General features: G+C 37.7%; 1 protein-coding gene across 1 annotated transcript; it reads left to right on the top strand.

Annotated features, from left to right (window-relative positions):
- Positions 1-22,190: 22,190 nt before the first annotated feature.
- LOC145777327 (uncharacterized) lies at positions 22,191-60,034 on the top strand. The gene is made up of 22 exons (XM_082588683.1): positions 22,191-22,256; positions 26,770-26,979; positions 30,480-30,509; positions 33,666-33,829; positions 34,751-34,862; positions 39,885-40,022; positions 41,027-41,191; positions 45,191-45,310; positions 46,088-46,142; positions 46,607-46,789; positions 47,158-47,300; positions 47,758-47,952; positions 48,125-48,426; positions 48,608-49,078; positions 49,390-49,482; positions 50,224-50,385; positions 51,206-51,312; positions 55,894-56,067; positions 56,504-56,615; positions 56,948-57,123; positions 57,647-58,005; positions 58,325-60,034. Exons 2-22 carry the CDS (start codon positions 26,805-26,807, stop codon positions 58,342-58,344), a joined length of 3,456 nt encoding a protein of 1,151 aa, XP_082444809.1. The 5' UTR covers positions 22,191-22,256; positions 26,770-26,804; the 3' UTR covers positions 58,345-60,034.
- The last annotated feature ends 12,020 nt before the right edge of the window (positions 60,035-72,054 follow it).

Consider the following 72,054-nt stretch of genomic DNA (forward strand, 5'->3'; position numbering starts at 1 on the left):
CCAGCTCAGTTAGACCAGTTCAGCTCTTAGAAAAACATTAAATTGATTGTTTAATTAAAATGTAATAACTCGTGATAATGTTTCACGATCCTGTAATTTCATTATTCTGTACTGTTTAAATTCAAATTGTGTTATAGACCTACAACATTATACGAACACCTTCTGATAACTTGAAATTATAATTCGAATAACAATTGTGTGGAAATTATTTCATGGAGTCAGATAGCCAAACTAGATAAATTAGATAGATAGAAATTTCATCAGGTAGTTAGACAGCCTTCATCTTAATTCAACTTATAAACAAAACATTCTTATACTTAAATATAAACTATCCTCATACTTAAATAACCTAAATAATTATAACCACATTTTTATAAGTTACCTAAAATAAATATAACCACAGAGTGCAAGTAAAACAGCTTCCAAGAGCTGCTAAACTATCGCTGCAAAAATGTGGATACAAAATTGACATCGACTCTTTGTTTGTTTGTTTGTTTGTTTGTTTATCTTTATCCTGCATTGCGGGAAAGCGGACTTGAGCGCTATGCATCGGTGTACGCCTTCCGACATACACCTGACCCACGCTGCAGCCGACGGTAATGTCTGTTTCCGATTGTTTACTGTACTTATGACTTAAATTTGGTACTACCCATTACTCGAAATCGATCACTAGGTAGAGGCAATTATCGTAAAGTTTCTTGCCCAGAGAAACAACAGCAAGTGCGGGTGGCTAGAGTCGAACATGCAGGCTCTCGACTGCGAGCCCAACGCGCTAACCACTCGGCCACGGCTGCCGATCATCAGCTACACATGGGGGTGGAAAGCGTAAAAGACGGCGGTACCACATCTGTCCATCTTCTCTGGATCGTAAAACACCTCATGTGTGCGAAGAATGTAATGAGCCGTGTTGTATCGATCACCTACAAGTCACGGTTTTATGCCCCTATTGTGCAGCATGATTCTTGTGCTTAGCGTCATCATGGCTAGGCTACCACATTAGAGCACCTAGTAGCCTAGTAGAAAGTTGCAATTAATTGCTTTTCTTTCACTAACTTTAGCATTTGTTGAGTTTTGAAGTTATAAGTTATAATATTTGAAGTTACATTATTTCAATTCTTTTCTGTTGTTAACAGTTTGCAGTGTTGATCTTAAATTCGGTTACTTTTGCACAAAAAAAAATGTTGCATTTGCAATTATTGCAAATTTTGTTAGTTTTTTTCGAAGTAGTATGCTTTGGAGTGTATAATAGTGAAATTGCAACACAGTGATTTGTTTCATAACCATATTTAAGAAAGATGTGCAAATTGAAAGATAAAGCAATACCCTTTAGCAGGCCGGGTCATTTGAGACCCAGATAGGTAATAACGGTTGGTGAAACACATAGGCGTTTAAGGGTTAAACATGTATTTTGAAATATTATGTATTTTTATTTAAACATGTAGCCTACATATAGTATATTTACAGGCTAGTGTGGGGCTAAAGAAAGGAAGAAAATAAATCCCTTACATTGGCAGGATATGCAGGCGCTTCCTTGAAGATCAAGGAGGGCCATTGTCCAAGCTCGAGGTCCACTGCTGCGTTAAGGACGTGACAACTAGCCCGGGAATTTTCATAAATGTCCCGGATCATTTAAATCCGAACATCTCCATTTTTGCAGCATGTGACGTAATATCTGTTGCGTCCATGCTGCCTCTTAAAGGCAACAAATGGCAATGTCGCTGTGTTGTTCATATTATGCTGTGTTGTTCATTTTAATTTCTTTATTTTTTTTTTTTTCACTGTTGCGTTGTGTAATGGCGTCCGTCCGATAGCTCAGTTGGTTAGCGCGTGACTTCTGAAACGGAGAAGCTTCAAGATCAAGCGGTGCTGGTTCGACTTTCGGGTTTTGCGCTTGAGCAACGCACGTTAAGGACTGCTCTCCATTCAGCAGCATCTAATGGATGGAATAATTCCCCAGCGACAAGCCGACAAGACTTCAACAATCGGAAACTTCACTCTGTCAATCTCGGTGACTGGGCCTGCGTCAGTGATTCAAAGTCTCTGTGACAAGTATGCGAAACTGCCAGGATTAAGCTCTGCAAGAAGCTTTCCCAGTCCGAGGATAAAGATTCAATCAATCAATTGATGAGTAATGTTATCTCTGCTATTGTGTTCTCAAATCTTTAAAATCTTTGGATTGATATTTTGTCACTAAATAAATAAAAATTAGGAAAATTGCGGATCCGCGATAATTTATATATATTTTCCTACAGACCAACATCATTTTCAGGATTAGTCTGAGCGTAAAATGCGAAAATATAGGGCCGCCTGGAATAAATTGCGACCTTAACAAATTTGGTATCGTTGGAAAGCTTAATTCCTCTAGTTTAGGATTATCACTCTCCTCCAACCAGGAACCCTTGGCAAAAAAAGTTGTGGCCGTTTTTTAAGCAACACCTTGCGCCGCTAGTGGCGCAGCTAATCTAGCTATGTTTTCAGCAGAAACAGCATGCCGTGTAAAATTCTGGCAGTCGAAGTTGCTCCGGTGACCACTGACCAGCTTATTAGCCATGTAGTGGTATCCATCTTGAACTCTGAGCGTTGCGCAAAAAGAAAAAAAAAAATAGCCATGAGGTTTGTAAGTAACTAGGCAGTACTGAGTAGGTTTGGGACAGCAAAGATTCTTGATCTACCACTCTGCACTGGCTGCAGTACTAGCCTAAATATCACAGAACTGAGTACCGTACCAGGCAGGCCTACCGTAGTTTAATATGTTTTGGGAACTGTTTGCAAGAACATCATTATCGGTACTGTAAGTTATGTCAGGTTATTCATTTAATTTGGTTTGCAACAGAAGTCAAAACGTTAGATATGGTACCTGGCAGCAGGCGATACACAGATGCACTAGGCCTATAACAGTGTACAGTACGGTATGCTGGGCTATGATGAAAGTTAGAGGAAACAGGTCTAAATGTTCTTTACATGCAGCATGTCTTATCATCTCTAGCTTATGTTAAATTTTTGAGTTTTCTGTTGTTCTTTTAGTTGAGTTCTCTTTCATTCATCTTGGATTTTAAATGGCATTGCATGCAGGTGTGAAGTATTTGTACCAATGTATGCAGTATGGTAGTAGTAGTAGGCCACTGTTACCAGTGCACTGGTGCACAAACTGACAAAGGAAGGGTGTTTATTGAGACCTGGTAGCTTCTACTGATATCCATGCAACAATACGTTTTCTGGTAATTGCACACACTATCAGTTAAATAAGGAGGCCAGCCTACCAGTAAGAGCTATGGTTCTTGTTACTTCTGAGACCACCTGTAAAGGCTATAACATATTCAGATATAGATTAAGTTTGAAAGAGCAAATGTTCTGTGTGGCCATTTTTTTCCCAGGTCTGATGCAAAGATTTTTATGAAATACCGGTAATGATTTCTAAGTTGTATAGCTTAGTTTATTAAACAGTTAGAATTGATAGACTAGTTTTCAGATGTTATGGAGATAATTGAATAATGGAAAATCAGAATCAAGCTTTTTATAATGAAAGTTTTTGCATCAAATGCCAATCTCATAATTTATCGAAGCTACAAGAAGTGAAACGAGGTGGACTGAAGACATTAATCAGCTATGCACAAAACATTGGTGACAGTCATCTTTATCAATATCTAAAAGAAAAAGAAGAGAGCGAAAGTAGTTGTAAGGTGCATGAGGTGTGTCAAAAATTACTTGCTGTTTGCTCATGCTTGGAGTGGATGTGATACAACTTCTGCAATATATCAACAAGGTACCAGTATAATTAATCAGCTTTGGTAGCAGTAGGCTACATTTTAATCTTGCTTTCAGTGTTTTATATATAGTGTTTGTTACAGTGTTTTATATATTCCTGAACTGCTTACCATGCTTGTCTGAAAGTACATTTTTACCATTTTCTGATCAGCTTTTAAAAGATATGCAAGAATTCAGATGGCAGTCATTACCAAATCCACTCAATATTATTCTAATATTGTAATACTTTTATTTGGAATGCCAATGTATGGAGTGTATGCACACATTATTTGGTGACAATGATTAATTAGGCTATGTCATCTGTCTTGTTGCTTAGGAAAGCTAAAGATGTTCAATTACCTGAAGAAGGAAGAATTTTAACAATCTGCTGATGTATTTGGGAGATTAGATTCTACACGTGAGCAAATAGCTGATGCTGGAAGAGATTTGTTATTGAAAAGGTTAGTTACTGGGACTGTATTGGTGCACAGTTGATTAAATAAGAAGAAATGAAAATGTTGCTGAGTAGCCTACCAGTCTGAATGAGATTCACCGATAGTAATGCTATATTTTGTTGATCCATCAAGCTTCAGTGCAAAACCTGCCGATTCACTTGGCCAACTACGGTACGTCAATTACATGCAGATGGTTGCAACAGCTTCCACTGTTCATCCTGAAAGATTGCCACCCACCGAAGCTGCAATTCGTTTTCATTCCTTCAGAGTAGCCTACATTTGCAGGTGAAATAATAGTGCGTAGCCTAATGGTATTGTAACACAATACCGGTAATCATTTAGTATAAAAGCGTCTTTGCTCTATAGATTATACTGTACCACTTGAAGATATTTTTCAAGAATTGTTTATTGTCGGTAACTTCAAAATATTACAGCAAATTGCGCTATTAAACTGCTGTAAGGAAAAGATGCAAGTTATAGCAAAACAACTTGCGTTATAGGACTAGCATAAACATGTGGTGTACTACAAATCAAAAATTTTATGGCAGCAAGACTTGATTTATCTAAGTTGATATAAAACTGTTGCTTCAGGTATGTCAGTGGAAGCATCTTGACACTGAAATCTTGGATCTCGCACAATGGGGATGGAAGGCTGACGCAGCAGGTGCAGTTATGCCAATAAAGGCCAATTTAGATCCGGCACCAGAATGGCTATTGAACGTTGTACGATGCAAATGCAAAGAAGGAACAAAAAATCAATGTGGTACAATGTCTTGCAGCTGCAGAAAACATGGCTTAAAGTGCGTAACAGCATGTGGAGAGTGTCGTGGGGAAACTTGTTGCAATCTCAGTTGTGTACAAGACGACTGCCCTGAGGATTGCGACATTTTGATCATGTTTCAATAAATGATCTGTTCTGCCAATAAATTAAAATCAAAATTTTACAAGTGCTCCAGTGATATTAAAAATGTTCTATTCCGTTCATATTGTACTCCAATGTATGCATGTCATCTGTGGGAAAATTATCTTCAACGTAACATTAATCGCCTGCGTGTTGCCTTCAATAATGCATTTAGAATTATACACAATTTGCCTAAACATTATAGCGTACGTGAACATCAAGTCTTGTGCAACATTATAACATTTGATGCATTACTTCGGAAATATGTTTTTTCTTTTGTTGGAAGATGCGAAGTATCGTCTAACTCTATTGTTGCCTCCCTGATGAGGTCTGATTGCCATCGTATATCAAATTATCGTCTTCATTATAATAATTCTATGTATGCTGATATCTAGTTTTGATGGCTGCCATGTCATCTGATTATTTTTATCGTTCTGAATACTTTCAGTTCTTCTAACTTGCAACACTACCGTACCATTGTCTGTAAACTTGTAACATTAGATAGCCTATTTAGTGAGATTTTGTGCATTTGCAGTTTGTGTATTATTTCTTTGTTTTGTATATTGACAGCTTTGTCTGATGCAAATAAATATTATTATTTGTGTAGCCTATTGCCCAAATTTGAGCTACCCGAAAGATTCCACTGGATTGTTGAGCTGTACTCCTCAGACATGGCATATCCACTAGCAGTGTGAGTCGAATTTTCACCGTCGACAAGAACAATAGTTACACGCCTTGGGCAGTGGCCGAGTGGTTAGCGCGTTGGGCTCGCAGTCGAGAGCCTGCATGTTCGACTCTAGCCACCCGCACTTGCTGTTGTTTCTCTGGGCAAGAAACTTTACGATAATTGCCTCTACCCAGTGATCGATTTCGAGTAATGGGTAGTACCAAATTTAAGTCATAAGTAAAGTAGACAACCGGAAACAGACCTTGCAGCGTGGGTCAGGTGTACGTCGGAAGGCGTACACCGATGCATAGCGCTCAAGTCCGCTTTCCCGCAATGCAGGATAAAGATAATAAAACACTCCACGGCATAATTATTGAAGCAAAGTTTTAAAAAATTTCGCATTTTTTGTATAATGCCCATAATATACTCTCGTCACTTGTAGCGTTTAGTTTCGTCATTAAACCGGACCTGGGGTCAAAATGCCCCCTTGAATCATTATATGAAGCTCCGTTATGTCTAAAAACGATTTTTTAGAACAAATGTATTGGATCTGCAATTATCAATGGGCTGAGAGTAGTAGGTAAGCAATTTTAATTTGATGACGTCAGAGTGACGTCATTTAAATATAAATAATATTTTATCAAATGTGAGTTGTCTCTTTCTTATACACATAGGAAAAAAAGTTAAAAATGAGCCTAAAAACTTGTGTAAAAGGAAAAATACAGTTTCGCCACTAGCGGCGCAAGGTGCTGCTTCAAAAACGGCCATAACTTTTTTGCCAAGGATCTCTGATTGGAGGAGAGTGAAAATCTTAATCTAGAGGAGTTAAGCTTTTCAACGATACCTAATTTGTTAGGGTCGCAATTTATTCCAGGTCAATACGTTTTACGCTTAGACTAGATCCATTACGCCAAGGTTTGTTCTCTTTTTCGGATGAAGCTATGTGAAAATAATCAGTAGGTATGCAGGAGCTAACCATGTCAAATGGAAGCAAATTTATTCCAAAATAAACGTACAATTGAAAAAATGGTAGTATCCACAAACTTCCCCAACTGCGCATTAAGGATTCTTCCGCTTCTGCGAAAATCCTTCTATATGACGGTCTTCTTCCGTCTATCCAAAGTTGATGGAGTTTTCGCCTGAAATAAATTTTTTTATAAGGTAGACGGACAACACTAAAAGGCGGAAATGCGGAAAGGCGGAAATAAGCAGAAATTACTTAGAATTAAAACAGTCATAGTATTTAATGATCTCACAATTGCTTCTAAATAATAGCTTTCAATGATATTTCAACATAAGAAAATGTTCGGTATTGAGTTGTGGCTAAAAATCGCATTTCCGCCTTTTTCCTATTTCAATAAATTCCATTAAATTTCGAAATTTACTCCAATAACTGTGGAATTAAAACAGTCAAAGTATTTAATGACCTCACAATTGCTTCTAAACAATATCTTTCAACGATATTTCAACATAAAAGTAGGTTCGGTGGTGAGTTGTTGTTAAAAATCGCATTTCCGCCTTTTTCCATGTTGCAACATTTCATTCTTTCATGATGAAGTTATCGCTATGTTAAACAATATGGACGCCAAGATCGTACTTCCGCGTTTTCTGCATCGGCATTAAATCGCTACTTCTGCGGACAATACGCCATTTCACGCCCGGCTTATTTCCGCGTTCCGCATTTCCGCCGTTTAGTGTTGCCCAAGGTAGACACAAGTAGCTAGAAGTGAATTAAAGAGTGGGTGATGAAAAACATTTCGTGTTTCAAAAAAAAAATTCGTGCGTAGGGGAATGACCATAATCGTTCTTATTACGTAACATTCCATGATCGTTGAAGTCGATGTCAAACCTAAGCGGCCGCATAAAACAGAATGTCAGGTTAGCTGGGTAACAATAGCGGTAAAAGACGTCGTTAATGCAGTCAATCTCTGCGACCAAGACCATTTAAACACCTTTTCTTTTATTGGTTTTCGATTTAATTCTCACATGTTGCGAACTAAACAATACGTTCTGTTGAATCATACGGTAATTGATCTCACAGCGGGAAGACCTCGTTGAAAATAGCGCGTCTACTTTAGCTGGTTTACTTAATATTGCAGTGAATACTAGTTACGTGACTATTCCAGTAGCGTAAGTTACTCTACCATTTACTTTGTAATTTCCATACGGTATATATGAGAAAGCCATGCGGCAGGGTTGTTGGTATTTTACCCGACCCAAAAAAACCCGGGTGGTTTTTTTTAATAAAACCCACTTAAAAAAACCCAAAAAAACCCAGAGCATCATATTTGTCCAGTTTTTATTGGAAAATTAAAAAAATTTACAAAAACACTACAAGGCACTTACAACAAACTTTAAATTAGGACTGAAGGATGTGATTGTGCAGTAATTTCCAAGAATAAACTGAAAACGCAGTGGATATTGCACAGTACACAAAAATCAAGTAATGTCACTTTGTGTATACTACACTAAAACTCATTTATGCAAGAAGGCCTTATAGTTAAATTGGTGAAAGTACTACTCTACTGTAGTCTGTATATATGATGTGAAATGCAATTTAGGAGGCTATTTACCAATTACAGATTCTGGATTCTAACGCATGGCTGTTTCAGAGCATTTGCCTAATTGGCCACGCAATCGCTCAATTGCTCATCCATTACCATATATAATACATATATAAATGATAAAAAATATTTAAACATATGGCATAAATGCTCCTTGCCTTCAAATCTAAACAAATGATGCAATAATGTGACTTCTACCACAGTAGCATCAACTTGGTATAGAAATCAGTGGATGATGCAACATCCAACTTGATCTTGAAACTAATGGATGATGCAACATTCAAGCAACAACAGCCCTAGTGCATTATTTTATTGAGTTATGCAAGCATGTACTGTGAGTGAAAGGCACTTCACTCGTAAAAAGTAGTTTTGAGGTGAAATAAGCATGAATCTACCTTTTTTTGCATCTTTTTTAAAAAAACCCAATAAAACCCAAAAAAACCCGGGTTTTTTTAAAAAAAAACGGGCGGGTTGGGCTTTTTTAAAAAAACCCGGGTTTTTCTCAACCCTGCCATGCGGTCAGCTGTTGTTTTGCGGGCAAGAGCAACGTACCGTAGGCTGTTTTTCGCTTTCGGCATTCTTAAAGTCCGTTTAAATGATCTAAATGTCTTTCGCGAAGTATTTTATCTTTGAAACACTACTTGTAATAACCATTTTTGTTGCCCCTCAACCATAAGTTTATGGGGGGCGTCGGCCCCCCCGGAAGTCGGCGCGTATGCGTTCTTTGACAGTCCACTTCATCAGCTTTCATGAATGTAAATCTGATGCCCTTGATGTTCTCCATGCAATATTCGTATGCATCTGAAGCATTTAACATTTGCTGGCCCCTTGGTCGACTTAAGCTTTCATTGGCCAACTTTTGCTTGACTGTTCCCCAATACCATCGCAAGGTGACTTTCCATGGCTTGTCGCAAAAAATGACCAGCTTGCTTGGAGACCAAAATCGTTAAAATGATAAGAAAAGTTAAGAAAATATTTGTAAATTTTATATTAAGTGGCACAGCCATCCGAAAAATGTTCAATATAATCGTATAGGCCAGGGGTCACCAACTGGTGGGCCGCATGCGGCCCGACACCCCATTATATGCGGCCCGCGGAAGGTATCATCGTACAAGTATAACCAAAAATACTTTTTTTGAGGAGTTAAAAAGCATGAAGGCAAAAATACTTTTCGGGAAGCATATTTTTGCTTTGCATACGATTACACCGACCGACTAATCAGATTGTAGTTCTACGTGGGGTTCGCTTAAAGTTATTCCAATGCGATGTCCAGCCACACTGTCCCAGTGGTTGATTAAAACGTCCGTTTTCGAATTTCGAAATTGTCTGTGAGCATAGGGTTGCTTATTTTAAGTTTGTAAATGCAGCCCTCGAAATTAGCTTCCATTGCCGTCGCCAAATCAGCAAACCTTGGATTGCGGCAATTGCCGTATGCTTTAAAGTTTAAACAAACGAAATTGTATGCGCTTATTCTTCGTGTTTCATATGGCGATAGCGGAGAGCATCACGCAAGCTATTTTATGCGCTGACAATGCTCTTGTGGACTGTAAAAAGTTTGCAACCTTGTAAATACTGGCTTAATTGTTAAGAAAAAGTTATTCTTTCATCGAATGCTTATTGTTTACCGGTGTCGTTGCGAATATAAATCATCGTGAAAGAAGATACAGTTAAAAAGTGGAATTTACTTGCTATAGGTTATTAAACAGAGGGAACAGAAGGAAAAGTTAGTGTGGTATTTTGCAAAATTTATAAACAATTTTATGACAGAAACAAATCGAAATTAGAAAAGCTACGGGGTCAAAAAAAAATTGGATAAATGGTTCTTCGGCAGTAAAATAATGCTTCTGATTATATGACATCGCGCGTTCACGAACGGGCAGTTTTGCGTCTTCAAGTATTCCAGTAACGACGCGACAACCTCATCCTCCGATATAGCATCTGATGATTCCGATTCTAACTAGTTCTTTATCCAACAGACTTTGTGTTGCTCGCACGCAGTATCCCAATTGTGCCGAAATTATGTGAGTGTATACGTAAATCGAGCCAATCTTCTCGCAGGGAGCTAATAATTTGTTACCTGTACCTGTTTAAGCAATTAACGTTATTTTATGATGGTTCAACGTCGCTAGATGTCAAAAAACAAACGTAAATTTCTTCTTGGGCATTGTTGTTACCCAGGCAGCAAAATTCGTTATTTTTGCATTGATTTTGCGTCTGTAGACGTTGAATCGATGTAGAAGTGATGGTTTTGCTGTTTGGGTGCGCAATATAACCAGCCTGGAAAATTATATCGATTTGTGCTGACTCGAACGTTGAATCAACCCAAAATTAACTTACTTTCCCCCTGAGTTATTTGACGGGAATTAACGTAACAGCGTGCGTATTGCGTTGCTCGCTTTATCGCTACTTATAGTATTATTACATCACAACAAATCAAACGATGCGGTCGTGATCGACTACTCTAGTGTATTTCTCATTTTACATGTTTTGGTACAATTTTGTCGTAATAAACGTTCACAGCAATTGCCGACGCAATTTCAACTTTTGCCGTTTGGCCTCGGCAAAGTTTTTGCCTAGTAAAAATATGCTATAAAATATAATATTTTCGAAGACTGCGTGAGTGTTCATAGCAAGTAAAAAAATAGTCCGAAGTAAGGTCTTGTTGCGATGTTTCTGCTGATTAAACTCCCGCTGCGAGTAAATAACACAGGAAGAAATTTTAAACAATTTTTGTCCTTATTAAGTGCTCATTTTGCGGCGGCATTTTTATTGCCGTAGCAGAACGGCCAATGACGTTTACGGCGGCATTTACCATGGCAATTGCCGAGTGCCGCCGCTAATTTTGAGGACTGAAATGTCATGTAAACACTAGTGTGCGTTTCACCATTATTGTGTTTCACAAGCAGTGTTTCCTTTATGCAAGTTTTTGTTTGCAAAATAGGTCAGTGTTCCAACTCAATTTATAATAAATTGGCAAAATATTAAAAATTTAAGACTTTTTATGGTTGTAGGGCTATTATGAAAAAATATTTAGCTTAGTACTGCAAAATGTTGTTAATCAACAATTCTTGCCATGCTGATAAGCACCGCAAGTGACAGTTGTCTAGTAATCAAAGATAGACGGTTTTATAGATTCTCACAAAAAAAAATGAAAAACCAACTCATTGCTTTTTTAGAGGGAAGACTGTTCATGAATTACAACAGAAACGTTTTTTCGTTGATTTCCACAAGCGTTTGTTTCATAATGCCTGGTGGCCTCGTTTATCAGGTATTGTTAAAAAAATCAAAAGTGTTGTAAAAGTAGCGTTGTTCGATTAATTTTGTTACTGCGGTATTCTAACATAAATATGAACAACATGCAACGCTGGATACTGGATACGAAATGCGTTCTTTTCTAGCATAAGAGTCAACCTACTTAACATTTTATTTGCGCGGCCCGCCACAGCTCTCTTTAGTGCCAAAGTGGCCCGCATGCAAAAAAGGTTGGTGACCCCTGGTATAGGCTATTCTATTTTTGCTCAAAACTTGAAATACATGAATTTTTTGCTGCTGTAGAAGTCGAAGTTGATGTAGTAACTTTCTAAAAATGGCATATAACCCACATGTAACCTTCCTCTTTCTAATGATAATTTTTTTTTCAAAAAGAAAACTCAGATTGATCATTGTCATTTTGGTCGCGGATCAAAGGTAGTCAAAACTAGTCTATCATGAAAACTACTGCCAGTAGCTCATTTTTCACAGTGTTAATGGAAAGCCCACCAGTGAAAACATGGGGTTAGACACAAAAAAGAGTTTAAGATTGGACCAGTGGGTCTAGAGTTATGGTCATAAACGTGTTGCTCTTCTGTTCGTGAGGACACCTAGTGACAGCATATAAATGACATAATATCTCGAAAACCGCTGGCCCAATTTTCATAAAATTGGTGTCATTTTTCTCAGCATAATGAGAGGAATAAAATAAGCCAATAAAAAAATTGCATGGTTCCAATGCCCGTTCGAATTATAATGAAATGACCCTCTAGTAACTTCATAAATGCAGTTCAAACAGCTCAAAATTTGATCATTTGTGGAAGGGAGGCAATGAGAGTTCTCATGCTGAGTTTCACGAAGCATTTAATGCATAATTATCTTTTAATAATATATATTATATCATAAAATCAAATATAGTTATTACTATCTGAAGCCTTTACAAATTGTTTCACCTAACGGATCATCAGAAGGTCTGAAAAAAACATGCAAACAGTAAAGAATCGATAATTCTGAAAAGATATTAAATATTACAACTGTAATTTAATCTGCCAAAAAAATTATAATTAAAAAAATTATAAATATATTATATATATAAACTCAAGTACTTCAAAATAAAATAAATTTCTTTTGATTTTCACAGGTTTTTTAAAAAAAAATTTCATTTGATTTTTACAGGCTATAAATCTCATTTAATTTTTACAGGTTTAAAAACAGATTTTATTTCATTTGTTCGGATCACTACAGGTTACATCATCACAATTCCTTGGGATTTTCACAGGTTATAATTTTGAAAATATTAAATTTCATTTGATTTTTACAGGTTATAAGTCTCATTTAATTTTTACAGGTTTAAAAACAATTTTTATTCATTTTGTTTAGATTTCTACAGATTGCGCTGATCATCACATATGCATTTTGCTTCTTTGTGATGTCATAGATGTTGCCATCATGTTGTTTGGTTTCCATTGGGACAAATTGATTGAAGCTTTGTCGTGGCGGATGGATGTTGTCCTTAGTGATTCTGAGGTTTTTTTTCTGCAGATTGGATTACGGTTATAATATTTAATATCTTTTCAGGAATTCAGGTTTAGAGGGTTTTTTTGGCAGATTAAATTACAGTTGTAATATTTAATATCTTTTCAGAATTATCAATTCTTTACTGTTTGCATGTTTTTTCAGACCTTCTGATGATCCGTTAGGTGAAACAATTTGTAAAGGTTTCAGATAGTAATAACTATATTTGATTTATATATATATTATATATATTAAATCAAATATAGTTATTACTATCTGAAGCCTTTACAAATTGTTTCACCTAACGGATCATCAGAAGGTCTTATTCAAATAGAATATTCAAATATTAGAATATTCAAAAATTCAAATAGATTCTATTTGAATAAGACCTTCTGATGATCCGTTAGGTGAAACAATTTGTAAAGGCTTCAGATAGTAATATCTATATATATTTGATTTAATTCGCTCTGCTTTGCCTTTTTGCTTGGCATTGAGCACTTTTTGTAGTATTAATAGTTTTCATTGTTTTTATTATAATTATATATATTATATATATATTATAAAAAAATATATATTATATCATATAAGTTCTAAAATAATCAGAAATTAATTGAGCATACAGAGCAACTTTTCTACAAAAATGATATCATTGACTAAACATAGCATATCTTGCAATCATACCAAGTCTTTGTTATTTTCTTATTGTTTACAGTTTTACCTCACTGTATACTGAATGTGATATTGTATATATATAATACTTATTTTATCTCAAAGTTTAAAAAGAACACTTCAGGAAAGAGTTTAGTTATAGCTTATTGAAGTTTGGTCAATGTTTAAAATTGTAACATAAGTATCAATGGTAATTAAGTATTGGAAACACCCACACCAGACAAAATAGAACAATACAACATTACACATATGCGTGATGAATCATCGAAAACACTGAAGTACCCTTGTACTGAATGACTTCCCATTTGGCGATTACCTCATAACGAGTCTACAGATTTTAGTGAAGAGGTTTTTTCTATTGTTCACTGTGCAGCTACTGCAGTCAGTGGTATGTGTTCCAGTCATAGGCGCCGAGTTTTCAAAATAGCTGGGTTAGGGTTATTTTGTGCGTTTTTTAAAAGGGCGATTTTGCTAGGTTGTTGGGCTAGCCTAGTTTTACATTTCAGTCTGTCTCCTCTAACACGATTTGGAAACAAGTAATAAATATAATTGGCACGCAACAACGTCTGGTCCTGGTAATTCAGTTCCGCATATTTTTTGTGATTGGTATGTGCGGGTTGCGGGACGAAAACTGTAATACTGTACTCAGAGATGGGCTTGATCTTGATCTTCAAGATCACTTTTTTTTTGGTGATCTTGATCTAAGATTACTTTTTTTTTGTGTGATCTTGATCTTGAAGAACAATAAGATCAAGATCACTTTAAAATGGAACTTTACTTACTAGATAAAGGCATTTTTTTAGAACTCGTACTGTACAAAGTAGTTAGTGGCAACTACTAACATTAAGCCACTGTTAATATGATATGTGTCCAACAAAATATGATTTAAAGTCTCCATCTAATCTGGTCAGTGTTGCCATTTCAAAATTGAAAAAGTTTTCTGTGTTGGTCATAATAAAGAAGTCAACTTCCGTGCACTTTATGTTGACGTATAATAAAAAATGATTTAACTCTGTTCACAATTTCCATGTGTGAATTTTAAAGAAATGTTTGCTTTCTTTGACCCAATTTTAGATGTTTCAAAAGTATAGAATGGCAGTGTTAAAAAATCTGGACTCTAGCCGACTTTGGTCATGTAAAGTGGTTTATTGCAGCAAATCAATCAGACCAAGACTTGTTTAGGCTCTGAGTATGGAGCGGTTTGTCTGACCGCAAACCTCTGAACTTTTTTGATAGCAGACAACAGTATCAAGGTTGCCAGATGGGTAAATGGTGCAATAAACATAGACATAATACAGTGAAAGTTAAAACTACTTAGTAACACGAATAAAAACTCCCACATGAACCAGACAAAAATTTGGTAAAAAATGATGCAGTTCTATGTTTATTTTTATTTATTTATTATAAATAAAAAGTATAAAACTAATTGCAAATTTTGCCACTTTTTTAGAACTACTGTAATTAACCTCGGCCTTGAGTGTGACGTTGCGATTCTACGCAAACTACGTCAACAATTGATAGGCCTAATAGCAACAGTCACTAACTTATTACAATTCTTAAGCCAGCCATCGAGTACCGTAGTTAAAAGTAAATGTTAGCAATGCCAACTATATACCTCTACCCAGGTTGCTTATAGCAATTATTTTTTGCAACATCATTGATCAAAAACTTCATCTTTTTTTCAAGTACACAAAAAGTGATCTTGAAAGTGATCTTGATCTTCAAGATCACGATCTTGATCTTCAAGATCACGATCTTGATCTTCAAGATCACATAGTTTGGTGATCTTGATCTTCAAGATCACCTATTCATGGTGATCTTGATCTTCAAGATCACCAATACTGGTGATCTTGCCCATCTCTGACTGTACTACTACATTGCTAATGTTGATGCAACACGATAACACACACACAATACACGCAACGCAGAAGTGATTTATGGCAATTCAACTCCCGAGAAGCAGTTATAGAACGAATTAGCTGATTAGAACAGTTATAGAACGAAGGAGCTGAATTGCAACTAATGACAACCAACGGTTTCATCCGGCCAAACCAACAGGTGTGCAGTTTAATATCAGTGACGTAACAGACACAACTGTGATGATTGAGACGACAAATTACAGCATTTTGGCAGCAGAGTTAATTGATAACGTCCTTTGAGAGAAAATTACTCCTTTGAAGAACAATGCTACGTTTTTACGAACAATGCTACAGTTTTAAAAGCAGTGGAAATTGCGGTCAGGCTTTTGCCGCAAATGAAGTTCCTCAAAGGTTTGCGCAATTTACTTGATTTATAGCACTGGGCTACGAGTGGCAGAGTGGAAACAAACGGCGCGGCTGGACACTTTTGCTCGTTTAACAGCGAATCAACGTTGTTTAACGTTGCATGAATGTAACAATGGCAATAATTGACGAAAACTAATCGCTTAATTAGTAGGTCTAGTAGGGCCTATCATATGGCGACAAAACCCTGCGAATAAGGTAAGTAGGCTAGTATCAGAAGGTGGCAGATGGTTACAGAAATTTTGGGACTTAAAATTGCATTAATTTTTTTTTTTTAATTCCTGAAATGTCCGACGGGCCCGCCCGCCCGGGACTCGGCGCCGGTGGTTCCAGTAAACTCTGTGTGATGAGTCCACTTGCTGCAAAGTGCAAAAGCAGCATAGAAGAAGCAGCTTGAGCATTTTGTCTTTTCTTGTGAGGGAACATTCATCAATATTGTGATGCAGTTTAAAAGTACGGTATATACATTAAGATATTTTTATCTTTTTTTTTGTGTGAATTCGTTTTTACTTAAACAACTACCTTGTGCTGCCAGATCAATATGCCAGATTTTAAGTATATAAATTTTGAAAAAGAATTTTTTGTACCTTACAAGCATGAAACAATTTAATCAGCTTACCAAGTAAAAGAATGAGATATGATACATCTATCAATATGAAAGTACTATTCTAATAATTATGATTGATTGGACTTGCTTTGGTAATAACTTTATCTTACCAGTAATGTATGCACATACAAAAAATATTGACGCCGTCAGCGTAAACGCAAACGTTCGAAGAACCATACGTCGTATGCGTCAACAGAACTTCTAAAAAAAGTTGGCGGCGTCAGCGCATACACTAGCGTAAACTCATTTTGTTTGCTAGGTGCCAAACATTTACAAGGTATAAACCACTCGAAACAAACAAGTTTTATTTTGAATTTCCACAAAGAAACACAAGCATCTGTGTCACAATCAATGTGCAAGGCGTCGCGTCGGGCTGCTTTGCGTCTTGACAGAATGTGCTGTTTTCATTATAAAATTCTTGAGCGGTATGTTATTATCGGTCAATGACCCGTAGTAACCTTTAATTGTGAAGTCGCTGTTCTGCAACGTAATTCTAAATCATTCTGTATCTGGAACGTTCTGTTGTTTTCACAATTGCCAATATCGTTTGTCATGATGGTCACAAGGTTGTTTACGAATGGACCTCTGATTACGAAATCTGTATTATGTAACAGTCCTCTACTCCTACGTGACATTCTTTAGACTTCTTTAAACTTGCTTGTTTATGCCGCTCAATGCTACGTGACCGACGATGAGTTCGTGTGATGCAACACTACGTAACCTTCTCGAAGTTACTGGACTGAACAACCAACTATAAATAGTGGTGTAGTTTGTGTAATGTTTATTATGATGATTATTGAGTTGATTATGATGATTATTATTGAGTTGGTTATGAGAGTTGTGTTATGAGTTGTGGATTAGTAGTTGATGCAGAAATTATTGTTGATTGAGAATTGAAGTAATCGAATACAAGTAGATGAGAATTGATGCTGATATAATTTCTGATCAAATTTAGAGTTATTTGAGAAGCCGTTCGTTAAAGTTCTTCAAGAAGTCAGATTATCATTTCACTAGTAGAATTATTCGACATTTAATTGACTGCTTTTCGGTTTGACCCATTAAACTACGTCATTGAATCTTTCCAAGTCTTTTTCCTGGTAAGAGATAGAAAGAAATCGTGACATTCTGGGGGCTCGTCCGGGAATAAACCGAAAATTCATTTTCGGAATAAACCGAAAATTCATTTTCGGAATAAACCGAAAATTCATTTTCGGAATAAACCGAAAAAGAATAAACCGAAAAATATTTAACCGAAAAACTGAAGAATACCGAAGATTTATTGAAAGAATAATAAATTAATGTCAAGATGGCGGATACTGTCAAACATGAGATGATTGAAGACTTAGGAAGCATGGCTGAACGAATGGGGCTGACTGGTAATGAGAAGTCTCAGTTTGTGATGGAAGAGTATCACAAGATAATGGACCAGAAAGCTCAGCGAGAAGCTGACGAAAGAGAAGATAGAAGAGCTGCTCGTGAAATAAGGAAAGCAGAACTTGAAGCTGAAGAAAAACGAGCACAGCGCGAAGCAGAAGCCGAAGAGAATTGGGCGCAACGCGAAGCAGAAGCTGAAGAAAGAAGAGCGCAATATGAATTGGAAAAGTTAAAACTTAAATTAGAAAGACAAAAGCTGGACATTGGTGAGCGATCTAATTCTACTAATGATAATGCTCGAGATGTTATTGTGGCGCAAGTTAGACGCCCAGATTTGCCATCATTTGTTGAAGAAAAAGATGAGTTGGATAGTTATTTGTTAAGATTTGAAAGATATGCTACAATAGCCAAATTGGAGAAGTCGACGTGGGCTACCCAGCTAAGCAATAAGCATGCTATTGTCGGGACAAGCTATTGATGTATATTCTAGACTTTCGCAAGAAGAGGCCATGAACTACGACAGATTGAAGTTAGCTCTGTTAAGGCGATACAATTTTACCGAGCATGGATACCGTCAAAGATTCCGTGAGGCAAAGCCTGAACGACACGAAAGCCCAGGTCAATTTATTGAACGTTTGAGAAACCTTTTGTTAAAATGGTTTGAACTTTCGGGGGCCGAACAATCATTGGACGGATTGGCAAACCTTATAGTTAAGGAACAATTCACAGATTCATGTTCAAAAGATCTGTCTGTTTATCTAATGGAGAGAAGTCCAAAGACTCTAGAAGAAATAGCCAGTGTGGCAGAACAGTACTTAGTTGCTCATGATGAGAAGTTGTCGACTGAAGAAACGTTGTCATGCGATAATGATGAAGAGCAAACAAATAATTTTAAAGGAGGTGCGGTTCCAAGAGAAGTACGTTGTTTTAATTGTAATGGCTTAGGTCATAAGTCTGTTAACTGCCGGAAGAAGACTAACAGAAATCATCAGGAATCGAGGAAGTGGTGCAATCGTTGCAATAAGCAAGGACACGAAGCGAAGGAATGCAAGGACAAGTCATTTTCTCTTTCCAATCAGTCTGGAAAAGATAAAGACACGGACGTTTATCGAGGTGGTTGTGCGTTAATGATTCCTGAACCCACGCTTGGGGAGGAGAAACCGGATGAAGATGTTTGCGGAAAAATAATACCTGAAGATTACCTGCCAGTAGTAGATGGAAAAGTTGGAAACAAAAAGGTAAAAGTTTTACGTGATTCTGGTTCTACGGGTATAATGGTGAGGAGAGATTTGGTTAAAGACAGTCAGTTAACGGGAAAAACTGGAATTGTGATGTCGATAAATAACACTTCAATCCAAGGACCGTTAGCGAAGATATATATCGAAACTCCATATTGTAGTGGGACTGTGAAAGCGTTATGTTTACAAAATTTTTTAGTTGATCTTATAATCGGAAATGTTATTGAGAAAGATTCTGAAGTTACTTGTTATTCTTGTGGCAAGAATGGTCACTTTGCTCGAGATTGTTCTGCAGATAATCAGCAACGATCTCACGATGACGGATATTACGAGTGCGATGAACCGAGGAGAAGAGGAGTTGTGGATTAGTAGTTGATGCAGGAATTATTGTTGATTGAGAATTGAAGTAATCGAATACAAGTAGATGAGAATTGATGCTGATATAATTTCTGATCAAATTTAGAGTTATTTGAGAAGCCGTTCATTAAAGTTCTTCAAGAAGTCAGATTATCATTTCACTAGTAGAATTATTCGACATTTAATTGACTGCTTTTCGGTTTGACCCATTAAACTACGTCATTGAATCTTTCCAAGTCTTTTTCCTGGTAAGAGATAGAAAGAAATCGTGACAATCTGAAAGTGTTCATCTGACAATTTGCTGCATCTTGGTTTCAATATGTTTTTGCCCATTAAAAACATTCTTTCAACTTATTCAAAATTTGGAATATTTGATAAAAAAAAATGCAAACAACGGCTAAGACATTAAAAAGTATGCGTTCACGCTATGCGCTAAAAAACTGTGAAAACTTTACGGTGTAGCCTCAAGCAACAACTATCCAAAAAAAATGTAGCTGCAAGCGTTAGCGCAAACAAAAAGTCTACGCCGCAAGTCTGCGGCTTAAACGTACATCTCTGTATCTTACTTAGAATTAAATAAAATAAATTCTTAAATAAATGGAGAAGTCGCTGTACAAGATTTGGCTTCTTAAAAGCAAATTAGAGAAAGAGTATTGTAATTCCTTGGTAAGATTCCTTGAACAGAATTGTAATTAGTAAAAATATTTTACTGACTAGCAACTTTTTTGTGTAGCCTGTCACATGCTCCTGGCATTCACATGTTGACTCTGGATGGTATTATCACCGCATTAGGCAAACAATCTAAATGGCGGGGGCCATTGCTCATTGCTAGCTAAGTAGTTGAGTAAATATCATCTTTTTGTGTAGATACAGTGAAAAGTGTATGGCAAATTGTTCCAATCTGAACTGCTAGTAGATATCCTTTGACTCTACAAAGCAATGTGCTTATCTTTTGTTTGGTGTATTTGTTTAGCAGGCCTCGAAATTCACGGCGGACACCGCGGACATGTCCGCCGTCACAACATGTGATGTCCGCGGGAAGTATCCTCTAGATCGGTCATATTTGTCCGCCAGAAATAACACAAGAGCTAGCGATGCAAATCGTCATTGCATAGCACGAACAATTGTTGCGAGAATACAATTTCTCGCGCATTCTAGCACGCATCTAGAAAATGTGAATACCGTATTGTATCCCTCAGCTTCCATTCAAGCAGGAAAATTTTCGATTTTTACGTTGCTTCAACGATTGATGACATTGAATCATCGTAACAAATGGGAGTACCGGTACTTCTACACTAATCACGTGCCACTTAGTTCAAGTCTTATGTCACAATGTCTGGCTTTGATCTCCGACGAGTAATATTAATAAGGAAAGGTTTGTTACAAAATTAGAAATATGAGTAGGCTATTACAACAAGATGCAGCAAAATTTGTTAAGTTTTGGTATTACAAGTCAGAAAAAGCCCAGGAAAATTGCACTTTCGCTCACATGACATGCAAAAATAAACCTAAAAAAAGCCTAGTGAAACTTTGCACAGCAGAAAATAGTAGCGTTAGTTTAGAAGTTTCCCGACTCGTGCCCAGAGCATTGTTTTTTTTATACAGCCACAGTCTGCCACACGACCTCGTTTGATGGAAGTTAATCACATACACGGCGCTTTGACTCTTCAAGCATACGTCGTTGGTCTGATGAAAGCCTTTCAGAGTGACCTCGCTGAAATTTAAAGCCTTCTAAACTGTATACTAGCTATTAGTTATACTTCTCAAATGGCGAAGAAATATCACGATAAAGTGATTAAGCATTACGATTGACATTAAAACTGGTGTGTCCGCTGTGAGATTTAATTTGTTCGCCGAGATAGCTGCTCAGACCGGACACGTTTGTCCGCCCGAGATAGCTGCTCAGACCGGACACGTTTGTCCGCCGTCAACAAAAACGAATTTCGAGGCCTGTTTAGCATGAGCTATTTACGGCAAATACTAGCAACACCTACTGTATCAATTAAATCAAATATAGTTATTACTATCTGAAGCCTTTACAAATTGTTTCACCTAACGGATCATCAGAAGGTCTTATTCAAATAGAATTTAAGACCTTCTGATGATCCGTTAGGTGAAACAATTTGTAAAGGCTTCAGATAGTAATAACTATATTTGATTTAATTTGCTCTGCTTTGCTTTTTTGCTTAGCGTTGAGCACTTTTTTGTAGTATTGATAGTTTTCATTGTTTTACTGTATCAATTATATATATGTATATATATATACTGGAATTGATTGAATTTGTTCTGGCTGAAATTGGAGATTTATGAGTAAATTTGCTGTGCTTGTACACAGATTGATTTACTCCTTTAACAATCTTTACTTAGGAATTGCAGAGTATTAACCAGAATTTTTATTTTATTGTAGTCCATAGGATTTTATAATGGATGTATCAGGCACTCAATCTTGTTTACAATTAAATTCAGTTCAAAATAGCAATGATAGTGAAGTTACAAGACATTCTTTAATTTTAAAAGCAAATGCAAAGACTCATGCAGATAAAGGAGATGTTTTAATCTCTTGTTCCAAGCATAGATCATCTTCTCCTGCACCCTTTGCCCTTCACACTGATGGACACGATCCAAGCAGATATGGTATGATTTTACCATTATCAATTGCATTGAAACAACAGCAGTCATGATTGTAGTAATTAGTGACAACTCATTGAATCAATAGACAGAGTAGGTAAAATCATCTCCCAGTAGACACAACTACCTTGTTACATAATTTAGTAGATTTCTATGCTTTTGTTTGGATGGCACTATTGAAGAAATAAGACTGGATGATGTACAATTAGAGCTCGACTGATATATCGGTCAGCTGATATGTATCGGCCGATATCAGGAGTAGCTGATATATTGTATCGGCTATTTTTCGCTGATAAACATTGGTCAGCAAAAGCACACTCATGCCTTTAGAAGAAACACAAGTTGCGTGCTCAAACGCGCATTTAACCTCTCGTTTTAATTACGTGCAAGTGCAAGCGGCTGCACACAATCCATTTTTGCACGCAGCACGTGGGTATGCTTTTGAATATCTTGTTTTGTGCACGTGGAAGGGTGCACTTCTAGCTGCCTATTTAATTGGTGCTGCCTGGTTGTGCTTCTGTTTATCGGGCTAGTGGCAGTGACACCAGTCTTTGTGCGAATCCTAGCAGAAACTTCTGTCGTGTTGGACTGATTTACGATGACAAAAGATGTTCTCTTTGGCATGAATGCTGAGAAACTATGTTTTTTGAACTACCGGTACAATTTGAAACTGTTGAACTTTGATTAGTTATTGAATTGGACACAAAACAGTAGGCTATTGCATTTGGTTGTTTCTTTTTTGTTTGGTGTTTTTTGTGATTAGTGTTAAGAATGATTTTTCCATTACAGCAACCAATGTATATTGTATATATATATATATAAACTTTCTTGGACTGGTTTATTGCTTAATAACTTTGTTGGTAACAAATTTGTTCTGTATCGGCCTAAAAATTTCATAAATATCAGCATCGGCCTGAAAAAGTGATATCGGTCGAGCTCTATGTACAATGCATAGGTATAATGCTACTGTATAAGCTAATGTCTTTGCAATTTTTATGAGATTATTTAATTGAAATATGTAGTTGAAATTATTAAAAAAACAAACTATATATTGTGAAGGACGGAGTGTTCTTCCTGGCACAAGGCTGAGCAGGCGAGCACTCATTAGTACAGCGAGAAATTGCGATTCGCTAACCATAACGGTGTAGCTTCCATGCTAGCCATTTAGACTATTTTATCTGGGTTGTTCGATTTAAATTAAGCAATAAAAATTTTAAAAATGTTGAATTTGTTTTAAGCATTGCATATGGAGGCAAAAGGTTATTGTTAAATGAGATTGATGCAGCGATGGAATTTGCTACGCTAGACACTTTACGCTTAATATTTTGTCTGAAGTCCTCAACTATCGGGCTAAAAGAACCATTTAAACCAGGGGTTCTTAACCTTTTTTCCCTTATTACCCATTTCTGTCCAGATCAAAGTCCCATTACCCAAAATCTAATTTTATCTATTTTACCATATTAAAAATATAAAACAGCGTTGTTCAGCAAAAACAACATTTAATGTAAAGAACGGCATCAATAGTTTCAGTGAGACATTTGCGCTTTTTTTGTGTACAATCGATGCAATATTGGGTTTGATTTTGGATACTGCACAAAGCAAATCTGACTTCTGATCTAACAGCTTGTTTCGAAATTTGACTTCAAAGCAACAACACTTGAAAATGCTGATTCACAGAGATAAGTGGAAGGAAACATAGTCAACGGTTTCGCACAACTTTTGGATATGCTTTCCCCATCATTCCCCAGAATTTTCCCAAGCTTTCATCTTCAAAAGAATATAGCTCGCTCGTCTCAACACTACCTCTAAATGTACACTATTTACACTGTATAAACTACTTCAAACAACTGCTAACAGCAACGCAGCCATCAAGTTTGCTCATAAAACAACTGTAAATGAACACAAAAATGAAATACATAAAACCGGCAACAAAAATGATGCGAAAAATAAATCACTATGACGAAACAATTCTAAAAATCATAAAATATCACTGTGCTTGTTTGGTTGTTTTGAACGGACTCAAAACATCAAAAAAAAGTTTAAGTGATAAAGCAACTTTACCACTTACAACTGTGACATTGTTTGTTACACCTAAAATTCTAAATATTCTGGTTCAGCTGATTACCCACCTGCTATCCTGAAATTACCCACATGTGGGTAATTACCCATAGGTTAAGAACCACTGATTTAAACCATTATGATATTTCAAGAAGATGTGCTCAAAATGGTAAAATCTTTCACATGGTGGAAATCCCAGTCTGACAGAATCTGCAATGTTTTGAGAAAGAAACTACCAGTGCAGATGTTGAGCATGTTTTTTTAGCTACCGGTACTTTCTGGAATGGCCCGTTTCGGTGAGTCCGATTCGGTGAGTCCGATCCCTTAATGGGGAATTTTTTCAATTTTTTTTTTAAATTATTGGGTACCGTAGCCTAATTATCATTGCCGTTTTAGGGTTAGAGGTTAGGAACTCACCGAATCGGACTCACCGAATAGTAGCAGACCCGGTACTTTCTGCCTGATTCAGTCTTAAGTTTGAAATTGACTGGGCACGCCGGCACAGTAAAAGCTGGCAAGCTTGTATGTATGTACAAATTTCTCAATGCAAAATAAACTGCTAATTTTGTTCATCTGGACTTTTATTGTTTTGGTACCGTATTACACTTGAGCAGTACTATTAAACGTTTGTTACAAAAGGTCTAATTGTATGTGTCTAATGAGCAAAAAACAAACTGATGAATGCATTGAAGGATAAGGGAAAATCTGAGTTTAACTGTAAGTCTAATGAAATGAGTTCTGACCTTAACCCCAATGACTAAATATAAAATGAAATAATTAATAAATATATATTATATACAGTATATAGTCTAAAGGTGCGTCTACACGACGACTGTTTTCTTGCTTAAGCTAGCCAAACTTCTTGTTTCTTTAAGTTAATCGCAGTTTGTGCCGCTTACTTTTAAGAAAATGGGCGAGTAAGCGAGCCGTCGAGAAAAAATACGCTCCAGAGCGAAAAACTGGGCGCTTAAGTGAGTTCTCTTGCTTAGAAATGTTTTTCCCGCCAAAATCTCAGGTCTCCTCTCAGCTCAGTATCCAGACAGGGCAGGGCGGTATCGTTAAAGGATTTCGTTAAGTTTTGATCCCAACCCGTTCTTATTAATGTTGCGGGCTGAACTGGCGGTGACCGTACTCGAAATAGCCCATAGAAAGCACAATATTTTCCAATTTCAAATCCAAAACAGGATCTCAGCAGGAAACCATTGCCATTGTACACTGGGTAATAAAAATAGCGGAGGAATGATCTTGCTGGTTGTTTCCAGTCACCCACACTGACACGAAATTCTGTTTCCAACATTTCAACCTCACTGAGGTGTCTGAATGCTTCAATAAGCAGTAAATTGCGGGTTTGCATCCTTCGCTTTTTGCAGCAGTTTTTACACAACTTCTAGGAAGCCATGACTGAAAGACTGCAACAACTTCAAATGGTTAAAGAACAGTCAGTTGCTTGGTCTACTCTGCTGCGCGAACTGCTATGCTTTGGCGCGAACTTTTTAAAACGTGACGTCATTGGAGATTAGATACTCACGTGACCGCGATTCAAGCGAGCAAAATCTTCATCGAGGTTGCCAGTGTAGACGAAACGAGCTTAATCACTAGCTTAAGCAAGAATTTCTAAGCAAGAACACTTTCTCGTGTAGACGCACCTTAAGGCTCTAAGCTAAGTAATTAACTGCTCAAAAATAAACTTATCAGTTATCACAGAACCCTGGAACGGCACTCGAAAGGGCGCTGGTTCGACACCGCTCAAGAGCATGCGGTTGTGTCTTTGGCAGGACACTTAAAGGCATGCCTGAAGGTGGACACGAAGATTGGCTTCCTTGCCTTCCCGTCCACTTTATTTAAATCTTCAACCACCGGGTGTAAGCCTGGATACGACAAACAAAACAACTAAGATAATCCTCTCCTCCCTTGCTGCCACCAAAAAAAATCATGATTTTTTTCAACCCTGAGCCTATCCAATCAACCATGTTTCTCGGCAGCTGATTGTAGCATGAATTCTTGCGACATGAATCAGGTGGTACAATACTGACCAGCCTAGCTTGATGGGTGAAACTCGGTGTCTGTCACTTTAAACTCTTGCTATAATTGATTGCCGAGAAACAAACTATGTTCATATAAATTTGTTAAAGCAGTTAATTATTTAATGACACAGTATCATATTCTATTTGTAATATTTTATGCTACTTAAACATTGTACAAGTTTATAGGCATATATTTTAGTATAAAGATAACGTTGGTTCATAAATATTACGGTATGCCACTAATATTGCTGTAGCATTAAGCAATTTGTGTGATTCAATGTCAGAGGTATGGGTTTTCAAATCATATCATTTTTTACTCAATAGCATTAGCAACATAGTTTGTTTGACGGCAGCCAAGTGTAGCAGAAATTGATAGCGATAGTATTAACGATAACCAACCTTAATTAGTAGAAAAAATAGCTATTGTTTGTTTTTAGGTTTGCACTTGAAAAATAATGCATCTGCTGTAACTATGAGATCAGCCACACCCTCTGCCAGAGCAAGTTCACCAACTCTTCGTGCTCCGTATGCTCAACCAGTTCTAGATGCCTCAAAAGTTAACAGTACTAGTAAAAAAGTCAATACATCAGTTGATGAACGAATATCTTTTGTAAGAGAACGCAGGCTGCAACAACAGCAAATCATTGGTAAGAGATTCCATATATACCTGTATCGTATGGTATCATACCCACTTTATGGATACGGCAGTTATAATATTGAAGTAAATGTTGACCAAACTTTAAGTTTTAACAGCTTATCAGAACATTGATAAGTAACACTGTGACGGACTCAATGAATTTTTTTTATAGACCTGATATTTTTATCCCTTGCTTCCTAGGTAGTGATAAATGTTCGGCATTTTACGTACCGGTACGGTAAATAAAGTTGTGATCCATCTTTTATGTCTATTTGTTTCAACAATCGGCAATGTAGTGTTACCGGTATTGTGAATGTTTGAATTGTTTTTATATCAACGGAAGTTGATAAGTAGAATGAAATCGCCAGTAGACCTGCAGTCCTGCATCATAGACCGGACCGGAATGGCCCGTTTCGGTGAGTCCGATTCGGAGAGTCCGATTCGGAGAGTCCGATTCGGAGAGTCCGCTTCGGAGAGTCCGATTCGGAGAGTCCGATTCGGTGAGTCCGATTCGGAGAGTTCCCTATTCGGAGACAGCCTTTTTCGGAGAGTTCCCTATTCGGAGATTTTTTGAATTTTTTTTTGAAAATTATCGGGTACCGTAGCCTAATTATCATTGCCGCTTTTACATCGTTTTAACGTCGCTAAACGTTCAAATCGTGCAGAAAAAAATAGAAATAAAATGTTTGAACAATTAAATGAAGATTCGTCGGTACCGTAGCCTAATTATCATTGCCGCTTTTACATCATTTTAACGTCGCTAAACGTTCAAATCGTGCAGAAAAAAATAGAAATAAAATGTTTGAACAATTAAATGAAAATTCATCGGTACCGTAGCCTAATTATCATTGCCGCTTTTACATCGTTTTATCGTCGCTAAACGTTCAAATCGTGCAGAAAAAAAAATAGAAATAAAATGTTTGAACAATTAAATGAAAATTCGTCGGTACCGTAGCCTAACATTGCCGCTTTTACATCGTTCTAACGTCGCTAAACGTTGAAATCGTGCAGAAAAAAATAGTCGAAGCTTTAGATGAGTGGGGTTTAGACCTAACCATTGAGATCTTAAGACTAAAAAGCGAATTAAATTTATTTTTGAACTACTAATGTTTGCTCAGATAAAATTGACATGTAGGCTATCCTGCGTCGCCTTCTGCATGCAAACTTAGAATATATTAATTAGAATCCTCAACTATTACAAAATTCTAAATCCAACGACGCCTTTTGTTTATTTACAGTAGAGAATGTTGTATTTTATTCCACAATATCGTTTCTTTTATAGTTGAAATTCTCGAAGCTTTAGATGAGTAGGGTTTAGACCTAACCACTGAGATCTTAAATCATATTTATGACACCGGAAAGACCCTAGTGATATGGTACGTTCCATATTCATAACTTTACCAAAGAAAACCGGAGCAACAGAATGCTCACTCCACAGAGCAATTAGCCTTGTGAATCACCTAACAAACATCTTACTCCGAATCATGATGATGAGATTGAGACCAAAACTACAATCAGAAATTTCAACAGCACAGTTTTTATTTGTTCCAGACAAAGGGACCACAAAAGGAATTTTTACATTAAAAATGATAACAGAGAGATGTATGTCCGATTCTTCTGTTTATTTAGAGAATTTTGTATTTTATTCCACAGTATCGTTTCTTTTGCATTCTTGCATTTTATCAAGTGTTTACCTTTGAGTGCCTTCCCAGACGGCAAAATCCGTCATTTTTACATTGATTCAACGTCTGCAGACGTTCGAATCAATGTAAAAATGACGAATTTTGTTGTCTGGGTTCGTTCAAAATATGTGTTTTACATCAAAACAACAGTTTTCATGATTAACAATAGGGGTTAATGAGATAAAGTCTCAGCGGAAACGTGTCAACTAAAAAAAGACAGTTGCCAAATTGCGTTTGCCATAAAAGAAGTTTTGTCGCTTCTACCTTTGCTATGTTGACGTGTATTGTTTTTGATATGATGATCACAAATAAAAACAATTCAACTGAACTGACATGACGAATTTTCATTTAATTGTTCAAACATTTTATTTTTTTATTTTTTTCTGCACGATTTGAACGTTTAGCGACGTTAAAACGATGTAAAAGCGGCAATGATAATTAGGCTACGGTTCCCGATAATAATTTTTAAAAAAATTTCAAAAAATCTCCAAATAGGGAACTCTCCGAAAAAGGCTGTCTCCGAATAGGGAACTCTCCGAATCGGACTCACCGAATAGTAGCAGACCCATCATAGACATATGTATAGTAGTCTATGCCTGCATACATGTAATTTACCTCTTGCATTCTGTACATAATAGTACCGTAGCCTACAGTGTGATGTGTTGGTTGAGTCAGTAATGTGTGTGATAACTGTGATATATTGAAAGTGATTTGAAAGAGAACATGTGGGATTTTACTTTTCAACCAGCTCGTATTGTTTGTGGTTAATAAATAAACCACATTGTTGGCATATGGTACTTGGGTGTGTCATGATATGAAATGTTGAACAGCTCTACCGGTGTATCATGTTGAACACCATGATCCCTTGTAGAATCAATGTTGTAAAAGAAAAAAAAAAGGTTTGCTGTTTGTTTTTATGTATTTTTAATTTTTTGATGTCCCATATTGACTAGATAGAATGCATGTTACGGAGTATATATACATCAACATTCAAAAAAAAAAAAAAAAGCGATAACTCGTCAAAAAAGTGCAACTGGTGAAACAGGCTAGTTAATTTGCTCATGCTGTGCTGTTCCCTTCACTTTTTAGATATTTAAATTGACTTCAACTACGGTACATTCCATAGAAATAGCTGTGTTAACATTCACAATATATTTGGTATCATGTTGTTTAGTAACGAAAGTATTAAAGGAGTATTTGGCCAGTGCTAGCTGTGATATTTAATACCTTGACGTAAATCAACATATTTACCAGTGTGATTGAGATGATGTGAGAATAAAACGATTTTTGTACTTGACAAGTGATACAGTGACCCCTGACTCTTCTGTGTGGATACATGCTATTTTCACAGAACATTATAATATATTACAGACCCCGTCACATACTATTTCTTATGTAGATATCACTACATACCACACTATTATGTTAGTGCAAGAATTCTTGCGTATTTTGAAAAAAATATATCACCCACAGTCGGAGTCCAGTATCATAATTCTGAAATCAACACCCATTTTCAGGCTTCAAATTTCGCGGTATCAGTTATTACTGTAAACTTTGCAGAAGCTGAAATAGTATTGAGGCTCAGTTGTCAATGAATCAGGCTGTTACTGTCAAGCACTAAGTGAAATTTGAAGCTGACGTCCAAGTAGAACCTTATCGTTTCTAACTTATCTTGCTTATCTAAACTGTATAATATTTGAAAGTACTTTTCTTACCAAATTACGTAGGCTTAATGTTGAATTATACATAAACTGTTGATTGTCCCAACCTGTGAAATATTTATATACTTACTTATATTGGTTATAGTGTATTGTGATATTTCTTCCAGGTATTTTTCAGCAGGACTCCGATGGCTTAGGTTTGTGAAAGCATACCGAGTTTGCAGCATGTAATCTGGTTTGTGTTTTTACCGAATGTTATATGCTTGACAACGTTTTGGTTCAAACAAAATCTTACGAAGTAGCAAGTTTTAACAGACATGTGTATTGTAATTTTTGATTACATTTTTGCACTCTTTAGTTCATTGAAATTCTTGTCTATGCAAACAGTTTATTTTATTTCATTTGCGCAATACTGCTCATGTGTACAGTATTGTGTTTTTTTACCACTGCATGAACTAACGTCGTTGTTTTATGTTTTAAATATATCAGGCTACTTTATTTGCCGAGCAAATCTTCAAACTCTTGTGAATGAAATACACCAGCAGTCAGTTTGGCATGATTCCTCTCTTCTTGCTCTCTCAACTGTCGTTAACAAAGGCATGCGAGCCTGTGCTATGCTACTGATGTTTATAAAGGCCAAACTTTATGTTGCTGCTCTTGTCCTCTTATTATGTCGGTTTAATTTGGTTCATAATTATTTTTTTTCATTTTTTTTTTTTTCTTCATCACTGCTTTCAGCTAACTTGGTACTGAAATTTGTTTTTGATTTGTTCGTTATCTCTTGTTAATTCCACAGAGTTCATTTATTTGTTTTGTCTAATTCAGTTATTGCTGCTCGATGATGAGTAAACTTAATCAGGTGATCAATTAAGAAATCATAAACATACCAATTACCATTTAAGCCTAATAGCATATGCGTAATCGCGCAGTTGGTTTGCAGTAGCTTATATCTCATACTGAAGTTTTTCGGAATGGAATTAAAAATATTCACTTCTACCACGTATGCAAACCATGTATATATCAAAATCAAATCAACAATGAAAAGCACTGTAATGCAGATTTAGCATGCTACTGTACTGCAGCTCTAAATTTTGCTCATCGCGTTGGAAAACAGACCACCTTTGTTTGTATATATATATGTCTTTATTTGGCTATTGCGAAACTGTCTGTGTTGTAAAACAGTCTACTTAACCTTTGCAATACCGTGTACGTACTGCACCACAGTTTTCGTTAATCGCGTTGTACCATTAACATATTTCAAAAACAAAACAGGGCTGTTTGCCAGTCTGGTACATGAAGAGGAGCAAGTGCATGGTACATCCAGTGCACTTTTAGCTTTAGACAAACTATTTTTAAAAGTTATCTTCAATCAAATCATTTCCAATCAGGCAAAACTATTCGCAAACTAACTACAGCGAACTTACAGTCTGCTGCTTATGTGCCGACAAGCGGACTTCTACCGGTAACGTAGTTTGATCGGCTCTGTTGTAATGTACAAAGGCCAATGATGAGCGATTAAAGTTGTTTGGGATAAGAACAACCAGTCGGCAAAAACTCAAAGCACAGAGCAGAGCACATTGTAGGTATTCTAGCACATTTTTATGAAGATTTGTTATTGATATGAATCTGAAGTACGGTACAAGAAGTTAATATCATATGAACTTTTAGTCAAGGCATCAGAGCAGACCAAAAGGTTTTTATTATACAAGCGACTTAAAGTTTGTATGATGTCATTTTTGTCCCACTTTTAAAGATTGGCTTATGATTTCAGAAAACTGTTGTAACTGATTTCATTCGGTTACAAAATAATTTGTCAAAGAAATCTAGCATACGTATATTTACCGTAATTATATACATGTATTTTATGTGGTCAAATTTATTCAACAATGCCATTTTTCGGAATGCAGTTATTGTATTATTTTTGTCGGTTGACAACTGAGTAACATATTCTGAATTGATTGATGAAACACCTTGTTTTCATACTTACATCGCATGTTGACATTGCATGAAAGAGAAACGCGGTTTCCACGCTAATCATATGACCTGTCACGGCATTACGGTTCTAACATTCCAGATCTTGTGACAAACTATTTCACATCGTGTGTCGTATATCTGTACGTTGTATACTGTTGTAATATCCAGCCCTAGACAGCAAAATCTCATTTTTACATTGATTTAGACGTTGAATCAACGTAAAAATGACGGATTTTGCTGTCTGTGGCTTAACCGACAACCGTCTGTTCTTGTAAACTTCAAAAAAGTCATTCATTTGCGACGTTGCATTGTAGCTTCTCAACTGTTTTGGTATGGTATGTCATAACTGCAACAATAAAAAACGGACACCATAATTAATGGTTCTGCGAACTAAACAAAGGGTTTGCGCGAGCCCTCTGAGTATCACTACTGAGAGTAATAAAATTAAATACCAATTTCTTACTACACTACAACAGCTACCAACCCAAGTAGTGCCCAATTGGATGTTGTTTTTGCGTATTTCAGTCACTGATGTTGTTGACCAAACAATTATCACATCCAACAAAAATTTTAATCATTTGTATTTGTTATTGCATTTGGTTAACGTATCATGTATGTTTTAATGCATAAAAAGTCTGACTTCAACTCCGAGTGTTATCTAATATTATAATATAATTAGAGATGGTAAGCACGTAACGCCTTCCCCCCCCCCCCCTCTTGTGAGAAGCATAGCAACAATGTCTTGTTGATGTTGTAATTTCATGACGTCGTATTGACACGAGGAGTGTTCAAAAGAAATTTTGTCACTAAAAAGCTGAATTTCAAAGCGCAACCAGCACAAAACTAATTTTGCTTGAAACATTTCAAAACGGTAACCATCTTTGGGTTTCTTCTTGGATCTTGGTGGTCATGCCTTGCGTTTTTGATGCCGGTAACTGGGGTCTGCTACTGTTCAGTGAGTCCGATTCGGTGAGTTCCTAACCTCTAACCCCTAACCCTAAAACGGCAATGATAATTAGGCTACGGTACCCGATAATTTAAAAAAAAAATTGAAAAAATCCCCCGTTAAGGGATCGGACTCACCGAAACAGGCCATTCCAGGTAACTGAGTACCACACTACCAGTGGTTGATATTTGATCTTATTGATTGAATTATCGTTTTTGTGATATGGTTATCTTGTTTCCATCGGGTGTTTGTTTTTGTTACATTTTAACTTTATACCCTGATCCGATTTCCGAAATTTGCTTTTTTACATAGTCTTTTATTTGTATCTATATAATTATGTAGAAAACTGCACTTTTATTATTTAAAGTTGCACCATTAATTTGCTATAAATTTTGAAACCTACTTTCATTGATCTTACCCCTGTGGGTTGCAGATGAGAACTTTAATGCGCGTCGATTGAAAGAAGAAGCCTCTCGTGTCAAGTGGGAACAAAGCCAGGATGAGAAGAAGAAAAAGCTTGAAGAAATGAAAGAAAAGGAGATGCAGAGGCGAAAGGAAGTTGAAGATAGAAAACACAAGCAAATACAAGAGGAAAAGGTATGCTATGTTATGTATTGTATAGTTTAATATCAGCTATTACTTCACTGCATAAACACCACTGAACTAGTAAAACTTTTATGTCATAGCTATCCTTCATGATCGAGAATGATTGTTGTCACATTGACATGACATCTCCTGTGAAAGTGCTTGTCATGCACTTGAGCATGAGTTTGATTGGCTTGAACTCGATGGCTCCCATTTCAAAAGCACACAAGTGCTTGACAAGTCATGATCGTCGTTCAATTAGGAATTAGGATTCAGGGGATTTCATATTGCACTAATGCGCTCTACAGGCAACGGTTGCTGTAAGCAGAATTCTGTAGTAAAATGCTTCTCTTTGAACGAAAATAGCCACTTTGAAAGTTCAATGTCGAAGTTGGAAGTTGTTGTAATTGGACTTAACTTTCAAGCTCAAACTCGGTGCGAACATGAATTCGAAGCTCGGAACAAGCCCACTTTTTGCATAAATCAGGCTTTACCGCTTTTGTATAAGCAGCGCGCTGTCTTTGTCCAAGGTTTTGGTTACTTTGTGTAAAAATGTTGAAGTTTCTCAGCAAATGCGACAGAATCAAAGTGGATTCGAAGGTGGAGTCGGACATAATTATTTCATTCGATGCTTATGACATACCAGTACTGTACCACCAAACTACAGTATGCCCACTTTCAATGCAACTTAACTATATCGTCAGTATTCATTTACTTTTGTTATCTTACAGAGTTTTTAGATGAACTTTATTGAAAAATACATGCAATTACATTAAAACAGTCAAAATCAGTTTAGTTGAACAGTTTGCCTATAAAATAAACTTGCATTCTTCTTCCTTCATGTTTACATTAATAAGAAACATTTTTCTTCAGAAGAATATCACCTCGCGGTTATAGTATCTTTTGTTATGAATAATTTCACCATCTACTTAGCAACGGGCCGAGGCCATCGTGGCTCGAACGGATCAGCAAGCTGAAGTTGTCCTGAGGAAGAAAAGAAGCTCATCTGTGGACAAGACGAAACGTTGGTCTTGGGGGGTAGGAGGTAAGTTCGTTGCTCCTAGTACCGGCATCTCCGCATGCTTTATAAGTTTGTCAGTCTAACAAGAGATGGTTTCAGTTTTGCAAGTTTGTTTTTATTAAAAGTATAAGAGATGAAATTTATTTTTGTGTTCCGTTTTATTATTAAGCACATTATTCTGTGTGTGGCACGCTTGGAGATTTACGTTGCTTAGTTATTTTGGATATGATAGAACACTAACTTTTTCCTGCATGTTTTATTGCTTTCTTAGTTTACCCCAACCAGAAAAAAATCACCTTAATGTTATAATTTGACAGTACTTTAGTTTCCGCATTGATTTGTTGAATTTTTTTTTTTTTTATGTTTATTGCTTTATTTGGTGCAATGTTATCAAAATACCTGGACCTAACGATTGCTGTTTGGATCATACCTTTAACTGAAATGGTTTTTGTTTTTAACACTTTTTGCTGCATGTTGAATTTAACCAGGATATGGGGGCGGAGGTGGGGTGGCGACCGAAGCAACCCATATCCCAACCGCCCCTTCACCCTTTCACTACTTTGATGCAACCCAGCTGACTAAAAGAGCGTCGTTCCATGGTAATAATGATGACTTTTTTATGTTGTTGTACGTTATATCCACGTTTACTTGGTTTAATCTTGAACTCACTTTGTGACTAACGATATAGATAGTTACTAACGAATTGCTGTTTTGCACAAGAAAATGCGTCTAGAAAAAACGTAATAAGATTGATTGTTTCATGGTCAGCATGAAGTTTCTGTAGTGCTGATTGGTTTAATGGCATCACTTGGTTACGTAATACGCATGGACTTGACACATCTTACTTTTGGCTAACTTTTGCAAACTTCAACTATTTTGTTTCTCACCACTCGCACCTTCTATAAGCAACTAACAAAGACTTGGAAGGGAAACATCAAACAGGACGAACTTAAAATCTAATAACAAGTTGATGTTAACAAAACGATATTGTTGTTATGATTCCGAAAATGTTTTTATATGTGGCAATATTTTGAAGTCTTGGTGCATAAATAAAGCTGCGGTGAAAAAAGAGACAAACTAAAAGAAAGTAGTAGGAGAGCTCTCAGTATGTAATGATAAGGCTTTTGTTTCCAAACTTATCTTTATCTCTTGAAAGCTTCTCCAAGTATGTGAACTTTGAAGTGTTAGTTAGGTTTAGACATACATTGATAGTGCCAAGTTTTTAGAAAACACAACAGAAAGCACGCGGCACCTGGTGTTTACTCATAAACGAAACATTACTGCACATTTTATTACGTTGATTCAGACGATGTTTTTTCACCCAAAGGTTATTTATTTCTGTAATTTTTTTATTCAACAGAAAAATTTTTAAGTTTCCTCTCGAATTATTCCTCTCAAATAATACTTATTTAAAGTAAATCGTGCTTATTGACAAACTCGTCTTACAACTGCTGGCTTCATTGAGCATGTACATGTGTTGTTGCTAGCAGAACATCAGAATCGTCGTCGTCCGCTATCTATGGATGTGAGCAATTTTGTTATGCCCAGCGGTAAGTCCCGACCATGAGAGCATTGGACATTTGATTTCATAATTCCCTTCTGAGCTGCAATTGAATTGTTGCGTTTGTGCATCAGTTTCGAACAAAGACAGACATCTTAATAGATAAAATTTTTGATGCTCTGTCCGATGTCAGTTAATCCAGTGCTAAATCTTTCATCGTCCTTAACGATAAAAACAAAGCTCTGCAATCAACCTTCTTAGTGAAGCGACTTTAGAAATCTATTAATCTTTTAGGATTATGGAACTAGCCACAAGATAAGTGGCATATATACAATATTATACAAGGTCTAGTAATAAAGTTCATAATAAAACTGCTTGTATGGTTGGAGTTTATGACTGTTATTTTTTTTCTCAGCAACTCTCTTAGCAACTTTAATATTCAATTTCAATTGACTACTTATTTACGACACAGTACCCCAAAGAGTTTTTACAATGGTTCCAATCAAAAATACGTTTCCAGTACAATTTGTATCTAAAATAGTAATTAATATCCAGTAAAACTCAAAGGCTATAGGCCGACTGTATGCTTTTCACTGAATTCTAATCCTAAAGCCACGAGTAGTCGATGTGTCTCCAATTCGGCATATTGGTATAAATAATGAATGCCTTGCATGCCTCTGATGACGGGAGCACATAGCATGAGCATGTATTGATTTGCATAACTCTATCAGTTGTTAATGCAGTACTCCATTAAGTTTAATGCATGAAGAATGCATGCTTTGAGTTGCCAAACCGGCTTTGGACTATTTTTTTATTTTTTTATTTTTTAATAAGATTTTGCGTTTTACCCATTGAAGCAACTGTGACAGTGGGGCAGTGGGGATAAACTACTCTTAATATCATACATGCTGAAAAGTTGTAATTACTTTCGATTTAAAAGCAGTGAAAATGCCCGAGTGTGCAAATAAAACTTTGCTGTTAAACTTCTCAAAAGGCTTAAAAAATGAAAATTGAAGTTTTATAATTTTAGATAGTTGTGTGCTTCTCCCCACCCCTTCACTGTCGACTGGCTGCAAACTTTGTGTTTAGCTCTTGATCTGTGAACCGTAGATGTGCAAGCATTGATTCAATTGCTAATTTGCAAAAGATCATAGGTGTTGTTCATGTTTGGTTTAGGAGATGAAGACGAAGAGAGAAATTCAATTTCTACCTCAACGTCTATTCTCACTGGTTTGTAGTGATTTGTAATTTTGTGTAGTTTAATTTTACTAACATAACTCTTTATCGGAACGATTGACAGTTAAAGCTAACACGTTGCAAGCGAAAACCTCATGTTTATCGTCAGTACACAGGAACGATTATGTAGTGTGCTGATGATGACTATGATGTTAGTTTTAAAAGCATATTTTTACCATCGTTTTTTTGTTTATCAACCGTTGGTATGTTGGTGTTTGAGCATCAATTCATGTTTTTGTGTGTGTGCAGATCTATAGACTTTTGCTTGACCGTTCTAGTTTCTTGACGAAGTCAGGCGTACTGACTGACAAAACGTTTGTACATCTCTTTTCATAGCTTCTAGCACCGGCGCCGAGTCCCGGGCGGGTCGCGCCCGCCGGACATTTCAGGAATTAAAAAAAAAAACTTAATGCAATTTTAAGTCCCAAAATTTCTGTAACCATCTGCCACTTTCTGATACTAGCCTACTTACCTTATTCGCAGGGTTTTGTCGCCATATGATAGGCCCTACTAGACCTACTAATTAAGCGATTAGTTTTCGTGAATTATTGCCATTTGTTACATTCATGCAACGTTAAACAACGTTGATTCGCCGTTAAACGAGCAAAAATGTCCAGCCGCGCCGTTTGTCTCCACTCTGCCACTCGCAGCCCAGTGCTAAAAATCAAGTAAATTGCGCAAACCTGCGAGGAACTTCATTCGCGGCAAAAGTCTGACCGCAATTTCCACTGCTTTTACATCGTTTTAACATCGCCAGATGTTAAATCGGTGTAAACACTGTAGCATTGTTCTTCAAAGGAGTAATTTTCTCTCAAACGACGTTATCAATTAACTCTGCTGCCAAAATGCTCTATTTTGTCGTCTCAATCATCAGTTGCGTCTGTTACGTCACTGATATTAAACTGTGCACACCTGTTGGTTTGGCCGGATGAAACCGTTGGTTGTCATTAGTTGCAATTCAGCTCCTTCGTTATAAAGCTGTTCTAATATCTATTACTGTTTCCTTGGTTTCATATTATCTGAATGTTCTAATTGTAGATTCAATGTAAGCTCGGTTCAATAGCGCAGTTTATCGCTAGATGGCTTCTCGGGAGCTGAATTGCCGTAAAATCGCTTCTGCGTTGCATTGCAGCATCTTGTATCTTATCTGCGCGCCCGCTAGGAGCGACTTATCGTATGAACCCACCGATGTATTGTGTGTGTGTTATCGTGTTGTATCAACAATAGTAATGTAAATATGGAACTAGTACAGTATTGCAGTTTTCGTCGCGCAACCCGCACATACCAGTCACAAAAAATATGCGGAACTGAATTACCAGGACCAGACGTTGTTGCGTACCAATTATATTTATTACTTGTTTCCAAATCGTGTTAGAGGAGACATAGACTTAAATGTAAAACTAGGCTAGCCCAACAACCTAGCAAAATCGCCCTTTTGAAAAACGCACAAAATAACCTTTATGACGTGACAGTATGTGTTCGCCCGCCCAGCTATTTTGAAAACTCGGCGCCTATGGCTTCTAGTATTCAAGCATAAAACGACCAAAAAAGCTCTAGCTTGCATTTTATTTAGCCTTGTTCTTCGTTACAAACTCTTTTGAGAGTAACACACCATTTTCAATGTTTGCAGTGTGCTGTGGTTACACAGTAGGCTATATACCCGACCAAGCTAGTATCAGGGATCTCTGAAGAACTTCTGAAGTTCTTCTCTGAAGTTATTCAGAGATCCATGCTAGTATTATCAAAATGTCACTGTTGTATGCTGAATTCCAGTAAGTTACGAAGCAGTTGTAAACTTCACGAGATTAAACCGCCCAAACTTTTCAAGTTTTCATATTGATTTTTCGTGGTTTCACTTTATTTGTAAAGATGAGATGGTGCAGCGGATAACTTAGGTTCAGCTAGCATGGTACGGCACACCCAATCTTGGTTCGACTCCTGACTTAGCTGGTTGTGAAAAACACCACTCACCTCTACCCAGTGTGTAATAAATTTGAAGAGCGTTGCTGCTAATAAAAGGCGACCTTAAGAAAGATACTGGCCACCCTACTCTTGTTGGTGCCGAACGCTTGGGATAATGAGAACCTTATCTTTTTATCCCTTAAATCTTAAGTTCAAGTATGGAGATTGGGAATCGTCTTTCTTTTACTTTACTCGAAAAAAGTATTAAAGCAGTAATGTGCAGCTAGTAATGCCGCTATTATTACTGTTTATTTAATTTTTTCTTTAGCAAAGTTGTAATTAACCATCTTACCATAACGATAAAAAATACAAATGATATATAGCCTATACCTGTTGTTAACAACCAGGCTCGAGCAAAACGGAACCCGCAACCTCGTTTTCAAAGAGTCCTTTTGTGATGAACACCTCACACATGAAGTTCGCAAATGGCCTGCGCTCTTACGGCTCTTCCCCTACGCAGAGTTTGGATAAATCGTTCTCACCAGGTAATGTTTGGAACCTTTACTGCTTTTTCTGATTTCATGAGTTGTTTTCTCAAATAAAAGTACTGCATAAACACTAGGTTGATTTGTTGTTGTATTTGCTAAAGTTTTGCAATTGCTGTTGCTGAAAAAAAGCTCAAAAGCTCCTTAAAAATACACGGGAAAGAATACGTCTTGTTAATTTTTTTTATATAACTGTCACGCTTGGCAACATGGCTTGTATCATTCAGTAAGCACTCGCATAAGTTGGATGTGATACATTTTTAGTGCCATACGCACTACGCAGTGTGTTTTTTGTTGAACGTATTGTATTTGCCAGAAGTGATGGAATAGGAGTGGTTGTGCAATTTCTTCAACTTTTTCGTTGTTTGTTAAGGTTTTCCAAAAGTCGGTAAGATGTTAATGAAATTATATGCATTTTGAAACCGACTCAATTATAGAATGCAGCAAGCGTTTTTGCTGATAAAAATCAACCAAACCCAACACTTCGCTGTTGTTTGCAATTCAATCTTTTTAGCTGTTACAATGAAGGACAGCTGGGAATCATGATGTTCGAAACTCATGATCAAGTTGCAACGCAACAGCATTTCAACTTCTAAATAACATGTGTCGGTCGTAACAAATTTAGCTATGCGGTTTATTGATTGTATTAGTTCTGTTGATGTTGGATACTCAACTAGATCCAACCCATTCAAGTCATTGACTAGGCTTTAAAACAAAACATACGAGAATTGTTGAAAAGGGGCGATCATCCTGACGTCAGCACTACCTGACTAAAGCAGCGGTTGAGATTTATGTGGCATGAATTAGTGGTGCGATACTGATAAGCCCAGCCTCATGGGTGAAACACGTGGTGTCTATCGCTGTCAATTCTTGCCACACTCGGCTGCCGAGAAACACATACGAGAATGTCACTTTGGCAAGCAAACAATGAAATGTTTGGTTAAGCTCATTGGGACTTGCGCTCCATGCGTGGTTGCTTCATTACATTGTTTACCTCCACATAGCGTCAGCAAAGAGCCGGCGGTCTAGGTCTGTGGATATTCGGAAGAATAAGCGATCATCGAGCAAGGAATCCCTTCAAAGTATTGATAAAACCGCTCCGGCTGGGTCGTCTACCTCTAGAGGTCGCTCTCCAGCCGCAAGGGAAACGCTGACTTGGAAAAGCAAAGGTCTACTGCAAGCTTATCTGGAGTTGGCATTGATAGTTGCATTCCATTCTTCAAATTAATTCATTTTTTCAGCTATTGTCTGTAGCACATTGACAGCTCGTCTCTGTAGCACATTGACCGCACGAACTTGGGCTTTGCACGTTCCCAAATGGTAAAAAACATCACAGTTTTTGCCTGATGAGAACTTGTTTTGATGTGATCAAGTGTTTCAAGCTAGTTTCAAGGTTCATTTACACTTGGTTTCAACAGAATGCAGTATTTGTGGCTCTGTTATGTCATCTTTGGGGTCTGCTACTATTCGGCGAGTCCGATTCGGCGAGTCCTATTCGGAGAGTCCGATTCGGAGAGTTTCTTATTCGGAGACAGCCTTTTTCGGAGAGTTCCCTATTCGGAGATTTTTTGAAATTTTTTTTAAAAATTATTATAAATTATTATTATTATTAATTTTAAAAATGAATTATTTAAAAATTATAGGTTTACTTTAAACTGCCACTTTGGTTTTAACTTCATCTTTTATGGCAAACGCTATTTGGCAACTGTCTTTTTTTAGTTGACACGTTTTCGCGGAGACTTTGTCTCATTAACCCCTATTGTTAATCATGAAAACTGTTGTTTTGATGTAAAACACATATGTTGAACGAACCCAGACAACAAAATCCGTCATTTTTACATTGATTCGAACGTCTGGAGACGTTGAATCAATGTAAAAATGACGGATTTTGCCAATTGGGAAGGCACTCAAAGGTAAACACTGGATAAAATGCAAGAATGCAAAAGAAACGATATTGTGGAATAAAATACAAAATTCTCTAAATAAACAGAAGAATCGGACATACATCTCTCTGTTATCATCTCTCATTTTTAATGTAAAAATTCCTTTTGTGGTCCCTTTGTCTGGAACAAATAAAAACTGTGCTGTTGAAATTTCCGATTGTAGTTTTGGTCTCAATCTCATCATCATGATTCGGAGTAAGATGTTTGTTAGGTGATTCACAAGGCTAATTGCTCTGTGGAGTGAGCATTCTGTTGCTCCGGTTTTCTTTGGTAAAGTTATGAATATGGAACGTACCATATCACTAGGGTCTTTCCGGTGTCATAAATATGATTTAAGATCTCAGTGGTTAGGTCTAAACCCCACTCATCTAAAGCTTCGAGAATTTCAACTATAAAAGAAACGATATTGTGGAATAAAATACTAAATTCTGTACTGTAAATAAACAGAAGGCGTCGTTGGATTTAAAATTTTGTAATAGTTGAAGATTCTAATATATTCTAAGTTTGCATGCAGAAGGCGACGCAGGATACATGTCAATTTTATCTGAGCAAACATTAATAGTTCAAAAATAAATTTAATTCGCTGTTTAGTTTTAAGATCTCAATGGTTAGGTCTAAATCCCACTCATCTAAAGCTTCGATAATTTCAACTATAAAAGAAACGATATTGTGGAATATCCTAGTATGCGTATCCTAGTCAGCTAAAGTTCTCTTTTCTACACGATTTCAACGTTCAGCGACGTTAAAACGATGTAGAAACGGCAATTTCTGCTGGTTGAGATAACTAGGCTACGGTATTTCAACGTATAGCGACGTTAAAACGATTGGCCACACATTTGGTTATCTGTTACTACAATGTAAAAATGAACTGTTAGGCTAACTGGGTTCTTGGAACAAATTTTTACTGGTCGGGATAACTAGGCTACGGTACCCGATAATTTCCTTTCAATCCAAGCTGTAGGCCACACATTTGTTGATCCAAACTACCAGTAATCATTTTAACTATTCAAAAGTACTAACTTATAGACATAAACATGATTTTTTTTCTTTTGTAACATCTTCTTTTTTTTATTTTTCCTTCATATCTTAAATTTTTCTGAAGGTGTTGCGGCCGTGCCAAATTTCTTTCAACTCAATCACTTACTTCGGTCACAAGCACGTTTTAACGTTCGCGTTTTGTCGCTTCTACGTTTTTCTCGACTTTTGCTGTGTTGACGTGTATTGTTTTTGATATGATGGTCACAAATAAAAACAACTCAACTGAACTGACATGACGAATTTTCATTTAATTGTTCAAACATTTTATTTGTATTTTCTTTGCACGATTTCAACGTTTAGCGACGTTGAAGCGATGTAAAAGCGGCAATGATAAATAGGCTACGATACCCGATAATTTTCTATTTTTTTTGCACGATTTCAACGTTTAGCGACGTTAAAACGATGTAAAAACGGCAATGATAATTAGGCTACGGTACCCGATAATTTTCAAAAAAAAAATTGCAAAAAATCTCCGAATAGGGAACTCTCCGAAAAAGGCTGTCTCCGAATAGGGAACTCTCCGAAACGGGCCATTCCGTCATTTTTGCAGTGGTAACTGTATCTAATTCCTGGTGCAGAACCCAGAAGTAACCTTGTAATATCACCAGCTTGTTGCTCCCAAGTGTAAACGTTCCCTGTGACCACACGGCTTGAAGACTGGTGTTGGTACTTTGGTGTTGTCACTGGCTGGTGGGCATGGTTTATACATTCTCAGCATGAACATTCGTAAATCATCTTTTCAACCGATTTTTTGTTGTTGCTTGGTTCATTGGATTGTATGCATGCACATTCTTTCCCCGGCCAACGAATCATTGACGTCTACGAACGTTGATTAAATGTAAAAAGGGACTGATTTGTTGGCTAGATCAGTGGTAAAGAAACCAACCAAATGATCGATTTGTTTTATTTCAAGAACAATGCTCTTCAATACCTGGCAAAGTTACAAATGCACCTGCGGTAAATCTACAGCCGACCAAATTTGGAATTTCACAATGTTAATTGTATTCTGGTCAGTGGTCAAACTGGTCATCTTCCATAAAACAGATATATTGTGAAATTTCAACTGGAATTCTCGAAAAAAAAATATTAGGGTTAGCCTACAGCATCGTGCCATGGATATTTTGCTTCGTTTTCTGAAATTCCAAATTTCCTTATTAATCTAGTTGTTAAGAATCGATCATGTACACATTAAAATAACGTAAAGGGTTTTTTCAATCCTAGAATAATATTGAAATCTTTGAGAGTTTTAATTTTCTTAGATATTAACCTGTCTGGCGTTAGTTTATCGATAGGGTATGCAATAAAGTACAAATTCATTCAGACATTTGTGCTTGTTTGGGTAGAAAAATTATACTTTGCCACGTTATACAATATAAATTTTGTTGCAAAAAAATGCTTTAAACTGCTCTCCTAAAGATGAAAGCTTTTCGTTTTAACTTGGCCCATTCGTGAAGTTTTGTTTAATGATATTACAAGCATACGATGGCATTATGCAAACAACTCTAATTTATACGATTCAGTGTATGGTTGGTCCAAACTGTCGTTCAACTGGTGGTTGGAATCCTACAGAATGACCACACAACTGCACGTGTGGTGATTCAGTGTTTGCATCTCATTGCATTTGGCGATTTGCTATGAATTCTTTATTTTTGAAGATACATTTGGTAGGAATGTTGCCTAAAGATTTATTTTAAACACAATCACTGACTGTTTTATTTAAATTATTTCATTTTCTGCCTTAATGTTTTAAGTATTTTACTTACATCAAATTTCAATGTGTACTTTACGTGGTCATCACTTGCTTTTCTTCACGAGTGTTTCGTTGTTAGTTCAGCATATTAGTTAAGCTTTGACCCGTTCTTTATTTGTATTCTTGGCTGGAAATTTGTGAACTTTTGTTCGTTCGGTTAGTTACTTCATTGAGAAGAAAAAACTCATCAGAGATTTCTTTTTTTGGAAGTTGATTGTTTCACACGTCCCTACGTTATTATTTGTCGTCCGTTTATTCAGTTGGTTTTGATCAGGGTGTCACTTCAACTAAATCACACTTATGCTTCTGCAAACAAAACGATCACTACTAACCCAGCATCCATCCCGTGCCTTGTCACATGAAATACCTTTACAACCACCGTTGGTAAATTAACTTTTCATCGTACCTGGTTGTAATATCATAATCATTCTATATAGGTCATTCATCCCCACAACCAACGGAACCAATCAATATTAGCACTCGCTTGCTGGCTCCTACCAAGGCTTCGATGGCCAGGTCAAAGCACGACTCAGAAGAGAGCAGCGGTTCCACGCACGGTATATCCTCCTATATTTTGTTCGCTTTCTGAGATTTTCTGATTTATTTTAGTACTATTTCTCAGTTGAGAAGTCATAGTGAAGTGTCAGCTTTAAACCTTGCGTCGTGCTTGGATTTTTATGGCGAAACTCGCAAGCCTCGCTCACTCGACAGGACCATTATCACAACAAACTCGCTGATTTTCGAGCAGTGAAACTGCTGTATACATGTAGTTTCTCACATATATTAGTTGGCTATCGCAAGCAATTTCTAAAAATGCACAGAAATAATAATCGGATATTGCAAGCAATGGAAGCTTTACTAACTGTATTATTGATTTTATCTTTGCACCAAGTATTGTGCATCGGCGAGGACTTGCTACTTAGTACTGGTTTAAAATTATATGATAGTGAAATAGAGTGTGGGGTGGTCGGAATTTTGAAATCAAGTTGTCTTGACGACACATGATGCTGAAATATTCGGCTTGAGTTTTTAAAAGGATTTCTGGCAACGATTGAAGCAATTAAAGTTTACATAGCTGATGAACATGTATTATAACGTGATGCAGGGCTTAAAATAATTTGAAAATGCGACAATTAAAAAAAAATGGAAACCCTTGAAGCATCAGGTCCTCCAACTAGAGATCACAACGTTGTCTTCAGACTGCAAAGCGCAGTAGCAATTAATAACTTTTGTCGTCGTCGTGTGAGCCTCTGGGGCCGAGAGTCTATCCTTTTACCACCCCAGATTCACGATGTTTCCGGACTACACTAGAAGAATAACTTTTGTAATTTTAGCAAACACCCCACTCAGAAGCAGAAGCATAGACAGGAAGCGGCCATCGTCGGCGAAGTAAGTTTGTTTATCAAAATCTGGTGTTACAATTATATTCTTCAATTTTTAGCATTTCATCAAAAGGACAGAATAAATGACTGCCTGAAAGTGCATGGTTACAACTCAGGTTGCCTGTTCCGCTGTTTTCTCGCGGAATTGGGCTAGTTTTATTTCCATGTCGCGAGAAAATCTTATCAGTTGCTGGTTTGGTTTTCTTTCATTTCGAACGGATTTTCGTAGAATAAATATCATTTTTGCTTTAGTTTACAATTTTCTGTTTTTATAACTTTAATTTGCACTAATTTTCTAAATATTGGGTTTGTGTTATTGCTTGTATCGATTGAACTAGCTTTTTTTTATTCTATTGGCGCTTGAAATTTATAATAAAAAAACGTCTGGCAACACTACTTACAACCCTGGCACTCATGAGTGCTGCGTTGAATGCGGCTTTGTGATAACGAACATCGCTGTCGTGCTTCTAGGTCGGATGCAAGCAGCAGTTCGTCCACTGTGTCTTCACCTCGCGTTCAAAACGACAAACCAAAGACAAAAAGCAAACGTGACCCGTCGCCATTGCTGGAGAAGAAACAGAAACCTCCGTCGCCCAAAGCACAAAGTTCGGTCACTGTTTCAAGCGGGTCACGTCCGCACTCGCCTCTGTCGAGGTGAGCTTGGAAAATCGATGATGACAGCTGTTTCCATATTTGACCACATTTTTCCGTGTTCATTCTCCACGCTTAGTGAATAGTTGACTGAAGCGTCTAATAAAATAATATATAACATTATTTGAGTACGGTACAGCTTGATATCACAATGAAAACTTTAGATTACAACATACTAACCTTTATCAGCTTGACGAATGTTTAGTTGCCGTAACTTTATATAAATTTTCAATGAATATTTGAATATGCAAAGTCGTATGTAGTAGCAAATGCTTTTGATGTAGTTTTTTCTAATACTATGTTCTTAAATATTTCAAATATTGACAATTCTGTCAACATATTTAGTAATTTTGCTGTTACTTTTCACCTAGGCCCCGCAGAGCACCATCTCCTATTCCTTCCTTGACTTCCACTCCAAAAGAAGCAAAAAAGAGATCTCCATCTCCTTTCAAGTCTTCTCCTGGCTCCAACAAGTCTTCCTCTTCCTTCGGAACAAAAACAACTCCCGCACGAAGTGAGTTGGATTTAATAACGTACTGTACATCTTAAAGCTGGGGTTATCGAAAGCAACTGCCCATTACTTAATGATGCAGACTGATTTAATTTCATGTTGAAAGGAATAAATCTTGAAAAGGTTGTGGTTGAAGAAGGTTTTGTGCTATGAATGAATGACAACTTTACATTTAAAAATTGTGATCAGGTTTTCATAATCCCTGACCCTTGCTTGCCGTTTGGTTGCAAAGCAAACAGCCGATATGTCGATAATAATTTGCTGTGTCTTGTTTATCGTGTGCCCTTGTAGTAGGTTGCATTTGCTGGCAGAATGTTGGCCGTGAAAGCAGCTGACATAACACTTACCGGTACTGTAGTATGTGGAAACCTACTTGCATCTAACTTATCAGTTAAATTATTATTTTGTGTTTCTTGTTTAATCTCCTCGTTTTTTCCTCAATGCTCTCTGTTCCTTGCAGATGTTGTTCCTTCTTCCAAGTCAACTCCTCCTGTTATCAAACAAACTCTTAGACCGACCAAGACTCCATCTCGTCCGAAATCCTCCTTTTCACCAGCAACGATAGCTAAATCCCTATCCGACAAGCTATCACGTAAAACCACCAAACAAACCGGAAAGAGAATGGAAGAGAGTGGCGGTGACGTAAATGTTACAGGTGGAAGAAAATTTAATATGACAACTTGAAAATACAGTTTAAGCTTTATATTTGTGTAAAATGTGCTCAGAAATGTATGTTTGATTGGTCTTTCATGGAAAACACTACTTTAACAATTTGGGAAAACTTCCTTCGTCTGGTAACACTTGTCTTGTTTATTTCATGTATTCAGTGACTCTTTCGTCCGGTCATGATGATAATCCAGAATCTGTGAAGAAATTAAATACAACATTTACCGTGTCACCTCCACTCAATACTTCAGCATCCCACCAAGTCACAACTCCTCCAGAAGCATCTGTTGTGAAAGATTATTCCAAAGAAGAAGTTGCTAATGAAAACAAATCTCAAGAAGATTCTCACCAACTTCTCACTGAAAACACAAAGTCCTCACCGCTTGAGGAATTGAGCAAGGAAGTTGTTGCCTCCGAGTCCTCCTTTCAAGAGCAATCTACAGCTGGAAGCGAATTTGTTCCGGTGAGTATCATGATGACGTAGCCACGATGTGAAGATGCAAGAGCTGGATGCAATTGTAGCAGCAACTGGCCATTATTTCAAAGCATTATTATCAACAGTTAACCTGTGTCACTGTCAGTTAAGCATGTTATGGTGTTTATTTAACCATAAATTAATATGTTTGTATTCATGTGATTTTTAGATTGCATTTTCAATTGAGGACGCTAATAAAGATGCTATAATCTTGGGCACCGATGCAGCAGATAGTGATCTTCATCTTTTTCAAGACAATCCCAAGGAAACAATATTGGTTTCAAACCCAGAAAACTCTCTTGCTGATGAGATCCGAGAGACGGAGGTTGCAAATAAGGTACTTCATATGGAAGATCAAAAAGACACCTCTTCCGAGATTGTGGATGCAACCAATGATAAAACGCCATCCTCCCAAAAAGAAGAAGAGGTTGAAGAAGGCACAACCAAAGAAGAGCAATCAGTATCTTCCCCTGTTCTTCAAACTCCAGAAGATCAAACTGATATAAAAGCAATCGAATTGAGTGAGAAGGCTATCTTGGAGGCACAGGAGGAAATACAAGATGAAGATCAGGCTTCACATTATGGCTCCACCATCCACCAAGATGAAAAAAGTTCTACAAATGTAGATGATACTAATCAGGTCTGACTAAACGCATTTTCCTTGTTATGGTTAAATTTTGTTCAATGATTGTACAAACAAATGGCTTTGCTTTCCTCCCAGGCAAAAATTTTTGGACATCAAAAAATCTGTTGACTTCAACGTTCATTCCAGAACACTGTTTTTACTTTTACTTGCCACTATATTGTAAACGCATCAACGGTTGCATGTCGAATAGAAATGAATTTTTTTAAAAATGTTTTTTCAACTTGACTTTTCACAAAACTTTGCCCACTTTGAATCTGCCCGCAACTTACTCGCGTCTTTGCATCATTTCTACTATTTCTTGACAGGCGGATGAATCTTCTCAAGCTTCATCTACTGACCAAGCAGGACCACTCAGCACAGCAGACAGCCCAAGCGCGGCTGCTTGCGGCAAACAAGAGGTGAGTGTTGTCTACAATGAAGCAATTGTTTTGCTGTGGCTGAGGTTACCTGAAATTGGTTGTGGGCTGTGGTAATAAGATACCGCCATTCTTTCTAAACACCTTTCAACCCTTGCTAGAAGTTTAACAATTCCAGAAGAAAAACTAGTTTAGTCGCAGTCACCCATCAAACTTTATCCTGGTTCATTGACCAAGTTGTCTTATAAACAAGTATCACGATGCTATCAAGAAATCCATCAAGTGTTTAATCCTATTTCAATGACCCATAAAATTATATTTAACGCTTTTCAATCTTTCACGTTCTTTGAAAGATTTGCGAGAGAGATTGCACTCAGTTTATATCAAAAGCAGCTACTTTCACTTGTTTGTTGAGTGATACATTGTTCAACGCAAACGTCCATTTCTTCATTTCATTACCAAACTTGCTATCATGAAAATACCAATAATAATGTTTTATGTTGCGCCCATTGCGACAACATACAGAACACTGCCATCACAGATGCGATACAACAGAAATCAGCAAGGGCATACAGTCATCGAGTCAGCTGCTCCCAATTATTTTGGTATGCCATTAAGTGTCTTTACCGACACAACTGCGTGATCTGAAGCGGTGTCGAACTCGCGTCCTTTGAACGTCGCGCTGACGTTTTTATCATTCGGTCACGCAGCCGACAGTGTTTAAGTTTGCAAGATGGAGAGAGAGATGTTTTTGTTTTGTTTCCTGCAAATTTATCTTTTTAGGTTGACGACGAAAATCTTGAAGCCAATGAATCAGGTCATAGCAAAGCATCGCCGATTATCGAAGCCAAGCCATCCGAGGACACAGAAGACAAGCAAGCTCCGAAAAATGATTCTCCTTCTGAAAAATCTTCTTCCTCAGAAGACCAAAAGAAAAAAGAAAAGGTGCGTTAATAGGGGAGGCCTTTTAAGACTTTTTCGTCATTTGTGTAAACTTTCTTGGGAGGATAGCTGTGTGTAGAATCTACAATTTTTGAAGTTCCCTTGCTGGTCGTTGTCATTAGCTTGAGGAAGTTACCAGTAGCCAGGGTTTATTGTGTGGGGCTAGACCACATCATCACATAGCATGGAGTGGAACGACATTATGTCCAATCATTCGACAGCAGACTGCCGTGGTTATTTTTTGCTTCAGAGGTGGCATACAGTAGTTTTTAGCAGGGTTTGTGGGGTCGGGCGAAAAATATACGACTCTGATTCCTCGATTTGTGACTGACGGACTCCGGGCACGCCAAAATTTTTCCGACTCCACAGCCCTGATTTTTAGAACTTAAGTTGAAAAGCACTAGATCATTTCTTTCTTGCCAATTAAGTTGCTGATAATCATGAAATGTACATCGACAGCGATTCAACTGTTTCACCTTGTTCCAGTTTCTCACCAATTATGGCCCTGTGGTACTGCCCAATTGCAACACTGACAAGATTGAATAATTAATATAGTTATGTATTTCCGTTGTTTATTTTTCACTTCCTTTCTGCACTTATATGCGTTGTCGTTTAAATTAAGTCTCGCTGCTAGCATGGAAGCTACACTGTCAGAACACCAGCACAGAGGCTACATTAGTGTCGTTAGCGAATCCGAAATATCGCTGTACTAATAGATGTCCATTGTCCAGACATGTCAGTTTCACTGTCAGAACACACTTTTCAATTTCTGTCGTAGTTTTGTGTTTTGTCAACCAGCGTATTTTGTTTATTTTCCTTGCAGAAAGTTTCCCCTGAAGAGCAAGCTTACAAGGATGCCATCGCAGCCAAGAGAAAAGAGATGAAAGAAAAAAGAGAACGAGAAGAAAAAGAGAGACAAGAACGGCTCAAGTAAGTTTAAGGTTGACATCTGGTACCTGATGTCGGGAGCAAGTCTTTTAGACGCTGACAGTTAGGCGCTGGTCTAATAGGCGCGCACACTGTGGCGTCTGGATATTTAAGTGCGGAGCACTGTGGCGCCCGGTCATTTAGGTGCTATTCCTAATAAAGTCTGTAGATTGTATCAGCTTGGTAGCTTGCCAGAAAATTATATCATGGCTTCAGAGAGTGAAGCTGCTAAAACCGGCAATGCTTTTCACACAAAATGTTATATTGAGCAGAAAAATATATTGTTGTTTTATTGATTGATTACTGTTTTATTTGTTGTTAGTCCAGGTTTGCGTTGGTGAAAGCTTTATCAATAAATTATTCAAGCTTCCGAACATTATTGAGTTCACTTTTTAGTTAACTCTTTCGCGACCACGGACGTATACACACGTCTTGGGATTTTTGCCATGATGACCAAGGAAGTATCTCTACGTCCAAGGTTAAAAGGTAGCCTATTTCAAGCAAAAAAAAATAATGTAAATGATGGCAGATCCATAGTCTTTGCCTGTCCTTTTTTAACTAATTAAAAAAAAAAATTTGGCGGTGCAGTTATCGGATGAGGACTTCTTAAAGATGGGTACACAGTGGATTTTTTTTCTTTCACTCATTGGAATTGGCAGTCAAAACTGGCTAGGCAACCCCTTACTTTGGAATTTCTCGATCAAAAAGACTGTAGGCTAAATTACGTAAACTTTTTGCTTAAAATTTTCCAAATTTCTCCATAATCATTCTGCTGTACCTCCTAAAGCATTGCGCGCAGAAACGAAGTAAATTTTTTCTCATGTGCAGAATTGTTTTGGCATTCGATTAAACTACATATATTTTCAAATTATTTTATCATGCTTGGGTAGTAAAGATTATAATGAAGTAGCCTACACTTTTCTGCCAATTTTTAATTTTTTTAGAAATTAGAAAAAATACCGTTTGGAAAGTTGCTAGTTGTACATACAATGTTTTAAATTTTATTGCAAAGCTTTGCATCTTCGGATAGCTGAAGGTGTATGCTTTCATTTGATGTCAAGATTGTGCGTCTACGTCGATCACATGACATGTTTTTACCGCGTAAATACAACAGATTTGTGTGAAAAATGTCTGGTAATTTAGATTAAATATAAATTACTTCTGTTCGGGATGGATTGGCCATGTGACGAGAACGCGTAAGACGCTCTACTACTGTTCACATGAATACATTTCTACAGGGCATATAGGCTACACCTTGGCTACAAGTTGCAAGCATAATGGTGAGACTTCGCTCGTTATTAAACCTAGTCCGGGTTTTGACGGAAAACTAAGTTACTCTTCACTCAAGCCTACCGCCCGCTTGAGTACAGCCTATGGTACATTTTTTACTGATGTTTAGTTATTATTTGACCTAACTAAAAGTGAACTCATACATGTTCGGAAACTTGAACAATTTATTGATAAAGCTTTTGCCGGCGCAAACCTGGACTAACAACAAATAAATGCTGAACACGCGCATTAAAAAAACAACATATTTTTCTGTTCAATATAACATTTTATGTGAAAATCATTGCCGGTTTAAGCAGCTTCACTCACGGAAACCATAACATATTTTTCTGTTCAATATAACATTTTGTGTGAAAAGCATTTTCGGTTCAAGCAGCTTCACCCATATATTTTTCTGTTTAATATAACATTTTGTGTGAAAAAGCATTGCCGGTTTAAGCAACTTCACTCACTGAAGCCATGACCAACAACGCACACGCATTAACAAAACAATATATTTTCCTGTTCAATATAATATTTTGTGTGAAAAGGATTGCCCTACGCCCCTACCTACCTGCCAAGCTGATACAATTTACAGACTTTACTAGGAATAGCACCTAAATGAACGGGCGCCCTAGTGCTCCGCACCTAAATATCCAGACGCCACAGTGTGCGCGCCTATTAGACCAGCGCCTAACTGTCAGCGCCTAAAAGACGTGGACCCCTGATGTCACCCTCTGAAGATACATGCTGTGCTCATGAACAATCGAACGAACTTAAGAAGTTGGAACTTATCGAATCAGAAATCTCTTTCCTTGTGGCATGCTAACCTTTATCGATTTTTGAGTACGGCAAGGAGCAATACAGCGCAGACCACATCATCATCTGCACCATCCATCGCACACCAAACAGGGCGCTAGTAGATGACCAAACAACACAACAGTTGAACACCTGCTCTAACAAGCAGCCTGAATCACCTCCACTGCTCAAAAGTCGTAAAAAGTAGAACCCCTCGATCTTTGGTCTGGCTCAAAAGGGTTTATATGAAGAAGACCAATCTGCTTCCATACTTTCCCATCTTATCCTCATGTTGAATCGTGTCAGGGTTAGGGGAGAGTGGGGTTAGTTGGAAGGCGGGGTTAGTTGAAAAATTATCATTTTTTTAACTCCCGATGACTTTTTTAAATATTTACTGCCAACATGTGAAGTAGTTTATAAAAACACATAATCCATGTTAGTTTCGATTTGTTGAGTCAAGTTATGTCTGTTTGGCAGACAATTTTGTATTTTCTTACTTTCGAAGTAAAATTTTTGGCGTATTAAAAAACATCTTATGCGTCGATATCGTTAAAGATAGGCAAACGTTTTTTGGTGTGTGTCAGCTGTAGGTGTTCTACAACACTAAGAAATAAACAAATTTTAGTCCAATGCACCATGCTTGAATATTTTAGGAAAATAGTTTGTCATATGCTAATGGGGCTAGTTGGAAAATAGTGGGTGGGGTTAGTTGGAAAATGTTTTGATAACGGTATGGTTATGCAGTATGATACGAGTATATTGTCGTGGTATGATAATAAGTAGTATAAGCTCCAATTTACTTGTTTTAAGCAGACATACATTGTAAAACTTTAATTTGAATAACTTGGAAAGTGCTATAGGCGGCATCACAAGTTTTAACAATGCGTTTATTTAAAAAATGTTTTTACGATGATTTGGTGTAGAATTGATTGCATTTTGGTTTTAAAGCAAGTAAACATATTTTCTTACAACCCCATGTAAATGTTTGTTGGTTGAAAAAATAGTATCCAGTTCATTAGTGGGCATTAAACTGACGTTTTTCAACTAACCCCAGGTATGGGGTTAGTTGAAAAATCAATTGTATGTTTTTTTATTTTAAATTTTCATGAAAAGCTGAATTGACTCAATACTTATTTTTGGTTGTATGATAAGGGACACCATAGGTGATAATTTAAGCAGCTTCAAGTTGTTAGGTTATGCACCATTTTTTTTTTAAATTTCACTTTAAAAAAAAACTTTCCGACTAGCCCCACGCTCCCCTTCTTGCTTCCTAAATCATCAGTTTTAAACTTGTTACAAGTTTACAAATTATTTGCCAGAGTGAATCTAACCAGTGATGAACCATGATACTCTACCACTGCTAGATTTTTACTCCACCAAGGGCAGTTGGTCTGTCAACGCTGGAGGACTCTACCATCAACTGGCTGCTCGAAAAATGTCCAGATATTTGACCCGATGAAATGTCGTCAAAAACAACTGCTCATACGAAAGAAGTGGTGAACGTTTGGTTCGATTGCTTTGCGAGGAATGCTTGAGCATTCGAAACTAAATCAGTGACCTTAAAATACACTGCTGAAATCGTCGTAGACGTTTCCAGTATTCGCACGTTTAGCAGCAGATTAATGTATTCTTCTGCAAATGCCTTGCCGGAGCCAAGCATCGACGCGCTCAGTTGAATTTGTAGTCTAAAATTTTCTTTTCTTATTAATTCATGAATAATTATTTTTGTTTTAACCATGGCGATCTATACTACTGGCCTTCCCAACGTGGCAACAGCCAAACAATGTGAGGGCCTATTAAGTTTTGGCAACTAACAGGTATTAGGCGTAAAAAAGGCGTTTTTGCATGAATTATTACTAAAAACAAATACTTCTGGATTAGAAAACGAATTTTTTAACATACTGAGTGTTTTGAAAGTTGGGTCACTCTTGATTTCATGTACCTTGATTCTGTTGATATCTTGATTCTCATGGTATTCTTAACATGTAGCTATTGTCCTGCTTTCTTGCCACATATTTAATAATATTACATCTTAATTACGTTTTGGCACTGTATTTACAATTTTTAGGCTAAAAAACATTATTTGAGCAATGAAAATTGCTGATTTCATGTTGTAACACTTATCTCAGTCGGTAAATTGAAATTTTGTATAGGCCCCCACATTGTTTGGCTGTTGCCACGTTGGGATGGCCAGTAGTATAGATCGCCATGGTTTTAACCCTACTGTAACATTGAATTGAGTGTTTACCAAATTGAAATATTAGAACGCCCAATAGCCCATCTTCAAGAAGGATACCACGCAGTCCACTAATGCAATAACGTCCTCATGGATTGGCTAAATAAAAACTACTTGAACTTGCAGCGAAACATCGTCATTCGAAGCACCAACAAAATTAAAAATTTATTTTGAATCTTTTTTTTACTCTATATACGATTTGTATAAAGAATAAGCATGAAACAAATCTGTGTCTCATATTTGTGTCTTTTCAGGATCTGTGTCTCATATTTGTGTCTTTTCAGGTTGGAGGCTGAGGAGCAGGCGAAGAGGGAAGAAGATGCGCGTAGGATGGCAGAAGAAGCGAGGATGGAGCAAGAGAAGCTGGAAGAGGAAGAACGAGTCAAGAAAGAAGAGTTGGAAAAGAAAAAGAAAATGGAAGCTGAAGAGATTGCTAGAAAGCACGAGGAGTTTATGAAGTCAGTATCTCATTCACGCTTTCAGAAAAGTAGCTTTAACAATTTAATGATTTTTCGTTTTTGAAAGATAAAAAGTTAAGCATTTTGGTAGTTGGGTTTGATTTATTCGTACATCTTATTCTAATTCGATATTGTATAATTTCCCTTTTTGGCATTTATAGCAGCTACGATTTCTTACATCATCTGGCACGGACTTGGACCTGGCCTGAATGCAATCCTACTGTGTTTGCATTTTGGTAAAAGTGGTCCGTCTCACCGTCTGACATAGCCCGCCTGCGGTCTACAGTATATCCAGTTATCCACAGCCATGTTTTTGGCTGGGTTGCTGTATATTGCCGTGCCGACCAGCATCATAGGATGTCAACGTATCTTTGATTTATTAACAACGTCAACAACGTGTTTTCTTGTGTAACCAATAACCATTGATCACTTGCAGGGAACAACGTGAAAAAGCGGAACAAAAGGCGCGCGAAGAAGCGGAAAGACTCCGCAAGGATCGAGAAATAGCGGCTCAGAAGAAGGAAGAGGAGAGACTAGCTCGGAAGAAGGTCACCGCTCGTTAAAAACAACTTTTGCTTGCTAGGTGTCTTTGTATTTTTTTTTGTTTGGTTTCATCAAACTTGGTCAAAGTGGCTGCCGATTTTGTTGGCCAAGTGATCTTTAGGTTCCAACTCCACACTCGTAACCCATGATAATTTGCATGTGTTCTTGACTAACAGCTGCTGTACTAACAAAAATAAATGAATCTGATTCCAAATTCTGACCTTCAAAAGAGGCTGGTTCAACGAAACGCCAATGCTTCTATGAAAATCGTTTTTTTACTTCTGCTCTGTACCTTTGTGTTTGTATGTTCTTTAAATTAAATGCCGCTTTTCCACAGAGACTAGAGATGATTATGCGACGCACACGTGGAGGGGATTCCCCCACTAATAACCTATCGAGCAGCAACACGCCAACCGGTGGTCAATCTCCCGCTAACGTTACGCCCATTGGAGGTCGCTCGCCACAAAATATATCACCAACAACAGTTGAAACGAAAGCTAGCGATGAACCAAGGTAGAGACTTGAAATTGTCCATCAAGAGCTGTTCAAATGAAAACTTCTTAGTACAATTGCGGTGAAGAGCCTAGAAACCTTGCAAACAAAGTCAACGCACTTTTGTTTCAGTGATGATTTACCTGTAAATCTATTAAAGATCCTTACTCACACAGCAAAATCCGTCATTTTACATTGATTTAACGTCTGTAGACGTTGATTGATTCAAATTTGAATGTAAAAATGACTGATTTTGCTGTCTGGGTATATTCCTGATATTATTCTCCTCTCGCTTGAATCATGATATGGAGCCCCCAGTGCGTACTGTTAATTTCCTAAGCAGTCTTTTGTGCGCGTTGTCATATTTCAATCTCTTTTATGCTGTTTCCCCGTCTTTTTTTAGGTCTTCCTCTTTTTCTGTTTTCCAGCATCAATCGTTGGACAGTTTTACCTACTTACTGTAAATAACATTTTTGTGTTTGCAACGTGCCTTTCAATTTTCAAAATAATTTTAAAATTATTCTACAAAATCTTTTTTCCACAGCTATACCTTGCAGACCTCCAATCCCACGAGTGCGCAAGAAGTGCGTGTGGCGCCATCTAGCGGCGACGCTGTCTCAATTGACATCGCCACTATTCCCATGGAAGCAAGCAGCAATCTTCAAGTGAACGGTTCCCACCTCCCGCAGAAACCTTTTATTGCGTTCGAGGACAATGTCAAGGTTAATGGGTCACTTCAAAATAATTTCGTCCCCATCGATGGGGCTGACCTGACCCTTAGCAATGACCCAGACCTCTCTGCATCCGTTTCACTCAAGACTCCCAACCACGTAGTGGGGCTAGAGAGTGAGGATACCCACCCTCTCGGCAGACCCATGGAAGACACGAACGAAGTTCCAACTGGTAAGTAGAAACGTTGCAGCCATTTGACGTAAAACTCTCAACTTTTGATCAAAATCAATTATATTGTACCGGTTCTGCCAGGGACGTGGGCGGTTTGTTTTTAAATTTGCTTTGCAAAGATTATCATTTCTGTTGTCATAGTTTTACCCCCAAGACGTATATATAATGTAAAAACGTGTCTTTCATATGATAATGCAGATATCATATTTTATTTACATTGTCACCGCATAACTTTTTTTAATTGTAGAAACTATTCAAGAAACATCTGATGCTTGATGCTCATTTTGGTGCTAAATCATTAAATTTCTTTTAATTTCAGGTAATTTGTTGGAGTTGTAGCTAATTCAAGGATGCAATGCCCCTGTGGCAAGGTGCTACCGCGTTCAAAAGAACTTCCCGGCCAGAAAAAGTCGCCAATGTGCATCGCTTCAACGTCTGGTGACTTTGAAGCAATGTAATAAACCACGACTTTTAATTTCTCGATTTTCACCTATTCACTGCTCCCATACGAATTGGTCGTATATTCAGTGGTTTTACGTCGCTTACAAGCAAAATAACGTGTAAAGCAACCAAAGCCTATCGTTGGGCCTTGCTTTTGTCTGTTCATAATATAATCATAGTTTAGTTCAACTGACTTTCGTTTTGTTGATGTCTAAAACACGCTGAATCAATGTAAACATTTAACGACTTTACATATTTGCATTCACCCAGATAACAAAATCCGCCATACATTGAATCAACCATGTTTTACATTGAATTAACGATGGTGCGTCAATGTAAAAATGATGGATTTTGTTACCTTTGCAGTTATTTCCGTGGAATAAGTACAATTTGTATGTCCTTAACATTATTGTCGAGTTTTTATGAATTTTATTGTCATCTCCAAGGCAGGTTTTTGATCCAAATCCTTGTCGCTTTCGCATTAATTTGTGGTCAACTTGCGCTGCGGTAATGTTACAAACGTATCAGCGTTTTATTTTGTTTTTAGCTATGCTAATCTACAAAGAATAGAAGGTTGTGTCGAACTCATCCCAGTCAGCAAATCAGTCCATTTTTGCATTGATTCAATGTGTTTTCAACGTTGAATCAATGCAAAAGCTGACCGAAATGTTGGTTCTTTGGCATCTTAAAAGTAGACATTTACAAACCAACTAGCAAAAATTGTCATTTTACATTGTTTGGCTATTTGCTGATTGTTCTATGTTCCTAACCAAAATTCATTTTTCAATGTAACACTGAGCTAATGTGTTAGCTAATATGTGAATATGGTTTGCGAATCACCCGACGTTGAAATGATGTAAAAAGTTGCAATTTTTGCTGTATACTTTCATATTTAAATCTAGACCATTGAGCCAGCTTCAACCCCATTGCACTTGAAGCTGGCGTCTTCCTCATAGTTGCAACTTTGTGAAACAAGTGCGTCTGCTGGGGTTAGATTGATGTTAAAACGACGTTATTCTCATGACGTTACTTTCAAATCACACGTAGCCGCTTTTAATTTATATCAAACTGATGAAATATATGTCCGACATCTTTGTTGAATGCGTAGTTTTTTGTCTTAATCTCACAAGGCGTCTCTGCTCTCTGGTTAATTATTAGTTGAAAAAATGACGGATTTTGCTCTCTGGTTAATTGAAATCCCTCATTTTTATATTGATTCAACGTCTGCAGACTTGAATCAATGTAAATATGACGGTTTTTGCTTGCTGGTTATTTTGTGATTGTAATGCATTGCCATCACTTTGCAAGTTGTTTTACTGTTCAAATACAGCAAACGCTACGTGATTTTTTACGATGTCTTTAACACTGAAAACCTCACTAAGGATTTTCTATTCTCACATTTACTTAAAAAATTGCTAAAACACAATGTACGAGATATCCTTGGAACAACGCAGATCTCCTTTCAGAATAAACGTGAGGTTTTATTTTTGTTTCACAAACGATTATTTCAATATCTTAGTTGATATGATTTGGTTAATAAAAAATAATAAAATGGTTTGAAAAAGAAAAGAGCAGAACACACACTATGAAAATGGACTCTCTGATCAGATGAAGGTATTATATGCTAGTCCACACCCTTGTCGTGTATCCCAGACGGTAGGCACTTTAACATGCAGATATCCAATCCAGCACGAACCAATCAGAAGCTACGCTGTTCATTACGTCATCAAGGTTGCGTTCTTCTTCTCTCGTTTGACTTGTAGTAGCTTAGATTGGCAATGCCTCCTCGTGCAGCCAAGATACGGTAGTTGGGTCCAGTTGTCGAATACCAGTGATTCCTCTTGGGGGTCGTAAGATGGAACATTCGTGGAGTATGTGTTGCATTGTTTGTTCTACCGCTCCGCAGACACATATCGGCGAATTATGCAACCCCCACCTAAACAGATTAGCTTCAGTACAGCCAACGTCACATCTGATCCTGTTCAATGTGACCCATGCCTTTCTTGAGAGGTCTGCTCCAGGAGGGATGGAGAGTGCTGGCATAACTGAAAACTGGGGAGGGATATGTGGCAGCTCGTTCCATTCTTGGGCCTATGTTTCCATGCAGCTGAAGTTCTTATCCACAAGTTGTGTAGCATATCGATGGAATGGGCGCCTTGATGATAGGCGTTGAGGTCTGACTGGTCCATTTGTTTGGGAGTGACTGTGGAGAAGGTGTTGAGGATCGAGTCTCGCATGTAGAGCCAGTTTGTGAGAGGCTTCTTCCCTACGGACATGAGCAGGAGCAATGCCAGCCAAAGTTGGCAGATAAGCAGTAGGTGTGGGGCGGAGACAGCCAGTGATGATGCGCAAGGTGTCATTAATGCATACATCCATCTTTTTTGTGTGTCTGCTGCGGTTCCACACAGCTGAGGCATATTCGGCTGAGCTGTAGACCAAGGCTAGTGCACTTGTACGCAAGGTTGATGCTCGGGCTCCCCATCCTGTTCCTGCTAGGCTTCTCAAGAGGTTATTTCGCGAGGTAACCTTGGCACGGAGTGACTCGATGTGGGGTCTGTAGGTCAACTGCCGGTCAAGTTTTACTCCAAGGTAAGTTGGGTTTGCAGTGTATGGTAAAGGATTTCCTTTTAGCGAGACAGACAGTTGACGCTGAGATTCCCGATTATTTAGATGGAAAGCAGAGATTGTTGTTTTCGACGCATTCAGTTTGAGCCTCCACTTGTCCAGATAGTCAGCCACCAGTTTCAGGTCAGTTTCAAGTTTTCTTTCCACCTCATGCCAGTTCCTGTGAGCATATAGAAGAGCTAGATCATCCGCATAGCCAATAGCCATACTGTTGCGATGTAGTGCATGGGAGGTCACTTATATAGATATTAAATAGGAGTGGCGATAGTGTTGACCCTTGGGGGACGCCATTTTTCAGGCGGCGTGGTCTGCTGGGTTTTCCCTCGTTGGTATGCAGTATGAAGGTACGGTTGGAGATGGTCTCTACCAAGATTGCGTTTAAAAAGAACAAAGGAAAAACGCAAATTCTAGCTAAATTAAGTCATCGGTTGGCTTGACGCAGAGGGTTAGGGCGGTGGTAGGCTAGTCAATGCATTGACGTGGGTTTGATTCTGACCACTGCTATAGCTCTTTTTTCTTCTGTAATTACCGAACAAAGTTCAAAGTAATAATCAAGTCTCTGGCTGAATGCTGGAATGGTCACAATTGGACAGACAACTTAACATCTGATTGGTTCGTGGTGGATTGGATATCTGCATGTTAAAGTGCCTACCATCCCAGACAGCAATCAGTCGTTTTTTTCTTTGATTTACCGTGTGCACTGTGTGGCTATGTTCCACTAACGCAACATTTCCATGCTTGCAGTCCTTGTGGCACATTGAAGCAAATTATGCATCTACAATTCATAGCTCAATACTTTTTTGTGTACTTATGATGTTGAAATAACGTCATTTTTTCTTCAAAATGGCCAGTTTTAGGGTACTGCCCAGTCTGCAAGTCTGCCTTTTTTTACATTGACTCAACGCCTGAAGACGTTGAATCAACTGGTTGGAGTCGTAGCATAAACACCAGCCAACTATGAAGTTTCAGATTGGGTTTCGCTTCACGAAGCCGAAGTACAGTTGATTCCAATGTACGGGTTTTTACGAGATTGAAATTATGAATGAATGTATTAACGTTAGTTTTGCGTCACTGATTAAAAACGACTCAAAATCGATTAACTTTCAAACGTGTTCAGTGTTCACTATTCAGTCTTTTGATTGCGCCCCTGTATGGTGTCGTAGCCCCTGTATGGTGTCGTAGTGTTCATACTCACTTGCTAGACAAACCCATCAACGACGCCTTGCGTATTGTATCGGGATGCCTGAAACCTACACCTACTGAATTTTTACCAGTTCTTTCAGGCATCGCCCCTGCTGAGCTTCGCCGCAAAGCTACCACACTCTCCCTGGCTCGCCGGTCACTGGAGCCACACCACTCGCTCCACAGCTACATCACCAGATCGGTAATAAAGAAACGCCTCAAATCGAGAAGCCCCTTTGTCGCTCAAGCACAATCCTTGCTGGAGAACAACACCAGTGCCTCATCCTGGATCGCCAATACCTGGCAAGCGGAGTGGACAGACAACACCTCCAGACTCCACACCTTTGTTCCCGACGCTGGACCCATGCCACTCTAGGCATGGAGCTCAGACGACCTGCCTGGGTACGGCTGAATCGCCTCCGCACTGGTGTTGGGCGCTTCGCTTCCTTGATGCACAAATGGGGCCTATCAACATCTGCGGCATGCAATTGTGGTGCAGAGGAACAGACAGCAGATCACATCCTCTACCACTGCCCGGCGTTTACTCCTCCAAAGGCACTTGGCCTGTCAACGCTGGAGGACTCTACAATCAAGTGGCTGCTCGAAGAATGCCCGGACATTTGACCCCAATGAAACGTAGTCCAAAAAAAACAACCTCTCATACGAAAGAAGAAGTCTTTTGATGCCCAAGCTAATGCCGATAGTTGAAGATTTTTTGACCAGCCCGCTGGCGCATGAAAAAAGAGTTTGTATTAAAACAAGTTCTTCAAAACAAAAAAAACATACCGCAAGCCAGACCTGAGGTCGAAGTTAGGTTTTCTGGACTCCCGCTCTGACTCCGAAGTCTGTGACTCCAAACGCAAACCATATACCACAATTCAGACTTTTTTATGCCATAGCTTATACCTTCCTCATCCCCTGTCATGAAAAGGAAAGCATTTGAAATGAATAAAATAACTGCTTGAAAAAGAAAACCATACAACGTAAATATTTGTATGCTAAAGGTATCAATTGGCAAAAAAAGTCAGATTCCGGCTCCTGTTTTTCCTAAGATTTTTAGACTCCGACTCCACCGCTGAGCCAGACTTGGACACCTAAGATAATTCTTGTTGTTTAATTTGATAAATTAAAGCAAAATGTCTGTAATTATTTAATTTGATGAAAACTTATTCACTATTATATAGTTATAGTTCTAATCTCCGATTTGCCAAAAATTCCAGTTTGTCCAACAGCATTTTTCAGCAACTGAAAGGAAACTGCGCTCTTATCAACCTCATGCAACAAAACGGTCGAAATCAAAGTGAACTCAACTCATTGCTTAAGAAGCGAAGTCATTAAAAACTCGATTAATTTGGTAGGCTTAGGTTGTTCACCTGCATCACATGTTAGGTTGGCGTTTTTATCCAAACAGCCATGAAAACGATACATGACAACTACATCCAACTCATTCCAATCTAGTCTAAATTTTAATCTACTGTAATTTTTGAGAACTTAAAGGGCTGTTCATAGAAGACTCCGTGGTCAAGAGAAAGGGGGTTTGCAAATTGCGGACTTTTGTGAACAAGAGGGAGGGGTTCCTTGCAGACAACTTTTTATAGTACAACCCAACCATAGCAAGCCCAACTGGTGCCCAGTGAAAATTCAGCGGGCTTGTGGGTAGGCTATACCATGTAGGACTGTAGGTTGTTTATGCATCACAAGTCCAAATATAACTGGGACCCAGTTTAGCAGCCCAGTATATTGCCCAGATGGGCCGCAGTTGCCATTGCTCGCTGGCAAACAACAAAATCATTGTACCAATGTGACCCAGCGTTGACATTACGAAACTTGGAGCAGTTCACGCACGCACAGAAATCAACAATGTAGACAGAATGTCCTTGTTCGAATGACGGATCCCTTAGTACCAGATCCAAATTGTGGAACCGGAATAACATTCTCGAAAGTTTGTCGCTGCTGCGCTGCATTCTGGATCGACCACAATTCGATGCGAAGCGAGAGGACACTTGCGGCGTATCTTCATCTTTTCTAACTCGCAGAGCGAAGGTGGTATGAGAAAGATGTTTCTTTTTAGCACTCAATGGTTTGATCACACAACGAAATATTTTATTCACTTACAACAGCCATTGCAGATCAAGCGTGAAAAGAGCATGCGGGTTTGCAACAGGGACGATTGTGCATGCTGTTCGGCCAAGTTTAGACATCCTTCATAACACCACATGTTGACTGTCTAACCGAGAGTGCTGACGGAACAGGGCACCGTTAAAACTGAGACTATCCCGACTAAACCGGGATGTATGACTAGTTTCTCTAATATGTTTGCCCAGTTAGCTCAGTGGTAACGCGCTCGGCTCAAGATCACGCGTCGCTGGTTCGACTCTCGGGCTGTGCGCTTGAGCAACGCATTTCAGGACTGCTCTCCATTCAGCCGCACCTAGTGGATGGAATAATTTCCCGGCAACAAAACTTCAACAATCGGAAACTTCACTCTGCCAATCTGGGTAACCGCCCTGCGTCAAGAGCCTCTACAAGTATGCGAAACTACAAGGAATTACCTGTTAAGGTTTTGTCAGTCCGAGGATAAAGATTCAAAACCAAACTAATATGGTCCGATTGTCTATATCAACACTTTTTTCAACCCCTTCAGAGTGTTGATTTTGGCAAATTCTGTATGTATGACAGGCTGTTCAATCCCTGTTATCTGTTAGAAGTTAACGCAGCGTGTTTACAGTACCAGTAGCTGTTACCGTAAAACAGTTTTGTCCACAGTAGCCTACGGTACTTGAAAAGTGTGGTAGCATACGTTTTACAACGCAATTTTGTATAAATCCTTTTCAATACAACTTTATGAAACGGCCATGGCCACCTCCGCTTCGGGGATATCGATAATGTTGTCCGCAAGGAGAAGGAAGGGTTGACGCAATGTGAACATGTAGCGGAAATATGGGCAGGGAGATTTTTTACAATTTTATGTGGACGTTTTCATAGACAACCCCTATTCACAATTCTCATCTAATTTTAAAAAGCTAAAAAACATCTAGTTGTCCAAGACTGCACAAGCTATTGTATGTTATCAACAATTTATTGTTCTATCCTCCGTCCACCAGGATAGAACAATATTGGAAAATATCTTTGACAAAGACACCAAAGAATGGGTGCTGTCCGATAGCCTATCGGTGTGGTCTGGGAGACACATTATCAACTGGGGTGGTAAAACGATAGTTTCTAACATTAAACAACAAGTGGCTGTGGTATGTGACAAGTAGCCTAGTTACTCGTTACCTCAGTGGTTGAGCGCTCGACTCAGGATCACACGGCGCATGAGCAACGCATTTCAGGATTGTTTTCCATTCAGCTGCACCTAGTAGATGGATTAATTTCCCAGCAGCAACATTTCAACAGTCGAAAACTTCACTCTGCCAATCTCAGTAACTGGTCCTGCGTCAAAAGCCTCTAAGAGTATGCGAAACTACCAGGAATAACCAATCAAGGATTTGCCAGTCCGAGGACAAAGATTCAAAACCAACCAACCTGCCCTATCATGTAGATCTGCTGGTCAGTTGTTACCTGCGTATTAGGCTATACGTTGTCTCAATCTTCATTGTCAAGTCGCATTCTCTATTTAAGAAAGGGTGGCTCTTTGTGACAAATTTGGCTTCAGACTGAATGCTGGGTTTGCCATTAATGCATTTTTTCAACTTGTTGCATCCTGAAGAAAAATGACAGTTGCTCATCTTGTATTCATACTGTGACCGAACGGCGCTTTCATACCTCAATTGGATTCTGTTTCCTTAATTGAATATATTAATGTTATATAAACAACATATATCTGTATATCTTTTAATTGGAATGGAATATTTGATTTAGCATCATCTTCTTGAAGAGGAAACTACTTTCCAAATGTTTTTTACGATGAATAATGTTGATTATTTTTTCAATTTTTTATTTGGCTTTCTGTGTGAGGTACATTTAAGCCTAATATAGATTTAAAATTACAAAAATATAACATTTTTTGCTTTCTTTACTAAAAAAAGATAATTTATATTCTGTATAGTTGCTGCCAAGACAATAATTATGGGTATTCTATAGGCTACAGTCAAAAGCTCCTTAATAATTAATAGCTTGTCGTAAAAACGCAACAGTTCTTTGTTTCTTGTGAGGCTTGAGATCATCTGAGGTTGAAAATGTGTCTGTCTCATTGCATTGAATTCTTGTCGTTTTCAGTAATGCTCATTCTAAAAGCACAAGACCAAATAAGGTTTGGCTTCTGCAAGATTGTGCATGTTTGGATAGTTTTGATAGAAAAAAATGAGATGTTTGAAATGCCAAAGCCTATAAAGTAAAATTTGTAAATGTCCATTGTTACTACGGGGAGTGGAGGGCTAATAGGCTTTTTTGTTTCAAATCCAACTTCAGCCCTTGTTTTAGGATGCAACAGGACATTCTAAGCCCTCAAAAAAAAAATCCGTCCAGCCATGGATGTTTGTAGACGAGAGGTGGTTGTTGGCAAAGCTCTATCAAAAGGACACTAGACAATGCGCTGATTCTGTGAAGTGAAATTTTAGAAGGTCTTTCCTTAAATTCCCTTAAGGGACGTTCAAATATTACGTAACGCCTTCGAGGGGGAGGGAGGGGGTTTATGCAAAGCGTTACGTTAGCGTCACATCGGGGGGGAGGGGGTTCAAGCAAAACGTTACGTAACGCTTTCGAGTACGGAGTGGTAGTTTTTTGTGCTGAAGTTGTAGTGAAAAAGCGTTACATGGGGGAGGGGGGGATTGAAAAAAGCGTTACGTTGGCGTTACATGGGGGAGGGGGGGGGGGTTAAAAATTTGGAAAAAAGCGTTACGTAATATTTGAACGTGTTCCCTTACAATGCACGGCATTGCACTCCAGGCAAGAAAAGGAAACATTAATGAATGGACTGTTTTTTCTTGAAACCTATCTTGTTCCCCCCATTGTTTTTTGACCCACAAGCCAAACATAGAGAGCTTTGGCACGACAGTTTTTGGTTAACCTGTACACCGGTGTAAGCCTAGCTAGCTTGACCCTATATCCACAGATGCACATTTGACTTGTTTCATAATAACCAGTAGGCGATTGTCATCACTAACTCTAACTGTTTTAGAAATAGTAGCAACCATCACTAATTTACATATCGTACCTTAGGCCTACTTCTGGACATGACCTAGGCTACAACGGATCTTATTATTAAACTTTTCACATGGTCTAAAAAGTAACTTTATGATACAATATGTAGGCTAACATGATTAAACGGCTGTAGTGTTTAAAAAAATTTTCAAGTAAATACTTCCATAGAAAATCCGACGTTGTTGTACGAAAAATTACATTTACCGCCCAAAGTAGGTTAGTTTTATTGTGAGAGAAAAGGTTGCATAGGCTAGGCCAATTATAAACATGTTACCGCCAGGAACTTTAATCTGGAGTAGATTTTTTCATGTAGCCCATTGGCACAAAAATATTATAAGCCTACAGAAATACTCATGAACTATACAAAAGAGCAAAAAGCCTGTGAAAGTTTCGAAATGGATTTTAAGTGGATATGGTTATATTTATTTTATTTGTTAATTTGGCCAGCTCAATACAAATAAAACTTTGTAAATGAACTTTTCAATCTTTTGAACTTACCAGTGATCCAAATGGATGCATAGGCTACTGCGATCAATACTAAACAAAGAATTAGAGAGTAGACTACTGCATTAAATTGATAAATTCAAGTTTATTGGGAAGTTTTTGCCACACAAGTGTGGCTTAGTCAGTGACTACATACGTATCATATCAAAGAAGGTTTAAAGTTCTACTTTTGTAAGAATGATAAGTGTAGGTTACTTAAGAAGGCATACTTGTGGGGCAAAGCTGTATAACACCCTTAGATCAATTTAATGTGGTAGCCTATTTTCTATTTCTTTAATACAGAATATCTATTTTCGGTATGCCTTTGCGCATGCGCATAGTCATGCGCACAAATTGAAATGATCACTTTTCCGTGTTTTTCGATGAACCAAGACCAGAAATACTCTTTGCAGCTGTCTTGCAACATTATTAACGTGTTTTGGTACGGTGGTACATAATATTTGAATTTTAAATGCCATAAACAAAAAGTGACGTCAATGCAATACAAGGCAATTTTACACGAAAAGTAATTTTCAGGATAGGGGGGGAGGGGGGGGGGTTGGACAAAGATTTCTATTTTTTTCAAGAGGTAATGTACTGTTGCATCCTAAAATCAGGGTTAAAATTAAAATTAACCCCCCTCCCCCTTATAATTGTTGCCATTGAAGTTTAAAATCTTTGTTGTCGGAACATTACAAATTAGTTTCCTAGATGCAAACTAGTTGGAACGCTTGGTCAACCTAATCAAAAGATAAAGAGCCCAAAATGTAAATACTAAACTCATGTTTAGCAAACGTTTCGAAAGTTAAACTGTTTTCATTTTCAGTGTAGCCTAATTGAATATTCAAAAGTACAGAAGATGAAAACAGGTTAACTTTCAAAATATTTGCGGAGTATGAGTTTAGCATCTATACATTTTGGGCTCTTTAGGTTTTTGATTAGTTTCTTAGATCTTTGATAAGTATGCTATCATATCAGCAACGGTATTACGTTTATCAAAAGTGTTCCTATTTGTATCATATGCTACTAACGCAACTATCATTATTACTTTTCAAGATTGCAGCTCTTCGAGCTTTTATAAAGTAAAATTTAGGTAGATTAGGCATAACTTGTATAGTAGGCTAGGTTATTTTTTTAGAATTAATGTTACTTTTAAACATCAGTCTTGGTGGGTATACAATATACAATACATCCCAAACCTGGAATTATCTTAGCCCCCTTTCGTGATAGTCATCTTGCAAGTTGTTTGCCGACGTTGTTCGTATCGGTTTATCATCAACTTGTACAATTCTATAAGGAACTTTAATTTAAAAATAACTAAATAAAATTGATTGTGCAAGCAGTAGGTTTTTTCCTGCCAGCAAGCGGTCATCAAGGCTATATGCTGATCACGTTTTTGTAAGTATCTTGTTTTAACGCCAGGTATGGATAATGTGACAGTAACTTAGTTTGCCGGGGAGGCAGGGCCTCCGAGAGAAGTCAGCACTGGTCGGGAAACAATACGAAAAATGGGCCCCATAATATTTTTTAGCAAATATTGCGTTGCATGTTCGTGTTAAGCTGAAGTTAGCCTACTTTCCTCAGCATGAAAAGAACTTCGTTCAATGTAAAAATCATAATAATCACTGGATTACACTTGCAGCAAAAATGCCATTGAGGCTAACTATTTTGTCTGGAAAGCTTTGTAAACACACAATAGGCCTACGGGCAACGAAAATAGTTCAACCAAGCATTTAATTCAGGAGTGTCCAAACTTTTTCCCATGCGAGCCAGATTTGATAATAAGTGTTCGCGGGCCAACAGCCACAATAATTTTTCTAAAAACTGCAAGTTGAATTTATATGATTTTTGTGTGTCTGCAGGCCAAAAATAACACATTGTACAACAACAGGCGCGGGCCATACAAAAACGTCTCGTGGGCCGGAGTAGGCCTGCGGGCCAGACTTTGGACATTCCTGATTTATTTTGCAATGCAAAGTTACGGATCACAGAATCAAATGATGAAATTTTGCGACGTCTGAATTGATGCACAACATGTATTGTATAGTTAGGCTTTTCAATCGGTTTTGAATCATAGGCCTACTGGAGCGCAAACAATTCTTTACAAATTTCAGTAATTGCTAAAACCACGTTCTCAAAGCGCAACCGTTGGAGGTAGCTACCAAAAAACAAAAAAAAATCACAACAAAATTATTTGGAGAAACCTTTCGACAGTTGCAATCAATGATTCCTTGTGTAGAGATTATGAGGTGGTTCGTTCTGGTTTGCAGCTGAAGTTTGCTGTGTGGCTTTCTGTCAAAAGTACCAACTCATCCAAAATGTCTTGAAAAATGTCATTGTTGTAGCCTACAAATGGTTTAAATTTGTCCTACATGCCCGCAACTGCACAACAGACATACGATGAAATTTTTCATGGAACTTCAAACTCATCGACGATATGTTTGAGTTTGTTGATACATTTGTCAATTCCAACAACTATCGAATCCTTTGCAATGTACGGTAGAATACATTTCCTTCGAATGATTCAGCTAGTTAAGTGGAGTTATAAAAGCGTTCTATCCTCAGGAAAAGAAAATCGTTTTCTTTTAAATTTATAATTGCCACTGCAACTTTAGCTTGCGAATAGTAGCCTACTCTTCTCAGCTTTCTCTTACTTAGATTACATCTTCCTATTTCATTAAATTCATCAGTGAATCTTGTTTAGGACCGTAATCCACATAATGCAATGCAGTCACAAATTTAAAACTGCTAGTTGTAGGCTACTTTAGCATTGACTCAGCTTCCGATCAAGCTCTTGTTGGTTCCAACTTGATGCATTTAAGAAAAGTCTTTAGAGCTTCAATTCCAAAAGGGTAATGAAAGGATTGGGTTTGACTGCACCACGCCTTGTTTACCCTCTCAAAGTCAATTTTCTTTGCAAGATGATAGGACATCTTTCTTTAAATGTTTCAGAATTTTTCCTCTGACTGGGATATAAGTTATAACTTTAAAGATGCCACTAGCTTGCAGATAATCAATTACTCCAAAAATGATAAGACATTTGAACAACGCTGTCTGTAGGCAACATTATGAATTCCAACTAGATTTAAGCAACAACATCCATAAACAAAAAACTCAAATAAAGAAAAAACTCACTACCTTCCAAAATCACATCATGAGAAGCATGACCAACAAAAGGCTACTTGACCACACGAAAACAGAAGATCTTTTAACTATGACAAAATTACACCCAATTGCAGCAATAAGTTAATAAAATCAAAAGTTTTAAAACTGTTCGGCCACACTAAAAGATCACAATTCGGAATCAGCAAAGTTTGCACAGAAGGCAAAGTAGAAGGAAAAAGAAAACGTGTCAGACAACCAAAACGATGGCAAGACAACATCCAATCATGGACCGGACTCAACTTGGCGACACTGGGCGAGCTGGCTCAAAATCGCCACTCTTGGAAGCAAATAACTCATGTTGATGCGCAATCTGCTGCAGGCGGAGATGATGACTGATGATGATGATCCATAAACAAAAAATATACAGGATTTACTTTCTTTAATCGTGTTTGGACTGATACCTTTAACTTTCCCAGATAACTTATGTTGGATACAACATCCTATGCATGGCCAACAAAGATTTTGAAGTTAAGGTTCAGTTGTCAAGCAAAAATAGTTCCCGCTTAGATAAAACAGCACCAGTTTTCAAGTTGAAACTATCAATACAATCGAAACCGTTCAGTGATACAGAAATCATTTCTGCTTCAGATTGTACGTCTTGAAGCTGTTCAACATCGCCTACCTAAACACGAAAATGATTTGTTCTTGATGAGAAGCATCGAGAGTGACATTTACAATGATTGAGAAATACTTGGAACTACGCACTTCATTTAAGAACTTGTTGATTATTAGTTGGTACATTTTTACTTTAGTACTAAACATGGGCCCCCCTCAAAAGTGCAAAAACAAAAAACTACTCGTTTTTCCTTTACAATGTTTTGCTAGGGGGGAAACTGGCCCGACTTCCCCCCCTCTCGGAGCCACTGCGGGGAGGAGATGTCGGTCTTTGCCCCCTCCGTTTGCTTCAATCTGTATTTGTAGCTGGTGGTAACCTACTTAGGAAAAACTTCCAGTGCTGTATTAACGTTTTATAGCTGCTTATACCAGTTCTCGCGCGGTTGTAGATTT

The sequence above is a fragment of the Aplidium turbinatum genome, chromosome 9, assembly GCF_918807975.1.
Source record: "Aplidium turbinatum chromosome 9, kaAplTurb1.1, whole genome shotgun sequence".
Lineage (NCBI taxonomy): Eukaryota > Metazoa > Chordata > Ascidiacea > Aplousobranchia > Polyclinidae > Aplidium > Aplidium turbinatum.

Excerpts from the sequence above, each read along its gene's own strand:
- LOC145777327 (XM_082588683.1), top strand. The coding sequence starts at position 26,805 with ATGAGATCAGCCACACCCTCTGCCAGAGCAAGTTCACCAACTCTTCGT. Across the intron at positions 50,386-51,205 it reads ACCAAAAGAAAAAAGAAAAG|AAAGTTTCCCCTGAAGAGCA; the intron begins GTGCGTTAATAG and ends TTTTCCTTGCAG. Across the intron at positions 56,068-56,503 it reads AAGCACGAGGAGTTTATGAA|GGAACAACGTGAAAAAGCGG; the intron begins GTCAGTATCTCA and ends GATCACTTGCAG.